We start from the raw sequence: 55,000 nt of genomic DNA, 5'->3' as shown, positions 1-55,000 counted from the left end.
CAAATTGTCCCGGCGATATTGTCAGGGAGGTGGCTTTGTATCCTTTACGATAGTCAGTCACTCATATTTGATACAGTCTGTTTCTGGCGAAAATGTAATTAATTCGGCAGCGGCAACATTAGCGTTTTCTCGCCGTCAGTTGATGCTCATACCCATACGAGTCAAACCGCCGGGCTCATTTGTTTATCTTTGGAACATCTTATATGACGCAGTATTAAACACGTCTATGGGAATTCAGAATGGGGGGAAAAACGTGACCCAGGTAGGATGCATAAATTACGTCAGACTTCGGTGCAAATACAATTAGATCCTAAATTCCTCATCTGTCTTTCCAATTTATGGGGTAGCGGTATAGCTGACAGTTAATCATTATTTCAGATGTTCCTTGATGCCGCTATACCAGCTTTGTCAAACCAGGTGTTGTTCTGTCCTCCACACTTCTTTCAGCTTCAAGGCTGATGACCTAAATTCATCTCAAACACCATACAGCAAAGACAAACTGGTCTTTTGAACTTTTTATCTCCACTGAGTACAGCAAAGCAGCGGGCCTCTCCATAGAAGCAGAAGGTCTGCCATATTTTTTGGGACTGAAACAGCTGCCGTTGAAGAAGCCAAATTCTTTGGACGGCAAAGCAAACCTGAGAGAGTGACTGACTGACTTTGGGCGTTCCATCCCTGAATCTTTTTCCCTCTCTCCTCTTCCCTCAGGCAAGAAGAAGGTCCGTGATTGAACACAGTCAACACACGATTGATTCATGTAGCCTTTATTCAAGACTCAAGCCGCCTTTTCTGTCAACACCCTCATTAGAACGAGGAGGTCCCTTGTGAAGAGTTGTTGAAAGGTCTGAAAAGCGACTGCCTCTCAAAGGAAAACAGCTGTCATATTTATTTCTGGCCACAACACTAGGCGCTGGAAATAAGCCCCAACATGTGGGAGAATGTCAAGCCAGAAATCTCCAGCCAGAATCCACTGATGGATTGAGATATTTGATGGTTTTCGCGTCAGTGTATAGCTGCGTCACATCATGTGAGCATTACACACACAGGACTTGTCCAACTTGCTCAATGTCAAATGAAAGTGAAAGTAGGACAGTGCCATTAAAACAGGTTATGCAGGCATTCCTGTACTACCTGACAACTCGCATCAAGTGATTAAAATCTGTATCAAAAGGCTGACCTGCATTGCATTCATTCTCCATCTGATGAGCATTTTCTCTCTAGGCTAAAATGTCTCTCCCTCTCTTCTCTCACTCATCATGCCACACACACAGCTGTTGAAGGGAGAAAGTGAAAGTGGACAGGGGGCTTATACTTTTGCTGCTGTGTGACCTAATGTCCTTGGAGACCAGAGGAGCCTGGATAATCGCATTATGCTGATTCTTTTGAGACTTCGAGGGCCCTGCCTCCCCAGGGGTACGACAGAGTTTGGTCTCGACATCTGATGTGAACCTTGCAGCACTGCTGGAGCGGAACGACTAGGTTCTCTGACATCATGGGACCAGTCAGTCACCGCTGGCTGTGGATCAATAGTGCTAAACATACATCAAAATATGCCATGGGTAGACCATAATCTGGGTGTGTGTGTGTGTGCTTGCGTGCATTGTTTGTGTGCGTGTGTTTGTGACTGTGCAGCGTTGTCACTGGAGAAGAGATGTTGTAATACTTGAAATACAATTGACTCATCTGAGGAACACAAGAGCAAACAAGGACAAACATAATTATACCGGTACCTGACCATTACATTTTCCACAAATCAAAAACTGCGTGCCTGTAATATGTACTCAGCAGAGTACATGCACAAAAAGCGACTTTGGGAAAATAGCTATAGTATAAATCTGAGCCACTATTATCATTGTAATGAACACCTGCGCTCGTGCATGTGCACAGGCATGCAGGAAATTCTGTATGCACTCATACGTGCCAACCTGTGAGCGTTTGCACACATATATGGACATACACACGTATTCCTATGCTATTGCGTGTGAGTCGTGATATGAAAACCGAGAGACAGACCTCTTTTTTTTTGTGCTGACCTTTTCTAGCAAGGCGTGTTCAACCAAGGGTGTGAACTGTTGTTGACCAGGCTGAGTCAGCCAATACGCATTCCTGGATGGGGTGGAAGGGCAGAAGAACAACAGGAAGGCCTATGGAGATCACTGTGTTTTCATGTTCCCCTCACAGTAAAATTCAGACTGTTAATTGAACTCTGAGAGCTAGTGTACAAATCCGTAAATTCTCAGAGTTACAAATGGATGAATAAACACTGAGGATTTTACAGTGTGTGTTTTCGTGTTCTCCGACAGGGGCAGGGAAGAGAAAAACAGCAGAGCGTTGAATTAAATCATGAGCGGTGTCTGTGCATCATTGAGCAACATGAAGTACTGTATAATGTTTGTCACTCAGGCAAAGGGTGCTTGTCTCTCTGATGTCTCTCTCACAGAAACAGTCATAGGCTACACAATATGCAAACACCTCGTCTCTCTTTTGTCTCTCTCACAGAAACAGTCATAGGCTACACAATATGCAAACACCTCGTCTCTCTGATGTCTCTCTCACAGAAACAGTCATAGACTACACACGCAAACACGCAACATGCAAGCTCATGAACGTGGTTGCCGACAAACACACACCCACGCATAGAAACATGAGACACTCCTGTACCCACACACTTCAGACACACACACACACAAAAATACACATGACACACCTGTACACACATGCATAAGACAAACAGGCATGCATGCACGCAAGCACGCACGCAGGCAGGCAAGCAGGCAGTCAGGCAAGCAGGCAGGCAGGCACGCACGAGCGCACACACACACCCACAGTCACACAGTCACACAACACACACCTCCTCATTCTTTACCATGATGGTTATAGTTAACTCTTTAACTCCTCCCTTTGTTATTACACTTCATAGGTACATTATGTGTGTAGCAGCCATACACCCCAACTCACATACGCACGCACGCACGTATGCACGCACGCACGCACGCACGCACGCACACACACACACACACACACACACACACACACACACACACACACACACACACACACACACACACACACACACACACACACACACACACACACACACACACACACACACACACACACTCCTGCATTGCAGGCTCCACCCTCCGTCCTACAGGACAGGATAGTTGACCCAGGAGGAGGGGATTGAGGGGGAAGGAGGGGGCAGTAAGATCAGACAGAGCTCAAATTCAGTTCTGTCTGCGCTCGGGGCACAGCAGCAGCACAGCACAGCCAGAGCAGAGCCTAATATCTGAGGCATGGGGAGCCAGGACGCACATGGGTATCATATGGATTACTCTGACATGCACTTGTGAAACTGTTACACCGCAGGGCACGCCACTGGAGCTCACACGCGGAACTTGCTCAGACCTTGCATCCCCAACCGGATTAATAAAGTACTATCTAACCTAAATAAAGCTCACACGCAAGATGTCCTGGGTTTGACACAGACAGAAAGAGAGAGAGCTTGCGTTCCATCTCCTGCCCACGTCATTCAGAAGTCAAGTGTTTTTGGCATTGAAACCCCAGTCTGAAACGGAACTTGGCTTTCATACTGTAGATACGAGGATGTGGATCTCTAGAGGGACACATTTATGACACATTTGTGTCACACGACAGAAGAGGAGCATTAAGCCAGTAAGTACCTTAAACTTTGCTTTTAGAAACTCTCTGCTGTAAATAATAACAATCATAACAATAGTGATAATAATGTTAATAGTTTTCCCAGTAAGAGTAGTCAATTAGTCTCTTATCTACAAACATACGTATGTTCCAAAAATGGTAAGCTACTCAAAGTAAAATACATGCAGCACATATTTTGTTTGAATAGCTGTGTTTACTGAGCAATTTTGTTCGATCTGTCCATATGACACAAATACTGTACGTCACTTTAGACATTTTTTAATATACAGTAAGCCTGTACCGATGGGTTTTGGACAAGTATATACACACTTGAAACATAATATAATAATTACCATGGTCGTCCTTTATCCAACATCAAAAGTCTTTAAAGAAATTCTTGAAATAATGAACAAAGTTATCAATTAACCGGATCACACCTGATCATTTTAATTTATTTGTCAAATGGTATCTTCATTTATAAGGAAAAAACATTTAATTTGACTTTACACATGTGCAGTACATATTATAAGATTGATTTAATATAGTGAAAGGTGACGTTTTAAAGGTTAACACCTCACCAAATGACTGGTGACCTTAATAGATACTCCTTATATAATATTTGAATACACTCATGTATATAAAACTTTATAAAAAATAAAAAAAAATGAGTGACTATGACATTTAAAAGAAGAAGATTTATTTCCAAACTGGTGATACTGTAGCATATTCTTTACCAACATTTCATGAATACGTATTACGTGGAAAACATAAAAATTACAGGCAAGCTCTGTAAATGCTTTATACAGCCCAGGTGAAATGCATGTTTTCAAGTCAAGTCTGAAGAGTGAAAAAATAAAATGAACAAATCCCCCCCCAAAAAGGAGAAGCAAATAAATAAATAACTAAAGCATTTACAGTATGTGATGTACTCTAGCATGTAATGCAAGCTGATGTTAATGGGGATTAATGAGTGGTTCTCCCGCTTTGCCTTAGACAAACAGAGACATACACACCTCTAGAGGACACGGGTGAGGAGGCTTACAGTACCATGCACTGACAGCAAGGTGAGAGATGACAGGGGGGTGGGTCCACACTCACCTTGGGGTGCTCTTGGTGTGTGTGTGTGTGTGTGTGTGTGTGTGTGTGTGTGTGTGTGTGTGTGTGTGTGTGTGTGTGTGTGTGTGTGTGTGTGTGTGTGTGTGTGTGTGTGTGTGTGTGTGTGTGTGTGTGTGTGTGTTGTCCTAATGTCTGGATGCGCGTCCTACCCCATATTTTATAATATAAAACAAAGCTCTATTAAGGAGATTGTGGGTCTATATAGGAGGCTACCCTGATAGACCAAGCTACAGAACTATATACTATAAACATGCTTTCACATCTTCAAAGCTCATTGTTGTGGATTTTAAACAAACTCACTAGGGCAAAATGTGAGTTCATGTCAGCACACAGCAACCAATTTTTTTTAAACGTATGTTAGCACTGTGTTATATGGCTATGGTCTGTTCAGGCCAACATGTGCTTTGTCACTGCTACGCTGCTTGATGAGAATAATAGATTTTCATGAGCGACATGGTTATGTGACAAAGTAGGCTATAAATTAGCTCTTTCTGTGTGACTTTCCTATGCAGGCAGTGTAACTGTGGTTTGGCATGAAAGTTTCCACTGTGCAACAGCTATATGCCCAATCACAGCAAGACAATTCTATCAATAAATCACCGTATGGCATTGTCATTACTGAATCAGCACGCATACACCAACCACACCGCCTGCTTGTTTCTATTCCTATTTGGCACATTGTGTGTGTTATGCATGTTACACTGGAAAAATACAGATGTTGAAATTGCCTCCTTGATTATAATTGTGGATTGGAGACTCAGGAAAAGCGATCAGCATCGTCGTTACCATCATCATCTTCGTCATGCTTTATTTAGGTCAATCAGTCATAGACAAGGACTAAGATCATAACCGGATGATACACAGCAAAACCCTTAGCCTTAATTTTACTCTGAAAGTGGACTTACAGTATAGGCCAGGGTCCATCAGAGTATACTCTCTTGCATTTATGTGATGTCAAATTCAATGGTTTTGTGTAGAGGACATGCTGGTTGACAGTGTACAAGTTAATGATAAATAACAAGGGTTAGGGTTAACACACAACAGGCTAATGAACAGCCTTTATCAGCTGAGGTACGATGGACTGGGACCTTTTTCTGTGCAACTTCAGCAAAGCCTGAACCACGGTCCTGTCTATTTTGGAAACAAACAGGGACTTTATGCCTAGAGACAAATACGAAATTCAAGCAGCCGCGCACATGAGTGGCATTGACATATGGGCTATAATGATTATATCAGCAAGTGCAATGAGGTGTTGTCCCCTATGATTAACAGTTAATGGGCTCTTTAGGTGAGATAGCGAACAGAGTGAGATAGTGAACAAAGTGTTCACCTGGCTGCACACAGTAAAAGGCTGGAGCCAGGACTGACACACAGCAAAGCAAAGCAAATATCACTGATGGGTACAATTAGGAGCTTGTCAATACAGACTGGGTTTAAGTATAAGCAAGTGCCTGCAAGTATGTCCAAATTGAAACAGATTTGTCATCGTATTGACACTTTCACATTCAGTGGATTCAGGTTCAGTCCATCCATGTCTACAGTACACTGCAAAACGTAAATTTAACTCAGAGTGTATAATGGACCCGTAATGTACGGTACATGCAGGATGTCATTGTTATGGGAGCAATGATTCATGATCTGCAGGGCCAGGAGAGAGGGTCTACCAAGTGTTCGTATCACTTCTGCATGCTGATCAAAGCCTATAGGAATTCAGAGCCGAGCATGTGGTCCCGCATGATTCACCCAGGACTTTGTTGAATAATGTGCTATTGATCTGCATATAAATACAGGCTCTTTGCCAAACTCGAAGCAGCGACGTAGCCATTGTAGCTTCTCTGCTTTACATGGAGTGATCTCATCGTTGAGTCATATGTTTACTTTCAGCGAGGCTGCTGGAGGCTGACCGTACTTTGATCCTGTTTCTGGCTCCCCAAATTCATCAGCGAGGCGGATAATTGGAATGAGATTAATAATAAAATTAGTCTCTTAGGAGATGTTTCCTCTGCAGTTTTAATGCTGAATGACAGAGTGGTGGTACTGTATGTATGGTAGGAGAGGAAGAACAGTGAGTGGGTGAATGGCAAAGAGGGGGAAACTAACAGGTGAGGTGGGAGAAAAAAGAAAGAAAGAATGGACAAATTTGAGACAGGTTGAGTGAAAATTCACTGGGTGGGTAATGAGCAGTGATGGAAAAAGTATTCATATTTTTTACTTAAGTAAAAGTATCAATACCACAATGTAGAAATACTCTGTTACAAGTTAAAGTCCGGTATTCAAAATTGACTTGAGTAAAAGTACAAAAGTATTGGCATCAAAATATACTTTAAGTACCAAAAGGAAAAGTACTCATTACACAGAATGTCCCATTTCACACGTTTTCGAATGATTAAAATACGCATATAAAAATAGCAGATCTACAAGCTCACAACGCGTCGCTTTGCGACGCGTTGTGAGCTTGTAGTTCCCTATTATGTAGCTTGTAGTTCCCTATTATACATTAACCACTTCCCTATTATGTAGGGAAGTGGTTAATGTATGTTTTGTAATAATAATACAAATCTGCAAAGTAACTAGCAATTAAAGTTTTCAAATAATTCTAATGGAGTAAAAGTACAATATTTGCCTCTGAGATGTAGTGGAGTAGAAGTAAAAAAGTAAGTCAAAGTAAAAATACCTCAAAGTTGTACTTAAGTACTGTACGTTTCTTTCCACCACTGGTAATGAGGACAGTAAGGTGCTTATGCATCAGGTTCAGACCTGATTAAATGGAGCTAATAAAGGGATTCACACGCACACAGCAGATTTAATGAGTCTTTCTTAAAAACCCTATACTTCATTGACTAGGGTTCCCCATGGGTCTATCCTTGTCCCACACCTTCTTTTCCCTCTTCACCAAATCTCCTCCTTGAAAATAGCTCGTCTACACGCTCACAACGCATCATCAGATCTGCTGTTTTCGTCAAATGTTCGCCTATTACAACATGCCCAGAATAGGGATGCCAAGGCTAAGTGGTTAATTTAGAATGATATTCCCTAGATTGATGTCCGAATCATTATTCCCTATTGTTGGGTGTCTGCTGCGGCTTCCACAGCACCATCCTGTGTTGGCCTCTGGTTTACTGTCTATTCTACGCCATGTCCATGCTAACACAGACACAAGCGGGAGCCAAATCTCATTGCATAGTTGGCAGACGGAACACTGTGTTGGCGGCAAGAAAAGAGAGCCGACATGATGAAAGATTAAGTGTAGATGTAGGGCTGTGTAGTATTTCTTTTTGTGTGTGTGTGTGTGTGTGTGTGTGTGGTGTGTGTGCAGGGCCCACTCTGAAAATGTATTTCAACAGAAATTATAATTGATTTATTTGTCTGCACGTAATGGCACACCAAAATTATGAAGTCTTCAAACAAATTAATTCATCGTATTACAATACAATACAATGTAAATATTTTGATGATAGATAGATACTGTAGATTACGGACTGTGGAAGGCTGTGCTACAGTGACTTCATGTGATGGTGGATGAAAGGCAGATGATACTCCTGATTGGTATCCAACATAGAAATAGACCATATTTATTCTTGTTCACTTTGTTCAACAGAGATTTTTTTGTAAGCACCAAATCTCTGTTTTAGGGCGAGGGCTGAGTAAAGAGAGAAGTCGAACAGTTGGTGAGATTTGAGTCTAGCCACCAGGCTCAAAATGAGAGCTTTTCTCTGCTCATCCCTACTGTGCATCGTTTCTTATCGGCTCACCTCCTGTCTCGGATGAAATACTGTGACTTCCATCATTGAAATGTCACAGCTGGTTTCAAAAAAGAAGTTATTAAGTTATTACTGTGTTAATAATACCAGGGCTTATACCAGGACTGGAATAGAAGTGATCCTATATTCCATATAGCATTTATACAGTGCATTGAAAGGAAGAAAATGTACTGTAGGTTTCAAATTACTATATGTTAGGCTACTTCACGTACTATACCATTGGATCTCAAAGTGGGGTGGACCCGTTAGGGTCCATTTGGTTCCATTTGTACACTCTGAGAGTTAAATTAACATTGATTTTACAATATAAATTGGGGTCCCAGAGATAGAAATGCCATTAAATGGGGGTCCGTAGCCTAATGCATGTCAAACTGGGGGTCCTTGAAATTAAAATGGTTGAGAATCACTGCTAGAGCCGTAAAAATCTTCTCTTATCGGGGTCCCTGGCATATCTTTTCAAATGGGGGACATGAAAAAGTTTGAGAACCACTGCTATGCACAGTGACTCTGGTCTCTGGAGGCAGGTTAATATCAAACCAAAACATTACACACAAATTTCCACTGAACTTCAGGCCGCAGTGAAATTCTCTGAAGCATCAATCACACTAAAGCCATGAGGGACGAAAATATAGTTCAGCTGTGCTATGGGTGAAATGCCCCTTTAAATACCTGTTTTAATCATCCCTGAGGCACAGCGCACACAGCTGTGTGCCTGAGAGGCAGTGGTGGAAAGTAACTAAGTACATTAAAGTGCCATTCACACTTTAGCACTATAACTATAAAGATAACTATAACTATATCGCTCGTGTATTTTTTTTATAGTCAGTGTGAACTCTGCTATCCACTTGACTTCAAACTATTTCTAAAACTATATTTTTTATAGTTATAGTTATAGTGCTCAGTGTGAATGGCCCTTTACTCAAGTACTGTAGCCTACTTAAGTACAATTTTGAGGTATTTTTTACACTTATTATATTTCTACTCCTCTACAATTATTTGAAAACTTTAGTTACTAGTTACTTAGTAGATTTTGATGATTATTGCAAAACATAAATTACCCACTTCAGCCCTCTATACATTTCGGCCATTTGAAAATAGCAGATCTACAAGCTCACAACGCATCACAAAGTGACATTTTGTGAGCTTGTAGATCTGCTATTTTCAAAGGATCTTTATACATTTTATACATTTGAAAACTTGCGAAATGGGACCTTCTGCATGATGAGTACTTTTCCTTTTGGTACTTTAAGTACATTTTGATGCCAATACTTTTGCACTTTTACTCTCAAGTCAATTTTGAATACCAAACTTGTAAATTGTAACAGACTATTTCTACAACAGGGTATTGATACTTTACTTAAGTAAAAAAATATGAGTACTTCTTCCATCACTGCTGAGAGGGGTGTGAGGGGAGACGGGAGGGAAATACGTGCAAGAATGAGGGAGGCAGGAAAACGGATGGTTCCACACTGATTTGCCTCTGGAGAGGAAAGCTGAAGGAGGTACTGACTCACTCATTAATCAGAGTACAAGCTCTGAGAGGTAAAGAGGTACTGTATAGCGGCTCACAACACTTAGGGTTCATTTACTCTTCATTGCACGGCCGAGTCGCTAGACGAGAATAACTGGTTTTCAACTGAAAAACATGACGCAATGCGTCTGATTTTCACTCGAAAATCAGTTATTCTCGTCAAGCGACATGTCCGTGTGACAACGTATGAATTACTTTCCTACCAGCAGTCCCTTCAAGAGAATGAGACAGGATATTTAAAGTGTCATAAGTCAGACTAAGAGATAGGAATGACATGCTTTTCTTGTGTTGTCAAAGGAAGAAAATACATTCTTGACTGCTGAATGTGCAGAGGATTGTATTTGTTTGGACACAACACAGTTGTGCATGCATACATCATTCTCATTTTCTATGTAACTTCAGTTCAAGGAACTTTCCCGCAGGACAGGACATCATATGCTGGTGCCAAAGCGCTCCTAGGCTGTCCGTGGGTCTTCTGTAGCCGAGCCATTGGGCAATTCTAAGATAATCTATCAGATTTTTTGGATGCACAACCATATGCAAATGAGACATGAACATATTCGGAGAAAATTCAATACGTCCTTCAGGAGTTCCGAGGAACAAGGAACTAATTCAGTTCCTTGAGTTCCGATTACAGGTCTCCGAAGAGACTGTGAGAGCATCTTGAAGAATTGATCTTGTGTGGTGATTGCGGAATCACATGTTTTTGTAAATCTCCTGGGGAGATCAGGGGAAACCTCACCTTTTACCAAACCAGTTTGCACTACCAGTTGAAGTAAAACTTTACATTTAGCACATATATCAGTCAGAATGGATTATTATTATTAAGAGCTCTCACTGTAGCCAATGACCCCAGGCCCCCAACGCAATCCATTCTTATAGTTACCCACTGAATGATATGTGCAGGCACTGAATGCTTGTTCATATATACAGTTCATGAATGTGCTGTATATGCAGCCAGTATATGTATACTGTAAATGTTATATATAGATTTTCACCCGGGCATTTGTCATTGCCTGAGCTCATCCATCTGAGGTCATTACTCAGCATCATCAGCCGTTGCCTAAGGTAAAGGCTGATGCTGATGAATGTCAGGTGATCATTCGTTTATCACATAAGAGTACCCATAACCTTATTTATTCACAAAAACAAAATAGCAATTGATCAACACTTTAAATGAACAGATTAACAATACTATCTCCCCAGGTGAATGAAATGGTATAATACTACTGCGATCTGGAGAGTGTGTGGAGAGAGTGGGCTCAGTGTGTTGTTGACTTTTTGACATTTGTTGGTATATTCTAGTATGAGCAGTCGAAGATCGCCTGTTTTCCGCTCTGTATTTTGGTTCCTTTTTGCCCCAGATAAACTCCCTCAGCTGTGAATTCCACCACATAATTTTCAGAAAACCGTGTTCGGTGGCTGAGTTTTGTCAATATTTGACAGGTATCTGAGGTCACTCACTGCGCCAGTCCAGTGTGGCCAATTTAGCTTGTGCTGATTGGTCAGCTGCCATATACAACCACTATAGGGAAGATACGGTTTTAGACCGATAGGCCAGCTGCTGTATAACCCCTAGGGAAGCTAAGGAAGCTGACTGACCAATCAGGGCTGATATAGTACAGACTGCGGAAATTATTGTCTTCTTGAGCGACAATGGTCTATGGTGGTGATTGTGAAGTGAGATTTCTCCAATTTGGTGCAGTAAAATGTTACCATATACCAGTGATAGAAGTTACCCTCTCACATGGTTTGAAAAGAAAAAGTGAACTGACCTTCTGAGGAATGTGTTCGGTGAATGGTCAAAGTTCAGAGAAATGTTTAATTATAACACCAGCACCACCATTACACTATTAATGTCACACACCCCCTAGAGGCAGCTTGCACACCTCAGGGAGTGCACAGCACGCATCACAGTTTGGAAATCCCTGGTCTATATCTTATACCAGCCCAAATAATTGGCAAAACAAAAGATTTAATTTAAGTTAATATTAAAAAAGATATAATAATGTAAAGGACGCTCGGGTGGCGCAGTGGTAAAGTACCTGTCCACCACTGCAGTGTCTAGGGGTAAAAAGTAAAAGGTCAGATGGGTGGTCCGTGAACGCTTCCGAGATTTTCAAGTGGGCCCTGATCCACAAAAGGTTGTAAACCAATGTCTTACACACTATTGGACTTTGGAATCAATGTTCAGGTCACTCACACCAATATTTAGACAGATTGTATTAATCTACCATTTTCACCATGAGGTAAACTTATCAGGCATACAGCATGCGGACAAAAGGGCAACAAAAAGGCATTTGACGTCAGAAATTAGTCATGAGGGCAATTATACATAATAATAATTACATGGAGGATTGTAGAGCACTGCAGGAGAAGAAAGAGGTATCTTATGAAATATAATTGCAGAGAAGAGCAGAAGGATCTTTAGGTCAAGACAAAGGGGGCCATGAGATTGCCTGATTGAAACGAAAGAGGCAGATTCTTGTCTAAGCCCTTAATTAAAAACAAAGCTAATAGCAAAGATAATTGCCGGCTTTGATCTGAGGAGAGACAGCCAGTCCCAAGCACCAGACAAAATATTTGAGCAGAATTACTGAGATGTTCATAAAAGTGACACAAGCTTGGGGATGTTTTACAAAGTCTGAAGTGGTTTTGCCATCTATGGCAACATTGTGGAAGCCACAAGTATCCCTTAAGGGATTCACACAAAGGATTCATTGTGGCTCTTCTGAGAAATGGCTTCACTCTGATCCTCTTTGTTTTAGCCAACTGTCTATATACCTTCACTGGGCACAGAGAGGTCCTGTTAGCTCAGCTTGTCATGTGTTATCTTGTTCATAAGGCTTAAAGTTTAATACAACAAGCAACCATTTGTCTATTACACACCGTAGGCTGATTGTACATCAATTATATATGCATTATATCCACTGTCAATAGTCTGTGTATCCATTCATTGGTGAAAGATGTATGTTCGCATTCCTGGTGATAGATTGTAAATTATACTTCTTTGATTACAATAAGTGTTAAATAGCTCTATATTCTGATAGAACTCATTGTGTTTGTTCAGGATTCTCCATCTCTCTCCAGCTCTTTATTAAACAGAAAATGCATTTTCAGGTTGGGGTACCAATGTTATCCAATCAGGATAGAGAACTTAGAATATAGATTAAACAAGTGAAATTGGAAGTGGTAACACAAACAAAATGTAGCAGACTAAATTGGAACTGGAACACTAGCAACTAACAATAATAAGGTGAAAAGTGCAGTATTTCGCATGCAGCCTCTCAGAGGTAAGAAAAAGTCAATTTACAACAGTACTTCAAGTTTACAATGGTCAGTGTAAATCTTTGGAATATCAATATATCAATAGAATTACATTACAAAATATATATCAGATAAGTAACCATTAAACAGTTGATATACGCAATGCCATTTGTTAATATGAAGGCCAAAATAGCCTGTATGCATACAAAAGTGTCATAGTTTCCTCCCTCTGTGAAGCTGCCCCAAGCAGAATACTGCACTACACATCAAAGTTTTGTTAGACCACAGATTGGCTAATTAAACTAACTGCCCTTATTACTCACCTTTTAGCCGTCTTTTAAATGCCACCTTTATACAGTACGACAGAATCATATTGTACATTAAAAACAAGTGTCTTTTTGAGCGGTGTAGCCGCTCCTATAAGTGGGGTTGGGACCCATGACCCATCCGTCGTGAAAATTTGTCTTTCGCTGTACTGTGATTGGCTGATAAGTATTCAGACCCTTTGCTCAGTATTGTGATTGGCTAGCGAGACACATGATGAAACTCATAACCTATAAATATCACCACGCACTTCAAAAACATTTCTTATTTTTTTTTGAGTGAGCTTCCATCACTGTGATGACCTTAAATAACACCGCTCACTTCACACTGGGTGTGATTTTTTTATGCTTACTGCAGCGCTGTGTTGACACCTGAATTTTCCCACTGGGATCAATGAAGGACTACCTATTACGTAAGGTGTTGTGGAGAAGAATTCAGGGCACTCATGTGGATGAACTGGTGTTGTCAGGCACCTGCCATAAGGCTGCATGCATGGCCACACCACTATGGGCTTCAACGTGTCATGCTTGTTTAGTAATGATCGATTAAGTTACACTTTTGACTAATTGTGGCTTCTATTTAGGTGAAATGGGAAAATGTCCAGCAATTCATTGTCTGGACACTCCTGCAGATTAGTCAAATTGATATAAGGCTATATCGCTGGTATCAATCATCATGACATTTAATCAAGAGCAGTTGGCCTAACTTTCTGTTTATTGTCTTATCATATCCTATCCCTCCATGCCTCCTCTGTTGCTCTTCTCTCATGCATTCTGAGTGGTTTTTCATTTATCTTCCCTCCCATTACTCTTCCTTCATCACTCTTTCTTCATCTGCTTAGATTTGATTCTCTAATGTTTATTTGATCGAGGCCACACAAAATCCCATGACCCTGCTTCTGAAATTGTCAGTTCCATTCACGTCACAATTTGTTATTTTTGTGCTATTTAGGCCTACTTATATAGGTGCAGGAAAATAAACTTGGAATTTTTAGATCAAAATAGAATACAATATGAGAGGAGAAAAGCTTGCCGCCCTCCATGGAAGAGAGAAAGAGGGAGGACAAAAAGAAGAATAAAGGAATGTACAATGCTGTAAGGGATGAAGGAGTGGTGGGATGGAGGGAGAGGTTGTCAAGCCTATGTATGAGAATGAAAACAAACAGGGTTGGACTTGCGTCAAACGTAAACGGGTATGGATGGAGAGAGACTGACACTGTAGAGTTGAGTTATTATTATTTTACTAAGATTCTAAGAATTGGAGCCAGAGCTGAAAAACAGATCTGATCTGTTTTCCATCCAATACAGAGGCTCTGTACCGTCACTGTGGGACACCTACAGACAGCACATCACTATGTTGATGTTCTGTTTTGCTTGTTTGTTTTGATGTAATTATTGACAAGACAAGATCAATGGTATCAAATCAAAGTTCAAGCCTGCATCATTGTGCTCTGATTCAACAGGTAGTTGCCCTATATTCTTGACTGAGTTCACCTCTAGCTCCCGCCAGAATCTTTTAGATATAGTATATCATATGCACTCATCTTCCGGTCCTGCGGATGTAATCCCTACCAAACGTTTAATCGAGGTCCTGCCTGTCGAAGCTCCTAGCGTTCTCTCCATTATAAACACAAGTCCCTAACTTCACTTTCAAGACAGCCAGTGTCCTTAGGTTAAACCATATTGTCAGACCCCAAAACCGGTACACTTCAAATTAATGCGCATGTTTGTGCTCGCGTACGCCAATTCATGCACGTTCACGCATGCACACATGTAAACAGTACGCACCATAGTGGTTGCATACAGGCAACGATTTGATTGACACACATCAGCGTTCCATTCCATTCAGACACGCAATACAATGTTCATGTTTTCTGATTGGTTAGGTGAGCATGTATTAGGGGCATATTAGGGCCAAACCGCGACATCCGAAGTGTCCTGCCTCTCTTTAAAGAAACACTCTCAGTCCAACCCAATTCAGGAATGACAGACCTATTTCTTTTGATTATTTTTAGGGGCGCCTTGAGGATGGTTCAAAATGTACTAGTGGTCCAGAGTTCAGAAAGGGTTGAGAACCACTGCTATACGGGATAGAGTAGTGAGATAGGAAAGGGGTAGAGAGATGATATTAAAGAGATATGTGAGACATAACAGGAGACATATTTGTACTCAATTCATGAATTATAAAATGAATGTATGAATTAGTTAATCAATGCATTAATTGGTTATGCACCACCAGGCACCCCAGAACTACAGACCTATTTCTATAGCCTACTTCCGATTTCTTCTAAATACCCGGAGGAAAAAGGTTTTACAAAGCAGCTCCTTGAGGTGATTGCAGGGAAGAAGCTGTGAAATGTTCCCCTTTTCAGTTATGTATGTTTAAGAATCTGCATAATAAAAGTTTAAATGTTTTGACAGTTGAGTGTGCCACTCCGATGAGAATAGCTATGAGACAGGAGACGGATTTGATTTTAATTACGGTAGTTAATTAATGCATTTAACTGCGCCACCAAATACTTGAACAGGATGTGTTGTGAAGCAGGCAAGCAGCACCTTGAGGTGATTAAAGGACGGAATCTATTTAATGTTATTCATGAGCGTGGATGTTCCCATTTTTAATTAAGTATGTTTAAGAATCTGCACCTGCATACTGTGTAACATAAATTTGAGTAGTCTTTTTGGCGACACCTTTCGTAGCTCCGTTATCATAACAGTGTTTTATCTATACGGAAGTACCGCTCAACAATGATTGCTGCAGGGTCCTCCTAGCACCCGAGGATATTTTGGAACACAACAACAATTAGTCAGAAACAGTATTTCCTTAAAAATACATTTCTGGTGCGTATTTCATTTTGGCATGAGTGTCTGGGACACTCGCTGTGTTTAATAACGTTTTTTCCAGAAGTTATGAAAAAACACATTTATGCGGAATGGTTACTGTGAAAAATATACCAGTGAAAGAGTATAATTATCAAACATAACTTTTGTTATGTTTTGAAAGAGTGTACACTGTATGTATGACTTTAATCAAAGTCTTTTTATTCACCTTTCCAACACCAAAAGTCCAGTGCAGACTATAATACAGTGCTGCCTCGGCAAAGACAAAGACAAAAAATAAGACTGGCCAAAATAACAGTTGTACAAACATAAACAGATTATGTTATAGAACACTGTCCATGAACCAACACCTCCACAGTCATTTTCAAAGCCGGCCGGCAAAGTTAGTCAAATGGAAGCAGCAGTGTAGGTAGGTGTGTGTACATTGTCCTCAATCGGTGTTTGTGTAGAGGGCACGGACTGCCCCATGACAGTATGTCCTTTCGATAACCTGGTTTTCAACAACAACAACACTGCCCTCCTTAGAGCAACAACAATATTCTACTGCTTAGGCTACTAATAAAACTTGATATTCTATTTCCAACTCTATAAGACAACACCCCTTACTTTTTTTCACTTCAAGTGAGTCTTGCTGATTTGCTCCAGGTCATTTGCGGTTTCTCCCAATTTTTCTTTCACTTCCAATCTCCGGATTGCTCCCAGCTGTCCTACATCCGTAACCCATTAATAAAAACTCTTTGATGTGTGGAAACATAATGTTTGGGTGAAAATTGGTTTAAACTGGTCTGCTTATTTTAGGTGAAATGCTGTAGATATGTGACATATCTACAGCATTTCACCTAAAATAAGCATATGTGATAATTCTTCGGCTGGCTCTGTCTACTTTTTTACAGTCTATGGGCCAGTAGCATAGCTAAATATAAATTGTTTCTAAACGAAACTACAGACTAAGAACATTCACATAACTTGTATATATGTATAAGTCTTATCAAATAAATCACATGCTTTCTCAATGAAGTTAATCCAGTGATAATAAATAGCATTAAAGTATTTAATAATGTGTAATTAGAAAATGCAATATATGTGCCGAAAACATATCCAAACAAGGAGTGACTGACGCACAGCCGTCTCCTTCGAATTTACATTGTGATGTATCACATGGTGCTGTTTTTATATCATATTACAGTGGTTGTCAAAGTGGGGCCGGGGGACCCCCAGGGGTCCTTGAGGGGGCTCCACCTAAATGATTAATAGTTAGGAACCAAATGGACTCTTACAGGTCTGTAACTCCGACACACAAATGTAACCCTAAAGGCCAATACATGCTCCTTCCGACGTCAGGAAAAACGTTTCAAACAGGATTTCTAGTTCGGACAGTCAGGACACCTGACCACCCAGAGACCACCCATCAGAAGTTCTGAAGGACGTCAATTTGTAATTAAATCACCTTCCTTTCCGGAAACTTCGGAAAGACCATGTATTGGCCTTTACGGGTCCCGTTTGGTTACATTTATAACCATGTATAACCAATGTATTTATATATTACATTTGCACTGAGGATTTTACAGTGGAGATTGGGGTCCCAGAGAGAAAAAAAACATTATCAACTGGGGGTCCGTGGCCTAATGCTTATCAAACTGGGGGTCCTTAAAATGAAAAAGTTTGAGGAAAACTGCCATATAGCAGTAGATGCATTAAAGAAAAAGCGTTGAGCAAGACTCTCAACAGATAGGTCAGGACAGGGGCAATGACCCAAAGTTCAGCAATAGTCAAACATAAACTAACTCTTCTCACAAGTCTGAGGGTAACTTGAAACTTTAGAAAGTTTTCATAATCACACAACAGTGACGTGGACAAACAAGCAGCTTCCGATGTTGGTTTTGATAATCCCAACAATTTGTAGTTTTGTTGATAAAAGCCTGAGCATGCACTGATAACTGATAACAGCCTGTTATGGCCTCCGTCTTATCTTTCCATCTATTCTACAGGACAGGTAGCATCTCAGAATGTTTTTAGCATTCAGGTGAGAGTTGAACCTCTGGAAGAAACTGAGTTTGCACTATTAGGCGCTAGACTTTGAACCGGTCTACACACACTCATATGGACATTCTTCCTTCAATCTTCCTTTACCTCACAAACTTCCTTTTGGCTACAACTATCGATTATTTAGATGATTCTATCGATTACTTGTTTTGTTCGATTAATTGAATTATCGAGAAGCTTGATTTATTTTTATTTGTAAAAAATAACCCAACAACAACAGTATAACCATGAATCGATTAGCCACGTGTGTGACAAAGTAATTATACTTTGTCACACAATGGTGTTGTGCAACAATAGAGAGAATAGCTGATCTACAAGCTCACAAGAGCTTGTAGATTGGCTATTCTCACTACTTTGAAAGTTTTTCAAAATGTAATGTTTTCATTTCTTGTTTTTGTCTTCCATCAAGGACCACATCGAAAACATGTGTTTAAGTACGCTTTGATCCTCTGGGATGTGCTATTATCACAAACACGCCTGCTAGATCTCCCCTTTACACATTAATCCAGTGTAAAACAGCTCGTATCGAGTCTCGGTTTCCATTACAGACCGGTTACACGCAGTCAGCTAACCCTGAAACACTCCCTCTCAGGGAGTGTTTAAACATCACATCACCTATCCTATGCCCTCCTATGCCCTACGAACCCTGACCTGTAACCGCTATCATAACAGCTGTACTATTCATATGTACTATGTCATCTCCACAAACAACATACTGTGTAGCCAATTTTGTTTGGTTTTTTACATTACGGCATTTGTCTGTCTTCCAGGCATGGAAAGCATTGGCGGGGAATCCAGCTGGGATGGGTTATCCCTCTCCTCTCTGACGGCAACAGGACAGACCAACCTCACATCAGCCTCACTCTTTTCCGATTTGACCTCCCTCAACAGCTCTAACAGCGCGGGGTCATTTTTCGGGCTCTTCCCCGAGAATGCCACCGCCACACCGCCTCAGCCCAGGGACCAGGTCCTTGCCCGCGCTGAAATTGCAGTATTGGGACTGGTGCTGGCTCTCACAACCCTGGGGAATGGTTTTGTGCTGTGGGTGCTGCTGAGGAGACGGAAGCACAATGCACCCATGCACCTGTTTATGGTCAACCTGTGTGTGGCTGACCTGGTGGTGGCTCTGTTTCAGGTGAGCTGGCTGTTGAAAAGATAACCCCCCCTGAACTCTGCCACTTGAACTGGATCATTTTCAAGGGATGAAATCGACACGGCAACATATACTTTTACCGCGGTCATGTGTCAGCTTGATTTATAGCCAGCTTAGTCTGCCCACATACAACGATGTATAAATTAGGTATAAGTAGGTGATTCATTGCCCAGGCTGCAACAAATTGTATATAGCCTCTATCAGTGGCCGTAATATAGCCATATATTATGTTCTTATACTACTAATAGTAAAAGTACCTCTTCTTCATGACAGTGATGTGAGCAGGGGAGCTGCTTGGAGTTCTGAGCTCCATGGCAAAATATCAGTCTGGAAATGTTTATTAAACAATGACATTTGTAAACCATTGCCACTCTGTTGGTCTTTATCAACCCAGGGTTCTTGAAGCCTTTCCAAACGGTCCCCCCCAGAGTTGGCACCAAGTATAACATTATTATTAATATCATCCACAATTACCACAGGCTTTCTATTGATATATAGAGACTCTGCTGTGAGGATTAATTCATTCAGCTGGCCTTTATCCGTTTATCACCTTAGCCATAACAACTATACTGTACAGTAGATCAGGATATGCAATTAACTTCTCAGAGAAAGTGTAGTGATTAAGATGCCTTTCTTGAAAATCCAATGTGTCTTTCTCCCTTCCATCTTTCTTACTGTCTTCACATCGGTGCTGTGTGGCCTGCATACCCTTAAACCAGTCTCAACATTCTTTCACCCCCTGTAGTATACAGTATAGTCTAGAACAGTAAACGTTTTCCATTAGGCACCTCCATAACTCTGAGAGTGTACAAATGGAACCAAAATGGACCCCATTTGTACACTCTTGGATGTTACAGACCCGTAAGGGTCCATTTGGTTCCTAACTATAAATCGTTTAGCTGGGGACCCCTTGGAGCCCCCTCAAGCACTCCTGGGGGTTCCCAGACCCAATTTTGAGAACCTGGTCTATAAGACGGAAATAATCATATACAACTGTTGCTGTCCTTAGAATACGAGTAAAGGAGGAAGCAATCAGCAATTAGCCAACTGGAAAGCTAATTTATAAAATCACTTATTGTTACGTTTTGCCAGGTGACACTTGTCTGAATCTGCATTATGTTCCACGGTTTCTTTCAGGTTCTTCCCCAGTTAGTGTGGGACATCACAGAGCGATTCCAGGGCCCAGACGTGCTCTGTCGCTCCGTCAAGTACATGCAGATAGTGGGAATGTTTGCCTCCTCGTACATGATAGTCGCCATGACAGTCGACAGGCATTATGCCATCTGCTGCCCACTGCAGGCCTACCGTGGTGGGGCTGTATCCCGCTGGAACACCCCAATCATGGTGGCCTGGGCTCTGGCTCTGATTCTCAGCATACCACAGGTAAGGAAGACACGCACACACACACACACACACACACACACACACACACACACAAACAGCTTACAGTATACTTTGCAGGGGAAGAGTTCCCGAACCTTTTCAGCTCGGGACCTAAAAGAGAACTTTAGTGTCTCCCTGGCACCCTTGCATCTTGCAATCTTGCAAAAAATGCATCCAGAATGCATTATGAATGCCGTATTTTGAATATGAAAAAAAAAAGCGGATGTGATTTTGTGAGTTTGTAGATCTGTTATTTTCACTATTTTTGAAATAAATAAATAGATAATAATAAAGATTTCTTGAAAGAAAATTGATCATGTCTAAACATTTTTGGATCTTTTTGGGGGAGGGACATTTCTGAAAGTCTTTTGCAGGAGGGGCGAGATCCCAAATCGACGTTCCAATAATAGAAATAAAAAAAACATTGTACGAGGTTCAAAAAGAAGATATTTACTTGCGACCCAAAATGGGTAACGACCCTATGTTTGGGAAACCGACCCTATGTTTGGGAAACCAAACATAGGGTGTAGACAGCTGTAGTGACTGCTGTAGACAGATACCCACGCTGCGATAGGTAATAAGACCACAACAGGACGTCTCTCAACTCCTGACTCCTTCAGTAGAATTCAAGATGTTGGGTCTATTTTTAGCACTAGAGCTCAGCTATAATGGGGAAGGAAATTAGCTACAGTCATGCCTTCCTGTGTGCCTTATAACCTCACAGCTCTCTTGTCTACTCTGTCAGGTGTTCATCTTCTCCCGCTCGGAGGTGACTCCCGGGGAGTTTGAGTGCTGGGGTCACTTTGCTGAAGTGTGGGGGCTGAAGGCCTACGTCACCTGGATGACCGTGGCGGTCTTCCTCCTGCCCGCCCTCATTATCACCATCTGTCAGGTAATTTAGAGGTGTGGAATTATGAGCTCTCATGACCAGATGGTTGCCAGATTCAGCTTCCACTGAAGTCACTTTAACCACATAAACGGCCAGCATCCGTATTGTGGGGAAAGCTTTTGCTGAAAATATCAGATCGACAAGCTATTTTCAGCAAAAGCTTTCCCCACAACAACCGAAAACAGAAAAGACACTAGGGACTCCGCTCAACCATAATGGAGTTTAAGTGGTTAAAGTCATTCTGCGTATAGCATTCATTTTAGCAGTCTTTTTGAAGACACCACTAGTACTGTAGCTCTGTCTATGGTCTGTTAGAATGGTGATTTCCAGAATTCAGTTTGAAACAAAACCATAGAATGCCCACCCAAAAACAAACGATGCAGTGTCCTAGCGCCAAGGATATTTTGGAGGTTGCCAGAAATGGTATTGAAATGGATAAATAAATACATTTCCAGTTCATTTCCGATGAGGAAGACCTGTTTGGTTGAAACGCGTCCGTTGATTCTGTCCGTGAGAGGTAAATAAAACCATGTGAAAAGGACATTCATTGTGTGCTGGCTATTTCCTCAATTTCATGACATTTTTGAGCCGTGCACCTTAAGACTTTTATTTAATCTGGAGTGTTGCGGGCCTTCTGCTTTGCAGTCATTTTTCTCTCTCATTTCCGATGCCTGCTTCATTTTGGCACGGACACACGTGACTAAAAATGGTGATCAGAGAAGTTGTCAAAAAACTGGTTTAAAAAGAAAACTACACCAGTTAAAGATTAGGCCTATATCAAAAATAAATTTGTAAAATTGAAAAAGTTACACAGTATGACAAAGATATATAAATAGAGACACCATAATAGTAGATTTATTCTAAGACACTCGAAGTGTCACCTTGGTGGCATTCAAATAAATCGATTATAATAATTTGAAGTATGGACTGTATTTTTCTATTTCAACATATTATTTTGTCCAGCACATTTATTTAGAATCAGCAGGAATCACAGCATTGTAAATGCATTTTCTAATAAATATTCCTATTAAATACTATCAACTAAGATGGATCAACTAAGTGTATATAGGATTTAAGTGGTTAATAAATCAATCGTTTTTATAGATATAAGCACAGTATCTGTGGACCTCCCACGAAGGCATCCTGCAAGGGCCGCGCCATTTTGGAATTGCATAACACTGTGGCTGTACTGGGCAGCTCACCAATGTGAATATATTCAGTAGGGTCAAGAAGGTCATAGCTGTAAAAGCGCATCTGCGCTCTGAGACGACTTTCCCTGAATAAATAAAAATGTAAAAATAACAATCCTGTCCATAAAACAATAAAATACTGACTGACTGTGCTGGCTGAACTCTCAGCACCTTAAAATATCCATCCAGCAACCATGGCTAAGATTACATAAAGCAATAGTATCCAACAATCAAGTTTGGTACAGTATGAATGAAATGCTTTGTTTTTCACGGAGAGGGGCAGTTTGGCTGCAGGGCCTTTCAATAAACTGGTGGCAGTTGTGGCGCTGAATGATCATCATCAGACAGTTAGTGTTATGTAGCATCCTGTTGAAATTAATAGCCAATTTATACTACGTCGTACAACGGTGTAGCATGTCGGAAATATCCGATCTACAAGCTAACAACACATCACATTGCAGCGCCTTGTTAGCTTGTAGATCGGCTATTTTTGGCACGCGACACCGTCATGTTATGAAGTCTAAATCAGGCTTAAGCATTCTGGGCTGCCTCCCATGCTGCTCTATTTAGGGAAAGATATTTTCAGGGTTCAACTATTTCCCTTAATTAACACCGCAGTGGGAGGAGCAGTCTGAAGATCTGGCCACTTTCAAAGAAGCAAAACGTGCCAGATATTAGCCGATTGTGGAAGACCTGGCTCTGATTTATTCTTCATATTTAATGTCAGGTGTATTCAGCAGAATTCTTCAGAGATACAAAGTCTCTGCTACTGGCAGACATCAGATTCAGCGTCCGTCATGATTGAGCTGGATGGCAACATACTGTGTACAGTATCATGTAGCGCAGTCAGTGGTGGTCAGTAACAAAGTACATTTACTTGAGTAAATGCTTTGAGTATCTGTACTTTGACTCACGCACTGGGGTTGAGTACTTTGTCTACCACTGATGGCCACATACAGTATCATGTAGCACAGTGCCCATGAAATCCTGCCTCCTGTGAGAATGTGTGCCTCCCTGTGACATCTGTGCATGTATAAAAACAGAAGAAAAAAGATCAGGCATGAGACATCATGGGAGGAACGGTTCTGCTATATTTAATAACCATACCATGCATGGGGAAAAAAAGCATATTGGCTAAATTGTGTATTATTAGATATAATTTGAGATGATGCCTGCAAATAATAATTGAAGTTGTTGGTTTGTATGAAAAAGATGGCTCATATAGTAGCACACTGCCTTCATTGTTTTAACAGATGGGAGGCATAATGTCATAAAGTCATAAAGTATCTCACTTTCCCGTCATTCCCAAGAACATATCATCCAATAACGCAGAAATAAATGAATAAAAACAAGGAAATTAATCTGGACCATGTTGGCCATAAATCCATATCAGTTCCTTTGCATCACTGAAAGTGAATAAACTATAGTAAAATCCTGATCCTTAATTTAACTCTGAGTGTAAAAGTGTATGTGTATTGTATGCTGATCAGTTTCAAATTTGTATGATCACTCCGATATTGCACAATATAAACATTTATCTGGATATTATAGTCATGCCTTATTGCACAAACCCAGATACTAAGCCCGTTGCTGCTATAGGCTAGACTTTCTTTTTCTTTTTGATCTCAATCTTTATCATAATGCTATATCTCAATATGTATTATTATACATATATATTATTGTTGTTATTATGTCATGTTAGTAGTTAGTAGCTGTAAGAGTAGTGACAAATAAACCTCCTTGATTACTTTCCTCGCAAATGAAACCGTCAAATGTCCCTTTCAGATAAGAATCTTCCGGGAGATTCACAACAACATCTACCTGAAGTCAGAGAGGGTGGTGACGGCGGAGCTGAAGAGGAATGAGGTCTTCTTCCGCTTCCACAGCATCAAGAAGGAGGACGAGCGCTTCAGAGAGAGGGGGAGGAGGTCGTCCGGAGGGGCGGGAGGGGGAGGAACGAGGGATGGGAGGAGAGGGTCGGTCCTGAAGGGTGTGAATAACAACCCCTCGGGCTCTCACAATAACACTCACAATAGCCAGGTGGGGGAACGCTATGACTATGCGTCGCCTGTCACTCAATACAGCAGCTGCCATGGAGAACACACAACAGGCACACAACAAGGACCACTGAACGCCGTGGAGAACCACGCCAATGTGCCCACCGCGGCTGTGACCACTCCGTGTTGTGACTGTCACCATGGACCTGCCACCGGCTGCTACTGCCAGGAGTCTTACACCTCCTACGAGCTGGACCCCAGCTGCCACCGGGGGTCACCTCGCACCTCCCTGGACTATGTCTCCTCCCCGCTGTCCCCCAGCGGTCCGCCCCCCAGCATCACCAAGGCCATGTCTAAGACGGTGAGGATGACTCTGGTCATCGTGCTGGTCTACACCATCTGCTGGTCGCCGTTCTTCATTGTCCAGCTGTGGGCCGCCTGGGACCCCAACCCCCCAGACCAAGGTTAGTCTCTGAACTAGTTTTGACAAGGATGAGGCCGCACAGCTCTTAGCCACGATGCAGAAAGTTTAATTAGAATGAAATGAAACCAACGTTTCAACAACACAGTCTTCCTCAGGGTTTAACAAAGTCTCTGAAATAGACCTTTGTGGGACATTTGTTGCAAGAGGTTGAATTCATATTTACCAATCATACCAAGCCGTCCCACACATGAATTCACATTATCATCTGTATTCTGCAGACCGGTCTGGTCCCAAGCGCTGCAGGGTGGGCGTTTGGCAGAAACCAAAAAGTGGAAAAGCCAATCAGCGTCTGCCAATCACAGGGCCCTGAGGGGCCAGACCGGTCTGCAGGAGACACATGATAATGTGCATTCACGCGACCGGGATGGTTTACCAGGCTACCTCTCTCCTGCCTTTCCTATCAAATAAAGCAGATAATGCCCAAAAAGAAAGAAGCGCTGCAAGACTTTATAGACAAACTGACACCTTTTCTGGGAAGGATTGATTTGGCTTTACACATTTTTGAGCCTGTATGTTAAGTCACTGAGTGCACCTTTCTCACAGTCCAGGTAGCCCAAAGCGAGCGCTGATGGACAGGTCTGGTTTACAATCCTTGAATAAAGATGTTGTTCATCAGTCATTGAAGCCCTAATAGGATTCTCTCTATTAAACCAAGGACACTAGCCAGTCGTGATACCAATGTATAAAATACAGGGTTGAGGTAGGGTCAAAAAGGAATGACAGTTTGACAGTTCTGGCCACAGTACAATTCTAAGAGACAGAGAGCATCTGCTGATGTATTTGCTGGCAGCCAGTTGTGAACCATGGATAGTGGAGCCAAAAGTCAGGTTACTGCAGTCAGTTGGGCTACAGAGTGACTGGGTTTTCTGTCCCTCTCATCTGAACCTAGGAACAATGCCCCATGGCAAAAAAAATAAGCAGTTTACTTCCTCTGCTGCTTTTGCAACCCAGCCAGATGTGGACATGTCAGCTTGCACACACAGTTCAAATAAATTGGCAGGCACACAGACATACCGTAGGTGTACATTATGTACACATTCATATATGGATACTTGTTCTTGTGCAAGCACAGACACAAGTACTTGCATTACACACTCATGCCTAGGGGATGTACTGTACCACCACAATGCCAACAACCAAACGACCATCCTGTATGCACACACACACACACACACACACACACACACACACACACACACACACACACACACACACACACACACACACACACACACACACACACACACACACACACACACACACACACACACACACACACACACACACACACACACGAGGTGTATCTGATTACCATCAGTTGTTTAGTCTGAACTTGGTTTGCACTATTCATCTCCCTAAATTGGCAATGATGAAATAAGCAGGTCCCATTAAAACAACCGTAATAATCAGAAATCTGAAAACGTGCCAAAAGGAAGCAGACATTTTGTGAGGAACACGATACAATGACCATAAACGGTTTATATTCATGCTCAACGGTGGGAGAACATGTTTATATTTGGCTCATAGGAAAGAGGAGAGGAATTATGACCTTTTTCTTCTTCATCTACGCTTCACACTGTACTGTAGCTATCACTACCCTCTATTGTACTGTACAGTAAATCCTTCAGTACTTAGTACATGAGCTCCCACTGGCTGTACGGTATATGATTCGATGTGTGTGTGTGTGTGTGTGTGTGTGTGTGTGTGTGTGTGTGTGTGTGTGTGTGTGTGTGTGTGTGTGTGTGTGTGTGTGTGTGTGTGTGTGTGTGTGTGTGTGTGTGTGTGTGTGTGTGTGTGTGTGTGTGTGTGTGTGCGCGCGCGTGTGTGCGTGAGCGGGTGTGTGTGTACATTTGCATGTGTCAGCATCTACATGTGTTTAACCTTGCATCCAAGTGTATGCCTCCATACTGTATGTATTCAGGCTCACGTTAGTACGCATGCATTTGCATGTGTGTCCTTTGCCTGTGCTATAGGTGTGGCCTTCACCATCCTGATGCTGTTGGCCAGCCTGAACTCATGCACCAACCCCTGGATCTACACGGCGTTCTCCAGCAGCGTGTCCAGAGAGCTACAGGGCCTGCTGCGCTGCCGGCCGCGGCCGAGCCGACGGGGCTCCATGCACGACGACTCCACCACCACACACACCTCCACCACCAAAGACAGCCTGTACTGACACGGGACAAAAACTGTGAACGCAATAGCTACACAAAAGACACGGGTCACGTGATCGCCCTTCAAAAGGCGAGGACAGCGTGTCCCCGCTGATACACACGCCCGCACGCCACAATGCAGCATGCTGCTGCTGCCGTCGTCGGCGAGGACTGAAAACGGAGTGGACAAACTAGAGATATCCAATGTCACCACCAGGCTGAGGCTCAGAGGCAGTAACAATAAGGGAGAAACTGCAACTGAATAGACCCAACTCAAGGAATGTAATTAACAAATAATCCAAGAAATAACAAAAGAGGATATTGTGGAGTGTGCCAGCCAGTTTGTCAGTGGTGTATGTAAGTGGATGTACTGGTATGTTTTATGTGTTGTACAGTAGGACGCAGAACCACACAAACAGCAAACTAAACAGGAGACATGCAGCGCTGGAATTGAGAGGACCAGCTTATGTGTGCCATGGGATGCACCGGGTCCAGGTGAATCTCATAAGCACTGAGTGACAATCCCCGCCTCCTACAGGCTATCAGACAGAACAGAACATTGAAGCAAACACACGGCAGTGGAGTTAGCGGAGATGTCATACACCAACAATAATAAGGACAGCAGGTCCTTCACCTGTTTCTCTCCACCCCTGGCACTGGGGGAAGGGTGGCAGTGAAGATGTCAACAGCACACCATGGAGCACCATGGATTATACAGCAGCTGTCAACAACAACATCTGCCTCACCGAATGTCCTTGAAGGAAAATCATAATTTATATTTTTATTTAACGTCACTCACTCTAACAGCCATCGAGAAGGATCCTGTTTGTTAATTTGTACACTGAAACTGTAAATTACCTGTCCTGCCCAGTGGGGCTTTAGAAATGCAGGATTTGTCGCATGACTCGACTGACAGCATGTCTAATGTACAAAACAGCAGACAAAGCTACGGGTGTAGAGAAAAACAAAACTGTGAGCTTTGGGAAGGAGGGTGAGTAACAGAGAGAGAGAGAGCACCATAGGTGGAATGAGAGAGGGCAGGGGGACTGCTGTTGGAGAGAGAACAGACAGGGGATTGCATGGATGTTACAACTGGTGGAGAAGTCATGCGAAAGCTCTAGTAGTTGAAAACAAATAATGTAATAATATTGCACTTTGGTGAATCAAGGCGAATGGATCAGAGACGGATGTCTAGGGTTGGATTCATGTTCAGCCATAAAAGGAGTCCCATTTCAAAGAACAATAGTGAATTGTGAGAGTGCTGGAGAAAGATATGCTAACACTAAAAATGCAGTACAGCCAGAATAAGGCCTGGAATTAAAATACAATGTAGAAACAAATACACGCACGCACGCACGCACGCACGCACGCAACTCAGACACAGACAACATCCACACACAACTGAGAATCAAAGTAAAAGTTACTAAACCATATTTTCAGCAATCGAGACAATTGATTGTTAGACAGTATATGTGGTACAAAGCAGCACTCTCCTGCCATATCCTCGTGAAAGAATAATTAATGAACATTGTGAAGAAAACACAAGGACACAAGGAATGAGTCATTCAGCACAGCAGCATTCCATGTAAACTGATCAACATTGTATAATATATTTATTGAAATTCTGAAAATGTAAGGCACATTAGTATTACATATTGTGTTTGATAATTGTTGAATGTACACCATACAATTGTGACAGGCTGATATATTATATGTGTCTTATTAAAAAACAATAAGAAAATGGCAAACCAAATATTTTAAAGCTGGACTGTAATTTTCAGGTGCTGATGCACGTTTTAAAGTGCTACCCAAGATAATGTGTGTTCATCCAAGCTAAGAAATGTGTATTTATGGGTATATGGTGGGGTGGGGGGTGGGGCATTTGAACACATACTTAAACCTTTGGGATAAGATAACATCTGCAAACCTGCTCCAAGTGCTGCTAAGTGCCTCTAATGTTAGTAGCCACTCATAGAGTGGCCTCCCCTGCTAGATGAATCTTACGATGATGTCATGCAATTCATATTAGCCGTGTTATTCTTAGCCAGAGCTACCACCCATGCAGGGATCCTCAGACATGTTGTGTCACACCTCGAGCCATTCATTCATTCTTTTCTTTATTTATTATGTAAATGAGAATATATATGTATCTATTACAGTTCCTATTACTGCCTCATGTTCATGTACAGTTTTGATATAACACTTTTTTCATTTCTTGATATGCAGAGTACTGCATTAGGCCCTTCAACTGCATGGCAGACCCTATAATAATAATAATCATATTAACCACTTAAACCCTGTGTACTTAATTGACTGGGGTCCCCCAGGAGTCTATGCTTTTCCACCTCTACACCAAATCTCTCAGCCGAAAAGAGCCAATCTAGATATAGATGTAGATCTGCTATCCCTGAAGAGGGATGCTAGGGTTCATGTGGTTAGTCTATTACAACATTTCGTTTTATAAGATCATGCTTATAGCTACCACACATGTTTTAAGGTGTCATAACTTTCTGTGTGTAAAAACAAACAAGCAGAGAAATGTCTGTATACAGAAAAACTATTGGTTTCAGATAAAATGTTCCTAAAAATACTAAGATTTTCTGCTTCTTTTTTTTTTTTTCTCCTTCTGGATGAATTCTGCACGTCCTCGAACATGAAACCAGCGCTGTGTGAATCTGCAGGACAATACTGGCACGTGTCCCTTTCAAGGTGTCTTGAGGGCTCTGCGGCAGGTCCAACATTTCCTCTGCATTCAAGGTGTTTTGTCTTTCCACGCGGTCACATGCATGTGACCAGAGATGCAAGCCTCAACTTTGATCTTTTGCCAAATGAAGGGCAGCAGGCAGCAGTCACATGTCTTGTGTCTCTCACGTTGTTGTATCAGGAAAGAGATTAACTTTTCCCAATCCCTTAGGCATACATTTGTGTATTTCACTTTCCTGTCAGGAAGTTGAGAGGTCAGCAGATGATTCTTTGTCTCTGCTGATGCCGCCGACCTTCAAACCCATCCAGCCCCACTGATCTGTGGAGTGGAAGTGAATTTGGCCAGACCACGTACACTCCTTCTATGGATGATGCTGTCTGTGTAGCCATTAGCAGGCACAAAACAACGAAATAATGAATGTACTCCTGAGAGCGCCAAAATCACTGGTGCAAACATCCTTAACGCACCCACAAGAATTAGGCTACAACCATCCTTCTCAAGACTTTCCATATGGCTTCATGTGAATGTGGATGACCTACAGTAGTTATCATCAAACCAGCAACTGGTGTGATATTTAATGCTGTCAGAGCCAATGATAAATGATACAGTCATACTGCCCCTCTGTAAATCAGCACATGGCTTGTGTTTGTGCGTTAGTGTGCACTAAAAACTCATGTATGTGTATGTGTGCAAGAGAGAGAGTTCACAGGTGTGTGTGTGTGTGTGTGTGTGTGTGTGTGTGTGTGTGTGTGTGTGTGTGTGTGTGTGTGTGTGTGTGTGTGTGTGTGTGTGTGTGTGTGTGTGTGTGTGTGTGTGTGTGTGTGTGTGTGTGTGTGTGCAATTTTATTTGTGTTCCCAATGTCGGGATGCTGATGACATCCAGGCTTAACCAAGTCTGATGTCTAAATCCAAGGTCACTTCTTCATTACAGGCGGGGGGGGGGGGGGGGGGGGGGAGCTTCCCGCCAGGCCACCAAGCTGACAGGGCATTCGAGAAATAAACGACTCTTCTGCGTGACTGTACAGAGGGACAGGGTATAGGTGAACTTCCCTGTTGAAATCAATTAGGGTCAACGAAGGACTTTATCCAGCAGCGTTGAGGAATGAAGGATCCCCCTCAGCCTTGACCAAAGGAAGTATAAATCAGAGACAGCGCCATGAAGCGCCACGACACTGAACAATGTGTCTGCGTTGCTCAACTCAAGATGCTTCCACAGACCTAATGACCATAAGCTCATTCCAACACACGAGGAGGCCCTGAGTGACTAACTTACACAACCAAGCCCTAGCCATAATCCCATACACAGTAATATCTTTATTGTGTGTGAGTGTACAAATGGCACCAATTGGACCCGTAAAAATGCTAACACTTAGGAATTCAGAAATGACTGTGTATTATTACTACATACTGCAGATTGTACTTGATAATCAGAGGGGGGAAATGGAAAAACAAATTGTACAATATATCATGGCCTTTCAAAACTAAATGTGGCATTCTTTACACATTTACAGTATTTCTGTCATGGACTTGACGACTTCTTTATGGGGAATGTCAGTGAGAACAGCTGTGAATTTATTTGGGGAGTTTGTTTTGTTGCAAGATATTTCCTTACATATAAGGCATTTGGACTCAAAGCAAATATTTATATGTATAGCTCCACTGGAACGGTTTGCAAAATGAAACTCTAAATAATATACAGTTTCTTCTCTTTTGAGGGCAAACAAGGCCCATTAAATGCTGCTATGTTAAAACTATTTTAGTTATGTAATACATGTTATTTGTCCAGAAGCCCCGAAGGAGAAAGGTTAGCTTTTATGACTTCACATCGCAATTTATTGTCACGCCTACCTATATTTGCCTGGCTGTATCTGCATGGCTTTACAAGAGCCGGTAATGTGTAATTTTATGGTAAAAACAGACATGTGAACAGACACTGGCCTGTATATTTTATGGTCTGCATGTTTGAAGTTCTTCAGCTGGTTTTATCGGCTAAGAGGTCTGTTAAAATATACCTGTTGTTGGCTACGGTTTGTCTATTTCTTCTGCTGAGGGCCAAGGCACACAGAAATATTTCAAAGAATGGTGCGTGCAAACGAACAATGCCATGTCACAGAAACTGAGTTCTTTGTGTGAAACATTGGGGGGGGGGGGGGGGATTTGACTATGATGCAGGATGATGTTTTCATAAAGAGGGGAAAAAAGGCATTTTCCCCTTATATGGTTGCTTCTTGTCTGGCAATAGCCTCCAGAAGTAAAGCGGATTAGTTGACAGGAAGAGAGGGATGATAGAGACACATTACAAAGGCTGGTTGCGATTGTATTCACTTCAAACATAGCTGAGCTGTTCTGGGCGAAGAAACTATACATTTTAACATTGGCTCATTGGTTGTACCCATCCATGAAATAACTAGAACAATAATTGTTATTACAGCATGGAATCTGGTGGAAAATATACAGTCTGTTTGCTGACTGTTCTATTACAGTGTGTTGACATAAAGTGTGAGACGTGAGCAGTAAATAGTGTCTATGGTGGAACCAGAAATCTGTGACTTCATGTGAGAATCATTCGTCTGTTTCCACTCTACTGAGTTCCACTAAGCCCATTACTGTCTGCTCCTGAAGTCACTGTTTTACACACCTCTGTCAGACCAGCTTTGATCTGCCTCGCAGCACACACACACGCACGCAGCCACGCATGCACGCACGCACTTACACACAACGTACAGTACTATGTTCACAGATACATGCCCAGTTGCACACAAGCCCCAGATTCCACTATAGTAGCTAATTTCACAGTATGGTGCCTTTAATGTGATTACACACAAAGCCAGATGAGATGTTAATTCTCATGTGATTCTGTTTCTTTACTCAACACACCAGCAATATCCAAATACTCAAGAAACTCAGAAACTTTTAACAATAAATCCATATATCAATTTACAATTTTGACATTTAGCAGACGCTCTTAACTATAGCGACTTACATCAAGAAAGGAAACCACAAGGTAATACATCAAATGCACAGAAATTGTAATCTAGGATCATAGGTAAACCAAGAACCTATCATCATTCCTCAGTCTAAACAGTATAATATCAAAAAAGCATAATCTGTACATTGTACTATACACACTATAGGATGCCAGGTCTACAAATGACCTGGCACCTGGCACCTGGCTAAATAACATGCTATGTCATTTACATTTTAGCCTTTGCATAAGCCTGCAAGATTCTCACAGCTAGGGCAAGTGCTACGGTAAAAGCAAAGCAAAGCAAAGTTTGTTGTTTACCCAGGGTGTCGGACTAAGCACGAAGCTTGTTTCCAGCCGGACCCTGCATGGAAGCCTTGCTCAAGGGCTATTCAGCGGTGATTCATGATTGATGTGATGAATTGGGGAATCGAACTAGGGACCTTCCGGTATCAAGGCCGCCCCTCTAACCACTAGGCCACCGCTGCCACGGTAAGTGCTACAGGCTAAGGTGGAGTCTGAAGAGGTGAGTCTTCAGATTACGGCGGAAGATTGGGAGTGAGTCTACTCTGCAGTTCTAATTGCAATGGGGAGTTCATTCCACAGTTTGGGAACCAGAATGGAGAAGAGTCTGGGGCGTGTGGAGCGTTGTCCCGGATGTTTTGGGGAAGGTTCTGACAGCTTCCCAGTGTTAGATGATCTGAGTGAGCGGGAGGGGTTATAGGGTCAGATCAGGCTTTGAAGATGGGAAAGCAACCTTTGGTTGCTTTGTAGGCCAACATCAGTGTTTTGTACTCTGTGCGGGCAGTAACTAAGAGCCAATGAAGGGAGCGGAGAAGGGGGGAGACATGTGAGAATTTTGTCTGGTTGAAGACCAAGCGTGCTGCGGCATTCTGGATCATTTGGAGGGGCTTAAGTGCACATGCCCGGGAGGCCAGTAAGGAGTGAGTTACAGTAGTCAAGTTTTGATATGACTGATCTCTGCATAAGGAGCTGGGCTGACTCCTGGGTGAGGAAGGGTCTGATCCATTCTCTATTCACTAGCTAAACATGCAATTGCTGCGAGCAATTCTAATTTAGACAAAAACAAACCAAAATGATTTTTGAAAGAAAAAGAAAAGTAGCCTATCCCACTCTGCATCCCTTATTTATTTTTGCCAGGCCGAAGGCCGGGACGGAGATGTGTTCACCCAGTTTGCCTGTCTTTCTGTCTGTCTCTGTATGTGCAAACTGCTGGACTAATGAGCGGCCAAAATGTTTTTTTGTTTTGTTTTAGCACAGAGTTTTGTTTTGTCTACACGCTTTTCATGGTTACAAAACACTTTTGTCTGTAATTCCACTCTCCTCCATTAAAGCAATCCACAGACAGAAGACTAACGAGGGGAGAGAGAGAGATAGACAGAGAGTTACAAGTGCTCTTGTTAATACATGTATTCTTTGTTTTGAAACAATAACCTCATGTTGTTATATACTTCTGCGGCAATTGCATGGTTCAATACATTTATTTTATTTCACATGTCAGTCAGTCACTTCTTCCTGGCCTGGTGGGATTAAAGCTTAATTTCTAACCACCACCAGACAATCTTCGGCATACTTTTACTATGTTTACTATGAACATGATAACATTGTCCTCCGTGGTCATTAAAAAATCATTTAATAGCGGTTAAATATTAGCCTTCCTAATCCTCAGCTTCACCTGTTGCCTATATACTAATGCATCAGACAATTTAAGTATTATTATTGGGGCGTGCCTTGTTGTGAAGAACATGTGTAACATTGTTATATGCAATAACATAATTTTCAGCCATCCAATGCTGCTACAACAAACATGACATTTATTCCGCCACTCTGTAGCTCTTTGTGCTCCGTTGTTCAAATAGCGCCGCAATCATAATAATTTGATATCATAGGTCAGGATTTATCATAGGATCCCAGTCAATATTACAAAACCTCATTATCAACACACATATACACACACATAGTAATAATAATCAATGCAATCCTGCCATGACATACACAGACAGTCATTTTACCCACATTTATTATATGCAAAACAAAAAACACAAAAAGAAAACTCAATTTCTAACAACCCGCAGACAATTTTCTGATCCGCCTATGCATGTACATTTAGCAGTCGGTGAACTTTGACTATTGCATTATTATCTGTGTGTATTTTTTGTGGTCAGTGTATATAATTGCTATTATGAACATGATAACATTGTCCTCCCCGGCTAAAGCATAATACATTAGTTGGTCAAATATTAGCCTTCCCAATCCTCAGCCTCACCCGCTGCCTATGACCTACTACTGCATTAGACAATGTATTATTATTATTAGTATGGTTGCCCGAATAGGGCAACCAGACTATAGTAATAGATTAACTTTATTTCTTTGTTTCTAGATAAACTTTATTTTCAGCCGCTATTTCTCCGACAGTTTTTTTTTCCTAATTTATTGCCATATGTCCAAATGACCGGCTTCACCGGGAGTCGTGTGTTTGTACTTTGCTAAGTGATTGGTTACATAGTTTAATTGATATTGATTTATTAGTGCATTAAATGTCCCCATCCACTTTAATGGGAAAATGAAAAAACTACAATTCAAGTATTTTTGTCTCGGAAACCGTAAGGGCTAGAGTTACAAGACTTGGAGGGGAGGTTCATAGTTTATTGCCAAATTATTAAAAAAATAATTACACCAGTAGGCCACATGGTGGCGCTATTACAGCCCACTTTACCTTTTGGCCTATAACTTTTGAACCGTAGGTCTTTGAATAAAAAAATATTTCCCCCTGGATTCCTTGGGTCATGACGCAACTCCCCACGCCCATGGAAATGCATTTTGTTCAAAACGGAACAATCCTGCAAACTTTGGAAGCCAACCTTATACAATCAGGATGGAATATGAAATATCGGACAGATCGGTCTTGATCACATGACTATAGAGATACTGTGTACCGATTTGCGTGATGTTTGGATAAAATCTGTAGGAGTAATATCCAAAAATGGGTTTTGCACAAATCGGCCTCTTGGTGGCGCTATAACAGGCCCATTCTGTCTGTACACAGACAGAATGACGGACGGACAGACGGACAGGGGGTAAAACATACTCTCACAACAAAATGGCAAAGGCGACAGTGTACAGTAGATACTAAGCAAAGAGACATTACACAGCCCTGGGTATAGGCCGCCTGGCAGAGATCTGCGTTGCGAGGAGCGCCCCTTTCTAGTTGACTTTGCTTAATTCACTACACAGTAAAATCCTCAGTGTTCATTTATCCATTTGTAATTCTGACAGTATAGCCTACTAATGTAACAGCTGCAGATTTAGGTGTATTTAGCCAACTCACACCAGCAGAAGAAAAGCCCTGGTGTGAGCATGGCTCAGAGAGTCTAGCCATGTTTATTTGTTCATTCATTCCATTTTTATCCCCACGCTAAACCATTCCCATTTCCCACATTGCACTAAGTCAGTGGTTCTCAAAGTGTGGTCCGGTGACCGCCCAGGGGGTAAATAGCATCAAAATCAGTTAAACCATTTTAAACGTATATTCATATTTTTAAATAGCCAATCAATAAGCTCACAACGTGTTGTGAGCTTGTAGATCTGCTATCAAAAAATCTTGAAACAAAATGGAATATTTCTGAATATGTTTTAAACATTTCAACACAAATCCTTTTATGGAAAATGTTGGCATACAATATTTCATAATGGGGGTCTGCAGTTAACATTAATTTGTGTGTCCTTGTTTGAGGACCACTGCAATAGGTGACCACTGGACGAGGAAGGTCTGGATTCCCTCCCTACTATTATGTCATTTCAGATTTAGCATCAATATGTCTATATGTCATCAATATGTCATTAATATGTCTAATAAGGACATTGGGGAAATATATTTCCCCAATGTCCTTCACACATAATGGAGTCACTTGCCAGCAAGAACCAATCTTCAAGTTAACAACGCGTCGCATGTTGTTATCGAACAACAATAGCTATGATATCCGCTTGCATCGGTAGGGTGTCACACATAAACTACAGCATTGTGCTGACAAAGCCAAAGAAAGGCAGTCATATGAGAATCTTCACGTGTACTTTGTACATTATGTTGTGTATACGTGCGTGTGTATCATGTTACACACATGGAACACAAAGTTTACATGAATCCCATGGGAGGCAGTAAGAGGTTGCAGTTATGAGACTCTATGGTACACCATTGAGGGTCCAAATGTACTCTTTAGTTTTTATGCACTAACTACATAAATAGAAATGCTAAGTTTAAATCTATGCAACAACCAAGATCAAGCCCCTTTGCCTATTAATGTGATAAAAATAAACTGGAATGAAGGGCTGAGTATTAACAGAGGCCCATATGGTTATTATTCAATTTGTGACACTAGATTCATAACAGATTTATGTTACTATACGATAGGCCGACTATAAATCATTATAATAGCCATTTATAATCTCGCTTCATGAAATGAATGATATCGATGTCCATTAAGAAAGAAAAAGGGGGGAAGACAGACAATGATGAAGAGCCTCTGTGATACTACAAAAGCAGCAGTGAGCTGCCACTGTGTGTGCATTTGGCAGCACTGCAGCAAATCAGAATATTGCAATCCAAGATGCTATGGTGCCTCTATACTAGACAAATGCAATGCTTTTTTTGGTTACTGCATAAAGAGAAAACTGAACACCAGTTTGCTGCTTGTGAGCTCCTGGCTCTTGTGTGCACCCCTCCGTTGACATCTAGGCATACCAGTGGGGGAGCTTTTCCCTTCCACTAAAGACAGAAATAGCACCCCATCTCCACTAATGGTCGAGTCAGATCTTCTCAAAGTTAACCCATGTGATCATGTTTACAGCAACAGCGAAGCTGCAGCACTATGTTGATCTTTACTGCCAGTCGTCACAAATACACAATACTGTAGGAATTATAGTAAGTGCTCCCAGATAGGCCAGAAACAAATAATTATTTACATAACATTTGTCTAGCATTAGGCAAATATTTTCCCCGAATATGATGGCCCTCAATCGTCATGGCTTATTTTCCCAAAGACAAATCAGTAAGAGGAACAAAAACATCAGTAAGAGCAGATAATCCCACTATTTTGCCATTTGCATTGTTATTTTAATAAAGTAATATTATCTAAAACCATTAAGTAGATTCTACAGAAGTAAACAAAACAAAAAAAAACCTTCATGGAATAGATTGTGCATTTGGATCTAGAGGTCAGTGGATCTGATCAATCATTTACTGAAGTCGCCCAAAAAGCGTGCAAAGAATGTGTTGCTATGGATCGACGGCTCGTTAACCTTCCTCTCTGCCTTGGAACAAGAAGAATTTATGGAAGAGCCAGTCTGTTGCTGGATTCTCTCACAAAGCCAAAACACAACAGTGGAAGAAAAACAGACCATTTATTCAGTTGACCATGTCGCTTGGCAGAACATGCTATAACAATGTTAGGCCTATCCAGGCCAGCCAGTGCAGTCACATTTGTGATGATCACTAAACATTACAATGTCATAAACAAGAGGCGGAGATCTCCTGCTACTGATGTTCACTGTTATCTGCAAGGATCCCAATCCATCCAACGGTCACCCACAGTGAAGAGCATGGAGAAAGCTGATGTCTGCATGTTCCTACAGACATTCATTAGTGCAGGTCCATACCGTACATGGCTATTAGGACATGATCACCTGTTTTTCGTTTTTTGTTTAGTTTACAGGACTGTTGCTGTGGATTGTTCAGATTTTTACAAAAGACAAAAAAACAAAAATGACAAAATATCCTAAATGAATCTGTTAATTGACAAGACTGACAGCATACAGACACAGTCTGCTTGAATAAAAAAATTACAAAGATTTTTTGCTCTGGCTCCTCATCTGAAAACAGAGTCGGTGGCCAAATTAAATAGATCTGCCACAATACTAGATGACAAGACTGGCAGATAGGTTGCACCAGAATGCAGTCTTTAAAGATCCAGTGGTTAAAAAAAATGACTGGGGGATCCTTTATGCCTGAATGGTGCTCTTTGCGGTGAAAGCCAGATAGTAGACCAGAATACCAATGAGAGCAGCCAGAACCTCAGTCGACACCCATGGGCCATTCCAGGCACCCTGTGGTTAGATAGAAAAGACACCAAGATCAATACACCCCCGCGAAATGCAAATGAACAGAAACCAAGTTTAAAGTGCAATGTCTTGAATAAAAAGAAAGGTAGAAAGTCTAGGAAGAAAACTTGTTGGGAAACCAATTACCACTGCACGACAAGCAACCAATGTTAATGTTGGACTACCTACAACTTACCACTGTCAACATTTACGGGAGGGATAATTATATTTAACATGTAAATGACACTAATTGGACACTCCCCCGCCCCCCCCTCCTTTAATGTCCCAAAGAAGGGTTCAAACTGCTTATGACAAGGTGGCCTATAGTTACTCCAGGCCAAATTCAATGGATTTGCTCAAAGATGATTTATGGCTGGCTTGCTTGCTTGACCACCTTACATCTCAGTGGCCAAATCCATGGAGCTTAACTCAACGGCTTGTGAAGGTTTTAATTGCTTGTTTTATCCAATGGTAGGCCAGGTTTCTTTGTTTTTAATGCAAATGTTTACTTATATGTGCGAAACTGCCTCTATTGCAGTATTGGATATTTTCACTGCCTCATATATCCAAGTCATCATTGCAAAACTGAAATACCTTCTCAATTGACAAAACGGATAAATAAAATACATTAATTTCTACATGAACTGTTAATAAATCATACACATTTCTGCTTCCTTTCAAATAATTGCATTGTTTTGTAAGACAATGTTTCAGTGAATTGAATACGACTGAGGACAACCCCTTGCAACTTCAAATAATGATTGCATTACTGTCAGTGCCAACTCATGTGTCACATAAGAACCAGAAGCAAAGAACCAGCTAATTAACACTAGAGTTGTGCAGGATACCATCCACATATTTCAGTTTAACCTTATTCTTGGCCTTTAAGTGCATTACTACAGTAATTACATGTCAGTATAGCTATAAATACGTGAATTATCAGCTGTGTTTGGGTGAGTTCATATCAGTACAGTAAGTGTCAAATGTTTCCATTTTCAATATTGTGAAGTACCTTTTGAGCTACATTCCACATTATAACAAGGTGCCATCTATGCACAAGGCTGTGTAAGCGATAACACATGATGATGTGTCCCAATAATAGGAAATTAATCAATGAGTCAGGGACAGCCCTGCCTCAACTAAAGAAATACTTAGTTGATCATCATTGATACATCTGTGATATTGTCTTTGCTGCAAACAATCATGCAGTGACCAGCCTTTTCAGCTTGGTGAGGTTGAGAAGCGAACATTTAAATGTTGATTTCACAAGAACTACTGGGCTGACTTTTGAAAGTTGTATACTGTCAGAATTAAAGGGTTATATCTAGAGTTGACCAGAGATGTGCATGGGGGAAAAAGATAATAACAACAACAAATCAACAAGAACAAAATCGATTAATTGACTATGAGGTGGCAGCCCTAATATGAAGAACTGTGCTTGTGGAGTTCCCTGTCGAGTCTGTCACCTTGGGAGTGCATTATCACATATATTATTACATCATATACCATGGCCACTTACTGTGCCAAGGAACAAAAAAGATGCACTCTTCATATTTTTTACTTTTGATCAACATGATTAAAACTTTCCTGTATCATGTGCAATACCTGCCAACATTGAACTGAAAAATAAGGAGATTTTTCTGGTGGGGGGCCTGGCTTAATATTCACTAACTTAGTATTCACATTATGGCCCTGGCTGCATATCAGTGGGATGCAGTGGAGTAGACACCTTTTTCAGCATGGGTTTTCAGATCAAAAGGGGCCCCCGGGACTGTTTTGTCAAAAAAGACGCTCCACCGATGCGTTTCACTGCTTCTAAACTTTCACTTTCTCGACACCGTTTGGTGCTAAGAAGAACTAAAATAAAATAAAAACTCTGCAGCAGGGGGGGCCCTTTGCGGTGAAATCCCGCATATGGGTTCTCATAACCCAGCAACCCTATGTAAGCTACGCCACTGGTGGGATGTGTAACACCCATGGTATGTTCACTTTTACCATGGAGTCTGGGTTAAGTTGTCCAAAATGTGGGATATTTTCAAGAGAAATTACAATTCAGAAACACAGCAGGAGAAAGGGTAGCCGCAGCAACTTAGATGTTATAATGCTATCTGGCATCTATTATCTATGTTGCATTGACAGCCCATTCATTGAAACCAAAAAGTCCTATCTGATTGTTTTAAACAACGTTAAACTCACCAACATTGCAGTTGTATGGAAGCTTGAGTTATCCTCTTTGTATCCGTTTTGTTTCATAAAAATCCACCGTAGACATGTTATGACGGTGACCTGCTTTCTGTCAATAAATTCCATGCAGGTGATTATTATCATTATCCAAGTGTTCGAATTTGGAAGCGCTCGTTGGAAATCACTCAACAATCCTGCGTACCACCTGTTTTGAAATTGCACATAATGTAGGAGGCAGCAGGACGTTGCGTTATTGAAAACGAGTGCTTGCAAACTGTGAAAAATAAAGTCACCTGTACGGAATTAATTGATAGAAAGTAGCTCATAACATGTCTACGTGGATTTTTATGAAACAAAAACTTGAAAGATACAAAGAGGATAACCCAAGCTTTCCATACAGCTGCAATGCTGGGGAGTTTAACATTGTTTAATACAAGGACTTTTCAGTTTCAATGAATGGGCTGTCAAGGGTTGGTATTGCAACTCTAGATGCCAGATAGCATTATAGCATCTACGTTGTTTGCGGCTAGAAATTCAGGAGTCTCCTGGTAAATTCAGGAGTGTTGGCAGGTATAATCATGTCCATTGGGCCAACTTAAGATGAGCGAACATTAGCGTCATATACTGAATTTCATTCCACGCCAAAAATGAATCCATCTATTTGAAGATTTGCTGTAAATACAACATTTCCTGTGGCTGCCTCATCAGAGGACCAGCCTACTCATGTCTGCGTGTCTAATCAAACTCACCCTGTGATCCACGTTGACGGAGAAGAGAGGCTGGATGGATGCTACATCCTCATTGTTTCGCTGGGCCTGGAATACATAACATACAAATCAATACAACCAGTCATTCCGTAAAAGAGGGAGAAGCATATAGCTTTCGCAATTATACAAGTACAATCCTCTGAACACTTGTGATCAAAACCCACCTTGCGCAGCACACTGTAAGATTCCTCATCATAGAACTTGACCTGATAAGTTCCAGAGCTGGCCTGTTTGTGAGGAAGGCTCCAAGACACCTGAGAAAAGCAGAAAGGTAAACATTGCCGGAGTTAGCCAGCGAACATTGCAACGCACATAGTCATTAGAGAGCCATACAAGTAGGGTTGGGATCGATCCGGAGCAATCGAAGGAACCGAATCCAACATTGTGGAACCGGAATCGGTTCCGTCACTGTCAGAGCTGGTATGTGGACTTCACACCTGCTATTATTGCAATTACAATACCGGTGGTTCTCACACTTTGAAATTTCAAGGACCACCATATTTGTACACTCTCAAGAGTAACAGACCTGTTAGGGTCCGTTAAGGGGGATTCGTTAAGGAACAAGAATCGTTAAAATCCCAAAAAGGACACCAACCCTACATATAAGTACAGAGCACCGGCCTCATACCTGGTACTTGCCAACATCCTGGCCTCTTGTCACTGGGAACTGCCTTCCGTTGACATCAGCATACAGCGCCACGCTCTGGTGAAAATGAATGAAGTAGTGCATCATCCGTTAATCATTCAGCAACTTCACTAGGACACGTTGTTTAAGAAATGTCATGTTAAAATTGGTATCAATGTAAAAAAAAAAAAAAAAACACTCACCTGTGCGCCGTTGGCACAGGCCAGGCTCAGTTCCACGATGAACACAGACTCGGAGGAGATGACAGCGTCAGACGTGGTGTAGGCCGATGGGGTAATCACTGGGTCTGAGCAGCTCTCCGCTGTACACAAGGAATAAAATCATTTTAAAAAAAATATATATTTTTTACCAGCTTGCATTGCAAACTCACTAAAAATGCAAATATATACGCTTTTTCCTAATGAATAAACACAGTTTAGAGCCTTTAACGCCACGCAGACAGATGAAAGTCAAGTTAGCCGAGGTGGGGGTATGGTTGGTGGTAACCAAGACTCGCCCCAAAACACGCTCGCCCCCATTTATTTCCCCCAGCGGTTCTTGTACTCTTGTATTCGTTTTACTGGGGTTTAAGTTCGGAATATGTTTAGGGTAATAAGGCATAGCTTTACTGAGGTTACGTTTATGAATAAAGTTAGTTTTTAGGCATAGTTTACTGAGGTTACGTTTAGGAAATACCTAGTGGCGACCGTTCCGAGGTCGCCGGATTTGTCCCGGGGCAACTGTGTTTTGGGGCGAGCGTTTAGGTATTCGTATGGTTAGCTAGAAATGTGTAGCGAGCATCGTAAAGACAGGGTTAAAAAAAAACAATTAAAAGACAACAAAACACAGCATTTATGTACTGCACTGAACTTACCCGAACAGGCGGCCACTAGCAGGGCAAGGAAAGCGGCTATTCTTAACATCCTGACGTGTTGTTCTGTTCCAGAGGTTCTGGGTTAGAGAAATGAAGTAAGTCCACCTCAGCTTTCAGTCTGACCACCGGTGCGCTGAGATGACGTGTACGTACCGTGCTGACGCAATGCATGCTGGGAAGGCTCGAGCCGAAAATAGCAGATCTGTAAGCTCACAGCGCGTCGCTTCCGCCACGCGCTGTGAGCTTACAGGTCTGCTGTGTTCCACGCGCGCCACCGTCGCGCGACGGAGTATAAATTGGGCTTGGACTAGCGTCCTAGTCTTCTTGACACGTCATCAGAAAATGATAAATAATTGTGCCGTTCTTATTTATATTGTATATATATAGCCTACGGTAGCCTATATACCTTTACTTGAAAAACATTTTAATTAATATTAAGGGATATTTCACTTTTAAAAAAAGAATTGGTCTTTTTATCATATACTCAGGCTTTTGTCAGCCCCCAGACAGTTTTGGGGGGCTTGATTCAGTATTGGAAGTTGCTTGATTCAGTATTGGAAGTTGCTTGATTCAGTATTGGAAGTTGCTTGATTCAGTATTTAGATGATATTCATTTTATCAGACACGCCCCTTTCCTATACAAACCCATTATAAGTTATAGTTTATAACTTCAAACTCATGATTTGATTCATCAAAAACACTGCCCTCCTCCTAATAGGCCTACGTGAGGGGGCCGTGTTTTTTCGATTACCTTTTTTCATTTATTTATTTTTATTGTATTTCATTTTTTTCATTTTCCAAAAAGAATATTAAAAATAAATGAAAAAAGTAATTGAAATTCACTTATTAGAAGGACAATATCAATACGGGGTTACGGGTGTTTCCGATTAATCTAACATGGTTAAAATGGAGTTTGAAGTTACAATGGGTTTGTATAGGAAGGGGGCGTGTCTGACAAAATGAATATCAAATATCTAAATACCGAATCAAGCAACTTTAAAACTGTCCGGGGTTGTCCCAAAAGCCTGAGTAGACGATAAAAATGACCCACATTTGTTTTTATTTGAAATATCCCTTTAAATACATTCATTCTAGATATTCGCATTATTTTTATTTTATTTGCAAAAATCCATAAGGCCTACTACTACACAGGACCTCAATGGAAATAAGCCATGGGCTTTTTTGGGTAATCCTTTTGGCATCCTTTTATATAAATTTGTACCACTGTGACTTTTTTGCAAACTGTTGAACAGTATTTAATCAATCAATCCAAAACTACTTATCATATTTGAATGAAGTATTGACGTTAAAACCATTTGAAAGTCTCTAATATATCTCAAAATACTTTAAAACACTGTTTCATTGTATCAATCAGTATGGTTTATTATTTGATGTAAGCTGTACAGAACAATATTAGTGTGGAAAATACATTTTAAAAAAGATATCTCCAAGAGGGCGAAAACATAATCGACCACATAATTCACAGTTTGCCCTCGTCTCAGTTCTATGACTCCATCATTTTTTCAAACTGACAAATGATAAAATTGTGTGTGTGTGTGTGTGTGTGTGTGTGTGTGTGTGTGTGTGTGTGTGTGTGTGTGTGTGTGTGTGTGTGTGTGTGTGTGTGTGTGTGTGTGTGTGTGTGTGTGTGTGTGTGTGTGTAAACTTGCATGGGTGTGCACAGGCACATTATGTGCCACCGGTGTGTGTATGTTTGTCTGGGAGGTGGACATTGTAATGAGGGCATTTCAAGGTCCAGTGAGCAAAGCAAATTAATTTGCGAATGGCACTGATTAAAATTGGTCTGTCTGCACTGATTAACAGTGCTAGCTTACATGAAGGACAGGACAGGCACAGCATCAAGTTGAACACAATATATACAACCTAATAAGAACACTTCAGTGCATGTCAAATAATTTTACAAACACAACATCAGTAAATGTATAAAAACATAGATCCATAGCCTCTTGCTAGACTACTGTTTAGGCACATATTGCACTGTCAACTGACATGCTGTACATTGTACAAAACACTAACAAAAGGCTTCTCAGTATGAATAAGCTCTTGTCCAACCAAAATGGCTCACAGAGCGGTTGTCTGAACAGACATGTTCAGCGAGGTGTTTGTGGGTCAGTGCTCTCAGCTTCTAGAGCAGGGGTCTTCAACAGGGGGTCTGGGACCCCTAGGGGGTCCTCAGAGTTACTACAGGGGGTCCCCCAAATCTTTGTGTGATGGGATTTTTTTTTTACATTAACCAATGAACCCTAGCATTCCTTTTCTGAGGAGAACTTTAGCCAAAAGTAGAAGATCTACAAGCTCACAACGCCTCGCGCTGCGAGGCGTTGTGAGCTTGTAGATCTGCTACTTTTGGCAAAGGGGTATAGGTGTAGAGCGAAAAAAAAGAGCAGACCTCATTTAAAAAAAAAAAAGTTATATAGAGGGGGTCCCTGCTTAATCTCTCTCAGCTAGGGGGTCCCTGGCTTGAAAACGTTGAAGACCCCTGTTCTAGAGATCAAACAGCCCATAGATGCTGACACTTGTACACATACATTCAAATCCTTTTCCTCTTTTATATAATCCATGCATAATTATTTGTATCGTCGCTGTCTGACAGAAAACTGTAATCTCCATATTTGATCTATAATTACATTTTTGCAACAAATCAATGCCCTATTTCATACTTACGTCGTATGAGGGTCACACAACAGTAGTGAAAACAGCCCTAGTTTGTAGATCTGCTTTTTTGTTTAGCTATTCCTTTAAGATTTTGAAAGTCTTTTAAAAGTTTCGCCTATAATGACCTGCCCAAAATAGGGACGCCAGGTTGAAAGTGGTTTAAGTCTGTCTGTGGGTTTCATAAATAGGCTATTTAACCATTGAAAAGTAGTAACAAAAGCTTGTGACTAAATAATAACTACATTGGATCCATTTGGAACACAGGCTCAAAGTTTCCACCTGACAGCGACGATATGATCCATTCAACGAGTCCTCTCTCCCGATTCAGTTGTTCTGCTAGTCTAAACAGCCCTACGCCTCCCTTTCCTCTGGGAAGGTTGGATGGAGGGAGAGGAGGAGGGATCTTGTAGTGTCTTTTTCGAGAGCAGCTCCTTGAAGACAGAGTTCATCTGGCGACAGACCTCCTGTGAGATGAAACAAAGCACATTGAAGATGGAGAGGAAAGATACAAGGCCCTGTGTCTCCTCTGCACTGCCCACACATCCACTGAACCTCTAATTATGCTTCACTCACTGACTGAGTTTGATAATAGCAACAATGTTCTGTGGACAGTCATTATGAGAAAAGTAATTTAAAACTAAATGTGAAAGAAGCCAAACCTTGTCAACGGTGATATCCTCAGAGGTAGAGAGGTCCTGGGCCCTTTGAAGACAATAGATGGAGATAATTTAAAAAAGAGGCCTTGTTAAAAATCCATCCTGTGTCTCTACTGACCACAACAAGTCAGTTGATGAACTGTTTAATCATGTGGCACTTACTCTCTCCATATGAAGCCAGGGGACTGGGCCCGTGGTGGCTTGCCCTGTGAAGCCATGGGGGGCGTTAGCATGAACTTTCCACTTGGAGCAATCTTGGTCCCTGGTGAGATGCCTCTTCTAGAGTTGCTCTGGTCTGGGGAAGCCCTGCTATTGGCAAGAGGTCGCTCATCTTTTCGCTGTGTCAGCGCTGGAAATGAGCTGGTGTTTTGGTCTATCAAGGTTCCTGTCTCCAAATCTGTAGTACACAGTAAGTACGGTATATTGAAAAAAATAGTTTTTACTATTCTGAGACACGCAATTTGTGAAGACAGTAACTGTCAGGGCTCCAGCATATGCAAAGAATGATTTATTCGTACCATCTTTGCTGTGGGTATTTTCTGCTTCTCCATCTCCCTCCTCTGTGATCGCTTCACTGAAAAGATTATATAAAAACGATAATAAAATATATAAATACATTTTATATTAGACACACGCACACACACACACACACACACACACACACACACACACACACACACACACACACACACACACACACACACACACACACACACACACACACACACACACACACACACACACACACACACACACACATTGTATATATACAGTATATATATATAGTGTATATATATATGATCGAGAGTGATCTTTACATTGAAGTGTCTCTATACAAATATGTGTATATCCATATGTGTGTTTGCAGGTATGTATCTCATCTCACCCGTCATCATGTTCCTGTGCCATACATTTCTCATAAACAGGTCCCTGTACCTCGGCCTGGCTGGGGAAGATGCTTTCATGTTGGAGGATTAGGTTCTTGACCAAGTTATTGATCTGAGGCTGCAGGGTGACCACGTCGTCATCGAGGGCCCCTCGTACCAGACTGGGGCCAAAACACACGGCCAGGTTGTAAGGCTGCATCATGTTCTCATCACTGTACTGGGACACACTGACGGGAGAAGGACCAACCAAGGTTATTATAGTTTGAACATTTTCATACTTTTTTTATTTTTATTTCGTTTTGACTTGACGTTTTCAATTTCAGAGGGTTTGCTAGTTTATTTGAGTTTTTATTTTGTGAAAGAGCTTAGTTTTAGCTGAGTTTTCATTAGATTTAGAGATAGTTTTAGTCTTTTATTGTAATATGGGGTAGTCAGAGGCGAAGTAAAATAGTGAAAAATGGCGATCTGCTTAACTCCAATCTTTGTTTTATTCTAGTTTTCGTTATTTTGTTAGTTTTAGTTAACTATAATAACCCTGGGAGGAACGATGGAAATCAGGAGATTCACAACTGAAAAAGATAGAGGAAGTGCAGACTAGCAGAGGAGAGAGATTTTGAGTGAGAAGAGAAACTGAAATTCTAAGTTGCATGAAACTCTTATTGCAGCAGACGTGTGGAAAAGAGCCAACTCATCAAATGTATTACATGGGACACTATCACACTGTTGATCTGCATTCAATCTGTCTGTTTCCATTCTCTGTGCTCCTACATTTCCCATGATGAGACACATAGAAAAAACACTCAGTTTTATGACTGCTAATGGAACGTTAGTAATAGCAATATATATATCGATAATTGTGAAAATTGTGATAGTGTCCTTCTAAGTAAAAGATTCCAAGTTCACCTTAACATTTGAGTCAATTTAATGGCTTTTTAAAAATATTTAAATGCTGAATTGTAAATGATTGGTGTTAAGGTGCTGACCACGTGTTACATCACTCACTGATGGAGGAACGCAAACAGGTATCTCAGTACAACAGTCAGAGGCTCAGGGTAGGATGAGATGACCGTTTTGAGATAAGCTGCTCTCTCAGCCTTGTCATCTATGTCTGTGAAAGGAAAACACAGAAGGGAGATAAGTTAAGAGATTCAACCTGCTGTTGAAAACTCTAAGACATGGACCCACAAACACACACACACACACACACACACACACACACACACACACACACACACACACACACACACACACACACACACACACACACACACACACACACACACACACACACACACACACGTGCAATACTACATACGTATGGCTAATTTATGCTTCGATTGATTGATTGATTGATTGATTGATGTACTTTATTTAGTAAGACATGAGAACAGTACATGACAGTACATAACAGTACATGGAAGTACAAATTCGCAATACAAGGTCTACTAAACTGGATAGCTCAGTTAAGCACTTAGCTTGTTTAAGATGAGATCCCCATGCACACAAATCATGATGACATATAAGAGACGGACAGATATACACACTACTATACAGAATGTCATACAATCAGTTTACAGGTTACTGGTATGAAGAGTGACAAATATGTACAAAAGAAGAAAGAGAGAGGGGGGGGTAGGGGGTAGGTTAGGTTAGGACATGGGGTAGGTTAGGACTTGGACAAGGGCCATTTTTGAATTGCAGCCTCCTGAAGGTGTATCTTTAGGGCATTTTTGAAAGTGAGTAGGGTTTTACACTCCTTTACTCCTTTTGGTAGGGCATTCCACATTTTTGATGAATAGCATGAGAACGAGTGCATTCCCTTTGTTGTGCCAAATCTGGGTTGAACATGGTTTGTGGAGCTGCCTCTGGTGGACATTTATGTAAAAAATGACATCTTAAAAATATTCACTTGAAAAAACATTATTTACACGATGCCTTTAAGACACAGTCAAGTACAGTAAAGAGTATACATTTATTAAGCCTTACGGGTATGTTCCAGGAGCTGGCCGGTGCTGTCAATAGGGAATAAGGGATTCTCCAAGCTTCTGAAATAAAGCTTCAACACTCCAGCCACAGAATCCAGGGAACAATTCCTCTCAGACAGTGGGTCCTCTCCTGTAGAAGAAGCCCACAACACACTGTCCCACATTATTAATGCTCTTCAGAAAGGGCACTTAGTATATGTTGATTCTGTGAGAGTGCGCGATGGTACATGCACGCACGCACGCACGCGCGCGCGCGCGCACACACACACACACACACACACACACACACACACACACACACACACACACACACACACACACACACACACACACACACACACACACACACACACACACACACACACACACACACACACACACACACACACACACACACACATACTGTACCTCGCTCAAAGGCATCCCTTATGCTGTTGACGTCCAATTGGGACCCTGGCACCCTGAAGATCCCCTCGTGGTGAAGACCTGAAAATATGGATGGATGGATGAATGGAAGGGCATATATTAACCAAATTTAAATAATACATGTATGTTATTGAAGTTATTGAAATACATCACTGACAACACTGTATCACTGTTTACACTTACAGTGATACAGTGCAGTTGACTCACCATTGAGGTTGATGAATCGAATACAGCTCTCCACAACCAGTGGAATTTGTTGTCCAGACGCCTAAATGAAAAGAAAAAGTTATCAACTTAAGAGAATAAGTACTTATACATAATATAATATAATATAATATAATATAATATAATATAATATAATATAATATAATATAATATGATATAATATAATATAATATAATATAATATAATATAATATAATATGAGAAAAGGTACAACAAAAACTGTAAAATAAGAGCAATAAATACAATAAATGGACAGCTAGACCGCAAACAGCAAAAAAGGGAAGGATGTTAAGACTGTTACAGTACTGTATGATTAATTGTGCTATTAGTTAATTACCTTTATGAAGGACAGCATGTCCCCACTGAAAAGTTTGTGATTGTGAGTCATCTTGGAATTGGATTGACTCCTTTTCATAGACTTTGTGTTGATTCTGCAGGGAAATACAGTATACCAGTCAATATACTGTCTGGGGCATACATATATAGATCTGTATCTTTCAAACAACTTTAAATGTGTTTTGTGGTTTGATGTGGTTGGCTCTAAATGCTCTCCACAGAAGCAGATTCAGCTGTACCTGGGTTGATGGTCCTTTGTTACTACAGCTAGGAAGAAGAACATTTTGAATGCAGAATTAGCTATTAAGTGGCAAATAAAGGGAAACATCAGGGTTAAAGTGATACACTGCTTTGGTTTAAAAAAGGAACAACAATTTACTACTGACACAGTACAGTACACTGCAGTCAAGCTGAACAATATGGTTCAGTGTTTTTGCCTTGTTATACTACCCAATGTAAGAATTGCAGAAGTGTTTGGTACCTTTTTGCACAGCCACTTTAAGCAAGTCATGTTTGGCTTGTAGTTTGGAAACCAGAGAGCTGTCTACCAGGTACTCTTTTACTCTCTGCAAAATAAATCAGCATTTCAAAGTAATGATTATTATTATTTATTACATATTTTTAGTAGGAAATGAAATATAATAGAGCAAGTGCAGGTGCATGTGTACATTGTACATTCAAAGTCATTGTTATCGTGCAATCGACATTGCCCGCTATGGCTTGTGTCATCACAATTAGTCACATAGCTCCCATTTACACTGTAATAACAACACTGGTTCTCAAAGTGGGGTCAGAGGACCACCAGGGGTCCTTGGAGGTGTTCCAGGGGGTCCCTATTATGAGGAACAGTTTAACACTTTAAGCCCCATTTTATTTTTCAGCTATTCGGACACAGCCGATCTACAAGCTCATGTGCGATGCGTGTGCTAACTGTGCTTGTAAATCTGCTATTTTTGAAACATTTAGCAAAATCTTGACAAAATGTTAACAAATCTTCTCTTATGTGAGTCCCTGGCATAACATCTTTTCAAATGGGGGTCCACGGCTAAATATAAATCAATTGGGGTTTGAGAACCCCTGCTGTACAATACATTACCACCAGATGATAATCTATGAGGGTAAGTATACTGTGTGGACTCACAGTAACGTAGAGATGTTCTGCTTCTTGTAGATTGGCTCTCCGTTGAGCCACACTTGGCCTGCTGGCTAGGTTCTCAGTACTGCCTTCCTGAGCTGAGCTGCTGGCTGCACTGGGCTCCAGGTCATCGTCACAGATGCTTTCCAACAGGAAAGCGTGACCTGACAGCAAGCATTTATGAGCCTGGGTTGCAGCAGGAGAGAGGATGGTGAGAAACAAATTGAACTGGACTGAACTGTTGTGAGTGTCGTGAGTGTTGTGAGTGTCGTGAGTGTCGCTCTCGACTCAAGTCATGCAGAATCAAACTATTGGACGTTTTCTGTCTCAAGTCGATAATTATTCCCCAACTCGTCAGATGGAATCCAAACGGATCTTTCCTGGGTCCCAAGGAGTGAGGTTACTAATACTAATAATAATTTGGTCCCCACGCCATGGGGTGTTATTTGTGACTGTATATTTGCACATACATGAAATTTGGTGGTTCAGAGCTGCTTTAGAACAGTGGTTCTCAATAGGGGTCTGCTGCCAAATACAGTCTTAATTTGGGGGGGTCCTTGAAATGAAACTGGTTGAGAACCACTGCTTTAGAGGGATTGCAGTGCAACAATAGTGTAGTGGTAGCAGTGCGAGGTACCTCTTCAGTTTCCTGACTGACTGCAGTCAGTCTGACCCGGATCTGTTCGTATCGGTTCTCCAGGTCATTTCTCATCTCACACTCTGCACTGACCTCTGACAACTGAACGCAAACAGGAAGTGGTGAGTGAGAATACAGTACTACATACAGTAATTCATAATCAGACGCACTCACACACACACACACACACACACACACACACACACACACACACACACACACACACACACACACACACACACACACACACACACACACACACACACACACACACACACACACACACACACACACACACACACACACTCATTTAGATTTTGCAGAGCACTTGTGATTTATATACTGGATGTTCTTCCTGGTCTTTTATACTCTTTTGCATCTTTATCTATTTTACTTACAGTACTATTTTGTATGTACTTAGGACGTATGTCCAGTAATTACAGTGATGGTATAGCATTTGTATGTCGATATATTATTGCTATTGTCTTATGTCCTATGTGGGTGTTTCACATAAAATGTAAATACGTCATTATTTTATGTATGCCCTGAAATCCTGAATAAACAAAACAGTGAAGACAAAAAAGAAAAACACATAGCCTATCGAAGCCCACGTACAGTACACACACATACTGTTGCTGTACCTGGTCACCGTCGTGAGGCAGGTAGGGGAACCGTAGAGGCAGGCAGAAGATGTTGTGGTGGGCCTGCAGCAGGTGGTCTCTGTCCTGCCTCTCGTCCAGCCCCTTCACCGTCCCTTGGAGCTGTTGCAGACCCGTGTCCAGGTTCTGTTGAGCCCGGCACCGGCTGGACAGGTAGGCCCTCATCACACGGCCCAGGGTGAGGTGGTACCCCGCGTCTGCACACTGAATCAGAATCAGAATCAGCTTTATTGTCAAATCACAGGTTTACAGAAGTGAAAAAGTGGGTGAAATTCGTTTTTGTGCAATGTTCTATCGTTTTTGTTATTTCCATAGAAAAAAAGAAAGGCAAGAAGAAGAAGGGGGGGGGGATCAATCAAAGAAAACAAACAAATTATCTACATATTTACACGTACCTGAGGTAAGATATAAAGGTGCGTGAGCATAGCAGCAGATGTATACTGTATGTGCTACAGCATAGTATGTGTTACACTTAAATCTGTGCCACCGTGCCTTTTTTTGCAAACTGTTAATAAAGTATTCAATCAATCAATCAATCAATACTATGGACGTTAGTTAAGGTGCAAGAAAAACACAAAAAACTAAAGTCAGCGACAAAAGTCAGTGCAAAAAGAAAGTCAGTGCAAAATGTCAGTGTGTGTCGACTGCATAATCCACATAAGGTAAACTGACACTGGTATAATCCGCAGGTAGGTCCATGGGGAAGAGCAGTATTGTTGCAGGAAAGAAAACAAGTGTCTATAAAAGAGTTCTAAAAGCTGATTTATCTGCAAAGAAACATGGAGGACATATGCATTTTGAGGTTAAATGCAAAAGTAGGGGGGAATTTATATCTCCTGAGACCCCCAAGGACGCCCCTGTGTACAACTTGAGTTTCCCTCAATAGACACTGCGTGTGAGATCTTCATACAAAGGTATACTGATGTATACTCAGTATCCTCAGTGTTAATCTATCCGTTTAAATGGACTGCGATTCCCAGAATTCAGTTCGAAAGAAAGCCACGGAAGTACCGCCTCAAAAAGAATGCTGCAGGGTCGCATCTTTTGGAAAGTAACAACTACGTTGTCAGAAACAGTATTTTATCAACATTTAAATAAATACATTTCCAGTACTACATGAGTGCGTCATTTTGGTGCAAGTGTCTGGGACAGACATTTGCAACTAAAATAGTGTAGAAGTTCTCAAATAACACATTTCTGTAGAATGTTTTTTGGGAAGAATATTCCAGTTAAAGATGAAATCAAAAATAACTTTTGTTTAAATTCAAACAATTTACACAGTATGTCATTAAAGATCATATCAAAATAACATGTGCAATTTAGAAAGTTACACAGAATGACTTTAAATGAACATAGGA

General features: G+C 41.3%; 3 protein-coding genes across 6 annotated transcripts in view; 1 reads left to right on the top strand and 2 right to left on the bottom strand.

Moving 5' to 3' along the window:
* The first annotated feature begins 3,236 nt into the window (after positions 1–3,236).
* On the top strand, positions 3,237–31,070 carry LOC311053505 (vasopressin V2 receptor-like). Of its 3 annotated transcripts, none has more exons than XM_084069094.1 (7): positions 3,536–3,675; positions 4,654–4,724; positions 19,313–19,677; positions 20,833–21,078; positions 21,824–21,970; positions 24,943–25,618; positions 30,452–31,070. In XM_084069094.1, exons 3-7 carry the CDS (start codon positions 19,315–19,317, stop codon positions 30,682–30,684), a joined length of 1,665 nt encoding a protein of 554 aa, XP_083925220.1. In that variant the 5' UTR covers positions 3,536–3,675; positions 4,654–4,724; positions 19,313–19,314; the 3' UTR covers positions 30,685–31,070. The 3 variants fall into 3 exon arrangements, with proteins under 3 accessions (XP_083925221.1, XP_083925220.1, XP_083925222.1); XM_084069096.1 differs by lacking the exon at positions 30,452–31,070 and adding an exon at positions 27,612–30,392; XM_084069095.1 differs by lacking the exon at positions 4,654–4,724 and having other exon boundaries at positions 3,237–3,675.
* A 7,786-nt stretch (positions 31,071–38,856) lies between these two features.
* Positions 38,857–44,164, bottom strand: ssr4 (signal sequence receptor, delta). The gene is made up of 6 exons (XM_084069580.1): positions 44,022–44,164; positions 43,351–43,469; positions 43,151–43,225; positions 42,687–42,776; positions 42,505–42,570; positions 38,857–39,577 (listed from the first exon to the last, which is right to left on the bottom strand). Exons 1-6 carry the CDS (start codon positions 44,068–44,070, stop codon positions 39,473–39,475), a joined length of 504 nt encoding a protein of 167 aa, XP_083925706.1. The 5' UTR covers positions 44,071–44,164; the 3' UTR covers positions 38,857–39,472.
* A 1,242-nt stretch (positions 44,165–45,406) lies between these two features.
* LOC311053073 (rho GTPase-activating protein 4-like) overlaps positions 45,407–55,000 on the bottom strand; it is a 15,310-nt gene continuing 5,716 nt past the window's right edge. The window contains exons 8-23 of one of the 2 annotated variants that reach the window (XR_014601604.1): positions 53,625–53,846; positions 52,984–53,085; positions 52,353–52,532; positions 51,693–51,777; positions 51,451–51,478; positions 51,213–51,306; positions 50,859–50,919; positions 50,634–50,711; positions 50,227–50,355; positions 49,243–49,348; positions 48,240–48,467; positions 47,872–47,927; positions 47,516–47,750; positions 47,357–47,399; positions 46,540–47,161; positions 45,407–46,180 (exon numbers count right to left, since the gene is read on the bottom strand). Coding sequence is in view for 1 of the 2 variants with exons in the window: in XM_084068456.1 (XP_083924582.1) it covers positions 47,039–47,161; positions 47,357–47,399; positions 47,516–47,750; positions 47,872–47,927; positions 48,240–48,467; positions 49,243–49,348; positions 50,227–50,355; positions 50,634–50,711; positions 50,859–50,919; positions 51,213–51,306; positions 51,451–51,478; positions 51,693–51,777; positions 52,353–52,532; positions 52,984–53,085; positions 53,625–53,846 (1,770 nt within the window). In the remaining variant the exon portion in view is untranslated. Of the gene's footprint in view, positions 46,181–46,403; positions 47,162–47,356; positions 47,400–47,515; positions 47,751–47,871; positions 47,928–48,239; positions 48,468–49,242; positions 49,349–50,226; positions 50,356–50,633; positions 50,712–50,858; positions 50,920–51,212; positions 51,307–51,450; positions 51,479–51,692; positions 51,778–52,352; positions 52,533–52,983; positions 53,086–53,624; positions 53,847–55,000 lie in introns of those variants that run through there. The other variant, XM_084068456.1, reaches the window with a different exon arrangement.

Source organism: Gymnoscopelus microlampas, assembly GCF_963454915.1.
Source record: "Gymnoscopelus microlampas genome assembly, chromosome: 10".
Lineage (NCBI taxonomy): Eukaryota > Metazoa > Chordata > Actinopteri > Myctophiformes > Myctophidae > Gymnoscopelus > Gymnoscopelus microlampas.
This window is presented reverse-complemented; position numbering and strand designations above follow the sequence as displayed.

What these genes read in the sequence shown, in the direction of transcription:
- LOC311053505 (XM_084069095.1), top strand. Translation starts at nt 19,315, where the DNA reads ATGGAAAGCATTGGCGGGGAATCCAGCTGGGATGGGTTATCCCTCTCC. An exon ending in TGGTGGTGGCTCTGTTTCAG is followed by an intron (nt 19,678 to 20,832) that starts GTGAGCTGGCTG and finishes GGTTTCTTTCAG; the next exon opens with GTTCTTCCCCAGTTAGTGTG. An exon ending in TGATTCTCAGCATACCACAG is followed by an intron (nt 21,079 to 21,823) that starts GTAAGGAAGACA and finishes CTACTCTGTCAG; the next exon opens with GTGTTCATCTTCTCCCGCTC.
- ssr4 (XM_084069580.1), bottom strand. Translation starts at nt 44,070, where the DNA reads ATGTTAAGAATAGCCGCTTTCCTTGCCCTGCTAGTGGCCGCCTGTTCG. An exon ending in CCTGTGCCAACGGCGCACAG is followed by an intron (nt 43,226 to 43,350) that starts GTGAGTGTTTTT and finishes CATTTTCACCAG; the next exon opens with AGCGTGGCGCTGTATGCTGA. An exon ending in CCGTCAACGTGGATCACAGG is followed by an intron (nt 39,578 to 42,504) that starts GTGAGTTTGATT and finishes ATCTAACCACAG; the next exon opens with GGTGCCTGGAATGGCCCATG.